The following is a 72,089-nucleotide window of genomic DNA, read 5'->3' as shown; positions in this document are numbered from 1 at the left end:
TCCAAAAGTAGACTAGAGCAGGTATTGGGCTAACAGTAGCGCTGATCGGCATAGGTCACAGTGTTAAAATCTTCAAATTAACGCAGGTGAGACATTGGGAAAGAGCGTTAATCTTAAAAACTGGGTTTTAAAAAGGATTCTCTGGAAATTTTGAAGGGAGTGGGGACTACTTTCTTCAAACTTCAAGGGATGCAAGAGCATAGGTTTCATGGTGAAAGTATAACACAGTAGTCACTACTAGGGTTCTCCGGAATTAGGAATGAGGAGTGATAGGAGAGTGAAATATTATTGTGTAATAGAAGCCCCCTAAAGCATGAAGTCAGAGCTAAGAATGATGGTTGAAATTCTTTAAGATGAAGTGAGGACTTGGAATACCAGCATCGGAATACCTGCAACTCAAACATACATGTACTTATATGAAAAATGATAATCATGCCTAATAAAAATGAGAGGCATATAACAATACATGAATCCATGGTATAGGCTTAGCTATCCATCAAGAAAAGGATCATGTGCATGGATCCTTGGCATGGACGCATCCATCCGACTGAAGGGATCCTATGAAATAGATCCATGGCATGGGCGCAACCATCTACATGGAGAGGATCAAAATGAAAACACCCATGGTTTGGTCGCAGCCATTCGACCGATCAGGATCAAAATGATACCCATGGCATGGTCGCAGCCATCCGTCTAAAGAATCATGTATATAATCATGAATGACTCATCACTCCTCACAACCTGGACTTTTGTGATATAAGCCTAGGGTCTTGCGCTCCAACACGACCTAATCAAAGTAAAAATTCTAACATGTGAATAGACGTGTTGAAGTCGAACATCCTAGGAAATCACTTGCTTATTGGCCAATGATGTGAACCGTTAACAAGCACGAGAGAAAACACCCATAATTTCAATGGCTCTCAAGGTAATATCAGTACAATTCACGAACTGTGAATAAGGAACTGAAGTCGAACACTTGTGAAATCATTCGATCATAGTCCAATGATGAGAACATGTCATCAAGTGTGAAGAACTTGCCATTGAGGCATGCAAGCTCTATGGTACTAGAAAGGAGTTTCTAGATGAACTTCCTGGATAATGAGCTGAAGTCGACAGGAAGTGATATGTCAAAGGAAGGTCATAATGAATGCTTCATCATTGACAAAAAACGGGAAACACAATGAATAAGATTAATCCAAGATGGTGACGTATGATCAGACAATGTACAAGAAGGAAGACTTCTCTTGAACATGTGGATGACACACTCCGGATTTTGGCAGCATTTGACATCATAGGATCAGAGGTCATGGTGACATGGTAGATATCATATGAGAGGTTTAAAAATGGATAACCCAAAACCTAGGGAGGCAGGTGACAGAGCGAGGACATCCCAAAACTTGACACGAACAGCAGATGAGTGTCAATGTTCAAGAGTGACATGTTGCCTCAAGTGAATAATACACTTGATGAAATACTTCCAATTTTCCCCCACCATTTCTAGCGAGTACCACAATTATTTTTACAAAAGATTGACGGGGATAGCATATGATTGTAATATAAGTCCATCCTTCGAATGGATCCATCCTAGTAAGTATCACAAGCCCTAGGAAGGAGTAGCTCAGTCTCGTCAGAATGGCAAGTCCTATGTCGTGTAATCATTTAACGAGTCCAAAAAAGGTGAAACTCAACATCTTTTTCAATTTTTAGAGAGTTTTAAAAAGAAGCAGAAAAGAAAACTCCAAAGGTCCCTTTTCGTAAATTTGTCCCTCGAACCTGAAAAGGTAGAAAACAATATCTGAGAGAACCTCATAGTCATATTTAACTAAGGTATTCCTTATTTATCCCAACCCGAAAAAGGGGTAAACATATACTGGGTAAATGACGTTTCACAGCCTTTAACGAGTTTAAAACGACAAGAGCTCAGCAATATTTTCATATTTTGAGGGTTAGAAAGAGCTCAAAGATGACTCCCTACTTTTATTTGCTTTAACGAGTCTAAAAGGGAAAAATACTCGGCAATCTTTTCATTTTTTATGAGTCAGAAAAAAGCTTAAAGGTGACTCATCTCAGAGGAACGAGTGGTATAAATGGAAGCAACTGGTTTTGGTTATGGTGGAACAACTCAAAAACTAAGAGGTCAAGAGGTTGGCTAGTAAAACCACTCATCGTTGAGGTTCCTCAAGAAAGGGTAAAACAACCAAGTGAAAGTGAATGATCTGCCAAAGAGATGGTGGCAATGGAATAAAACAACCAAGGCTCATCTAGAGGGAGAAGCTGTTAAAAATGGAAATCATGAGGGTTAAAATGGAGATGGGTTCACTTTTATACAAGCTTGAACAATGGATAACTCTGCTTGAATTCGGTTTCATGTTTACACAAGCTTGAAATGAAAAACTATGCTTGAGTTTGGTTTCATTTTTACACAAGCTTGAAACAAATACAAACTATGCTTGACTTAAGCTTGCATGCACTCAACATAGCAACTCAATTCAAGGTACATGGCCCCCAAGCTTCATTTCTTTCAACTAGGTGGATTGAATGAAGGTTCACTTTCGAGATCCAGGAAAGACTCGACTGGGATTTTACGAGATCTTAATCAAATACTCGATTTGGAAAAGGGATTTGTTTCATTTTTTGACGAGGTTGACACAGTAAAAGAATTATCCTCAAGACTCCTTATTTAATTTTTTAACGAGGTTGATACAAGAACAAACCATCCTCGAAATCTATTTCATTTTTTAACGAGGTAGATACAGGAACAAACTATCATCGGACCCTTGTTTCATTTTTTAACGATCTTGACACAAGACAAGGAACTATGCTTCGGCCCCTTGTTTCATTTTTTAACGAGCTTGACACAAGACAAGGAACTATGCTTTGTATCTTGTTCATGGAAAATAAGAGAAAATGGCTCCCAAGAGGTCCTCACTAGATGGGAGAACTACACTCTGGGAGGAATACATGTCAACTGGTACCAATGACAGATTGGGTTCCAATGTCCCCAGTACATAATTGACTATATCATCTGTGTGATCATCAGAAGATGTGGAGACAGAATGGGTGGCCACACAATTAACTTGTGGCGGGAGGGTACTTCTTGCAAACAAGAACCAATAGGGGACGATGGTTGCATAGGAAGCACCTGGTGACCAATGAACGACAATTGATCAATGGTCACTATTCTCCCTCCGTGTGGAAAACAAACCACACGGAAAAATGAAGAAACAAGAGCTCCTGTGAAATAAAGATAGTCGTGTCCAAGGAGAAGATTGAAATCTAAGGGACCTTGAACTACCATCACATCTATATAGATAGCCTTTCCTCCCAAAGTACTAGGGAACTTTGGAAGGATCCCTAAAGGTTGACTGGCTCCTCCATTGAAAGCAAACATATTCTGGGTAACAGGCAGAAGTTGTGGGGATCCCAAAGCTTTCCAAGTAGTAGATGACATGTTGTTAATAGACGAGCCTTCATCTAATAGAGTTCCATGTACTACCATATTATAGGCTTGTACCATAATCTGGAAAGGCACATAAGATGGGAGGTGGAATGTAGTCAATTGAATCCAATCAAAAGAAACAACAGAACTAATTGGTGGGGGTATCATACGATTTCCACCATGCTTTATAAGAATAGGAGAAGGAATCTCTTGAACAACTAGGACGAGAGGGCCACTCTTCGATTCATGAGAATCTGAGGAGACTAGAAGAACATGAGCAGTATGATCACTACTCTCTTTGGGAACAGAGTGAGCAACTGAAATCGGAGCCAATTCGACACTCTTTTTGACCAATGGTTGGTCGAGAACAGACACAAGAGAGTCATGCTCAGGAAGAGAAGGATGGACAAGAGATGAATCCAATTCAATCTCTTTACCAACTAGGAGAGGGTTAGAAGAAATCCTATGATAACCAACAGGAAGTTGGGGTTGAGGAGCTGTAAGGTTTTCCAAAATTTTGGAAGCTTTATCCATAAGAGGACAAAGGTGAAGAAGATGCTTCCCTTCACATTACCTACAAGGGAATATAATATTTCCCTTCTTCTTACCATCATTTGCTAAAGGTGTAGCATCGACATGATCTCTAGAGGTCAATGGGTATGGTCGATCCAGATTTTGAGACCATACCTCTAAGACTTTGGGAATACCATGAGATTCTTGAAGGAGATGGTCACCCTTACACAACCTGCAAGGGAATTTTACCTTCCATAGAGAATCAAGAGGTTTGTCTACAGGAGGTTCATTTGGAGGAATAGCCACATGGTTGGCCTCTTTCTTATCTGGCTTCTCCTTCTTCATCTTCTTCTTCTTCTTCTTAGCCTCCTGGTTACTGGATTTTAAACTTTCACCAAGCGAAGTAGAAGAGGAGGGTGAAGAAATAGGGGAAGAAGGTGAGAGGTAAACCTTAAAATCAACGTGATGTGGTTCAAATGAAAGAGATGGTTGGGCAGGAGTTGGGGCACTCGGGACCACTGAGGTCGAAAATAACCAGACGGATAAACCAATGGTTAACCCAGGGAGGGACAACGTTGCCATATAAGGAGCACTAGCATTTCCAAAAGAAGGAAAAGGACCAGGATTCCCATCCGAGGGGAATCCTTGACTGGTAGACTCTAGAAATGTTGCCATTGGAATCAACCCTAAAGAATCACTAAGGAAGATAACTTTAACCAAGAATATTTCATGGGTAGTTAATTTTAAGACACTGAAACAAAAATTTGCCTTTTCATATTTTAAGAGTCAAGAAAAGGGAAAAAGGTGACTCTAGTCACTTTCGGTTTGAACGAGCTCCAAATGACAAGTGCTCAATGATATTTTAAATTTAACAAGTCAAAAAGACCAAAATGATTGCTCACGATAATCTAGGTAAAAGGGATAAATAGGTAACCATGAACTACATAATACCTCCCAACGAACTGAAAAGTACGAGCAGAAAATCTCCTCGAATGTTGTGTTTGGTGTATCACGTTTACAAGGCAGCAGACTCGGCTTCCTACAGATAAAGGATTGCAAACCTAGTGGGGTCTCCCTTTATATACGCGACTGTACAGGGAGCACAAGTCCGTACTAGCACTGTCTAATGCAAGATTGTTGTGAATGAAAACGGCTAAGTTTAAAGACATCGGAACACGTCTCTAGACTAGACCACTAAATGTGAGTGTTAAGTTTCAATGCTTCCTTAGGTTAATTCAATAAATTTTAATAGTTGATCTTGAATTAGGTTTCAATTCCAAGGCCCTACCGCTGTCATTTGAAAACTCCTATATGTAGCTGTATGAGAAAAGAAATCTTTCTTCAATGAAATTTAACACTAATTGAGGGATAGAGAGAACACAATCAATGCAACAACCAAAGAAGGAAATATTTCAATAATACATGTCCTAAATGCACTTAATCTCCCCTTAACAACAAAAGAAGTTTCATTTCATTTCCAATGCTTATGATGATGCAATTCTAGCTTCTTAGTGACTCTATTAATGCAATATTTTCGCTTAAGTAAACTAGAATGATGTTCTTATTTTCATAAAATGAAAAATGAATCTTTCACATAAAGCACTTTAATGAAATTTTTCATAGTTCCGAACAAACAAGAATCGATCAAATCCAAAGCATGATAAATGAAACTAAAAGAAACTTCTTCCTTGAATCGAACAAACCAAACACATAAATGCTTCAATCGATAAACCAAGCAATGTAATCTATGCTCGGAGAGAAAAAATACAAATAAGGTAACAAACGAGACTCTTTCACTCATTCAATTGAAAATGACGCAATGAAGATGTTGTGACTGAAAGATGGATTAAATGAAGCAGCAAATCAGAAACTTGACACAATGAGTAAAACAAAAAAATGAATGGTAACTGACCTAGATGCCCTAGGGTCATACAAACAATCAAAAAAAACTCAAAAAATCAAGCAATGAAACTTCAAGCCAATCAATCAATCAAAACCAGCAAACAAATCATTCTAGTCACTTCTAGGTGGAAGAAGAGTCTGAGGGTTAAGACACACTAGCACTGGAATGGGAAAAAACTCTTATTTTTCTTAACTCAGAGTCCGACATGACTTTTGGGCTGCAAGTACCACTGATCGGCACAACCAGCGCGACTGTCAGGCTAAAACTAGCGCTGATAGGCCTGATTAGCACAACTATTTGGCCAAAAATAATGTTGATCGAGGGATTAAGAAAAAATAAAAAAATAAATTCACATAGGGCCAGACTTAACACATCAGAGTGAGGGATAATGTCTATATTCCTTCAAACAGGTCAATACAGATCCAGAATACCATAAATAAACAAACTAGGCACATAAGTAGAAAAAAACAAGGTGATGAAAAGGAGATGTATTTCCCCAGTGGAGTCGCCAATTTGTGGTGTAGGAATATCCTATCTATGGACAGAGATGATCCCTCTAGCCCAAGAGAGTGGGTCTAGCCATAAACAAGACAATCTAATGTAAATTTCCTTATATTAGAATCAAATAACATGGCCTACCTCTTATAACTCTAATCCACTTGATGGTGATATTGCTTCCTTGCTCCAGATTCCTTTCATTCCAGTATTTGAAACAAACATGCAAGAAATAATAGCAAACCTAAGAGCATAAAATCAAATCCAATCTACTTAAAAGGTCAAGGAGTTCTAAGCTATCAAATGTAATATTACACCCGATATAGGAAATAAACCATTAGTTGTATTAAAATAAAATTCAAAGAGAAATGCAACCGAAGCCTTGATGTTGGAGATCTCCTTTGCGGTATCCAAGTCCCACTACATGCCTTTTCAGCACTCTTTTCCTCCCCTAGTTTGACATGAAATGGATTCCAGACTCTAACTTTGTTTCCTCATACTTTAGCTACCAAAGACTAGTTTTTTGTCATCTAATACTAATCTTCTTCCATCAAAAGCTAAAGATTTCATAATTTTGCAGCTTCACTATGTGTTGTATTGCGTGTTATACGGAATTTATACCTACAAATAAGTATATCTTCCCTAAGTGGGTAGTTACACTTAGAAAAACTGAAGCAAAGATGTTTAACTTTTTCCTACAATAAACAGATAAGATAAAAGAACCTACTTGTGATCCTTCGCTTCCTTTGATCTCCTTTGAGTTGCTCCCGTCGCTCCCACTCAAATTGAATTTGCTCAATTGGTACCTTCCAACATAAACAGAAGATGACAACAATCAAAGAATATGCTCTATTTATTGTAAACAAATGGAATTGATAAAATTTGAACATACATTCATCATAGATATAGACAAAAGTATTGGGAAAGGAATAAACAACTTTATTGATTGATAGAAGGAGAAGTTACACCCAATGTGGTTCGATCTCGTGTCACTCATTCAACTTAGTCCAAGCCCTCATCACACCAATAGCAACATCAATCTAGTAGCATAACATTACTTTGACAATGATTTCAAGTCTCTAAACCAATAGTATTTCTCTATAATATCCAAGCTCCTTAGCTCTATGATGGGAGGCCAATTTATAGATGAATGCAAGTGGTTTTGCCATTAATATGGAAAATGGTTTTCCATAATTGGATGATTAGTTTCCATGTTCAAAGGGATGAGAGGATAGAGGATTAGATGATCCAAGGCTATCCTAAGTCGAGCTCATCTTGATAGGAGAGGAGTTGGGTTCCTTCTAGAAGGCTCTAGAAAGGAGGAATATACTGAGAATCCAATGAACATTTCGAGGATTCTCACCCAGTGTAGGCTTGAATGGGCTTAGGTACTCTACAACACAGCCTTGAATGGGGCTACCTGCTCTGCAGAGCACTTACCCTAACCAAGGGTGCACTAGTGACCCAAGGAAGTACTTCAGCAGGGCTTGAAGTCAGGAAACTCTCATGGATGAAAGCACTCAATGAGGTAGCATGTCTAGGGCATGTAGCAACTGAATTAAAGTTTGATAGACCTTGTTTACACTGATCTGATTGTTGAGAGTGATGTGCCCAAATAGACTTGTAACAGTCGCCCCCTAAATCATAAAGTCAAAAATGATAATGTTGAGTGATATGATTTATGATGTGATGAGGAGGATCTAAAGCAGATAGTGACCTGCATCAATTACAATACATAATATCATGATATCTTTGAATTTTTCATGAATTGTTGAGGGAATGCATACCCATGCTCAGCATATAAACTTTTCATTACATGTACATAAATTAGATAGTCGTCTACAGATATAGACCCATGATAAGATGACCATCTGTGTAAAGCCATCGTACAGATGATTTAGTACTCTCCTGAAATCGCAACCTGGATGGATGAAACTAGATCTGGGGTCCTCTATCTCATCCAATCGTTTGCTCAAGTACGAGTCTAACCATGTGAAAATGTGATCTGAAGTCGAACATGGGAAGGCACGGTCTCATTACCAGCCAATGATGTAAGTTGTTAAGAGATGCGATAGAAATCGCCAATAATGATAATGATTCTCAAGGTACTACAATACATTATGTATGGTGTGAATAGATGTTTTGATGTCAAACGCCATACAAAGTCTTTCAGTCAAAGGCATGTGATGTCAACCATTCGCTGAAAGCGAGAAACTTGCCATTGATGTATGCAAGCCTCAAGGTACTAAAAGGGTGTTTCTAAGTCAACTTTCTGGATAATGTGCTGATGTCGACAAGAAGTGACTTGTCGCAGGAGGACCTTGATGTATCCCCCATCAATGACACGAAATGAGTGTAACGATTTTGAAGACAAAATGTGACTGATGACACAATGTTCAGGAATGGTGGTCATGAAAATGAAGGTTTATGAGTATTGCAAAGGATGAAGTTTACTAAGTGACTTCTCTCGAACATGTCATTGACACTGAATGAATTAGAAGCATTGAGCCAAAACCAAAGTGATGGATGGTGTGATAGACCATATTTATGATAACCATCAAGTAGATAACCCAACCCAAATAGTTACAGAGATGAAGTGAAAGTGTCATGTTCAAGAGAAATTTTCTACCATAAAGTGATTTATCCCTTTTTCCATTTTACCCAGTCATTGTGACCAGTACCTCTTTATTTTTTAACAAGCTTAAGGAGGATAACATATGCTTGATGTATAATTCTACCCTTCGGGTGAATCCATCGCTATGTGATGTTTTAACGAGTCTAGTGAAGGTGAAACTCGGTCTTGTCATGATGGACAAGTTTGTCGCTATTTGATGCTTTAACGAATTTAACAACAATGAGAACTCGGTCCTTTTCATATTTAGAGAGTTTTAAAAGGAACAAAAAGAAAACTCCACAAGTTCTTTTTCGTAAATTTGTCTCTCAAGTCCGAAAAAGTGTAAAATAATACAAGAGAGAACCTATTGACCATGTTTGATCAACATATTCCTTTTTCGTAAGTAATCTATCTCAGTCCAGAAATGGGTTAAACTTATAATGAGTAGATGTCGTTTCCAATCCATTTACAAGCTAAAAAGGACAAGCACCCGGTAATCTTATTCTAAAAAGAGCTAAAAGAGGACTCTAGGGGGGTTCCTTTTTCGATGTTTAACAGAGTTCAAAAAAGAGATAAAAGTATGATATGTGGTCAAAAGTACATTTTACGATCATGCACGCCAAAGTCACTATGTCAATTGTAACCCTACTCAAAGAACCACCAAACAGATTAAACATACTTGTTTCATTGGTAAAAATAGGTAAAAACTATATTTTATTCATTTAATGAACATGAAATAACCATAAAACAAGATTTTACCAAGTCATTTTACCATTTGACATTTACCATTCAGATTTTGTGCTCTGAACCAATTTTTTACCTCAAACTTCAACAGCTGATTACAGGAGATTTTGTGGATAATTCTTCATGATGTCAAGACCAGGTAGGATATCTACTTCTTCTCTTTCATTTAAGATCATTATTTTTCAATTTCAAGCAAAATTTTTATGGTTGTGGGGTCCCTAGGGTAAATATATCACGCCCTAGGATCAACGCACCCTTATGCATCGAAAATTGTGCTGCAGAGCAGTCAAATAGAAGGGAAACTGCTCTGCATCGCACTGTCTAAAGATCAGGGGTGCATTGGGCGCAATTTAGAAATTTGATTCATCATTTCTACCCAAAATCTCTTCAGTTTTTTTCATGAAATGGATCCTAACTAAGCCTATGGTGTGATTTCAAACTTTGATCGAATCAGAATGGCTATCACATGGCGTGAAAGAGAACATGAAGAATAGGATATGGTTTCCCTAAATGATCCTGGTACTGTTGAGGCCCTCAGAGATTGTGGGTTACTCAAATATTTCAGGTTATCCGAGATGAGGCAATAGTTAGAACTATTGTAGTTCTTGGTTCATTCATGGGATCCAGCAGAACAGGTTTTTCACATAGGGGACAAAGTGCTCCCTATATTGATCGATGATATTTACTTTCTCACAGGATTGTCGAGACGTGGTGCCCCCATTTCTCTTTCAAGTTCTTCCCATGGGGGTGAATTAGTGAGGGACTACATTCAACAATTTTGTCGGCCAGGTACACAACCTAGAAAAGATGGAAAGATAAACATTAGGGATGTTCGTGATATGCCCTTGCAAACAATCCTCTTTACTATCGCAAAGTTGGCGGGTAGCATGACACTTCATGTCGCGAATAGATCATACATGCAGTATGCGCTCGAGTGTCTCGAGCCAACTATGTTCAACTGGTGTGAGGCAGTATTCTCTTTGATGAAAGAGAAGCTGACTAAAGTAAAAAGCGATAAGATGAAAAATTTCTGCTATGGATCAATCTTGATTGCTTTTACTTTGGAGAGAATTCTATTGATGCAACCTCAGCATGTGACATTGAGTTTAGCTGGTCCTAGAGATCCACGGATGCAAAGATGGGTAGAGTTGATGGTTAGACATGATGGTCAGCCATCAATATCATTTTCTACCGCATTCTTCAGTTGGCTCCGTCGACAACATATTATCATAGAGGAGCATCCATATGCAAGGATGGATTTCCATATTGATCCAGATTTGAGATTACCAGTGGCTGCTTAATGGGGTGATATAGGTAAATTGTTTTGACCATGTATTTTTTATTTTTTGAGTTTTTACATGTTTTTGTGTTTTTTGATGTTTCCAAGAATAAACTAAAAATGTTCTCATGTATACAGATGTTGGCACTGTTCAACCAATGGGTCATCAACAAGAGGCAGGTGAACTAGCGAGGATAAATGTCAGAAGAGCAGTTCTCCAGGATTTAGATCTGATCGAGACACTGGCAGAGTTGCAGCATCATATAGAGGGGTTAACCCTTGGTATACCGGATGTTCGGATCGAGGAGTTACCGATGAGACTACATCACCATACTATTGGTTTACCTAGCCGTTGGATGAGACTATTGCGCATGATAGCTCAAGCAGTGACCTGTTATCATGAGCATCATTAGATCTAATTAGGATGATTTACTGTATGCATTTTGAGGTTTTGAGGTCAGATGACCAACATGTCTTGGGCACAAATTTTGTAAAAACTTTGAACATCTATCTATTTTACTTTCAGTGTTTTTGTATGGTTATGTGTAATCATATTCAACTATTGATGTGAATTGAAAATCTACTCTTTACATATGTCGAAAATGTCTGTTTAACATGTAATTCGCTAAAGAATCAGTCAATGTGTTAAAGTTTCTGGAAATGTGTTGATATTGAATGTAATCAAAATGTCTTTCCAAGAGAAGAATTCTAAGGAATATACGATGAATAGTTGGATTTCAGACAGTATAAACATTTGTAAGTTGTAGTACGACAAGTTGTGAGTCTAGCCTAATGATGATTCAACGAATGCCAAGTGAAATGGCATCAGAGAGGAGTTCGATCAATGCGCTATACTCAGTGATATTGTTTGTAGAACGACCGATACAAATCCCTTGAAAACTCACTAACTCGCCACTTGGAGTGAATATGGCCCATGCTGCAGAAGATAGGTTCTGCGTACTACGACTAGCACCATCATCATAACCAACAAATGTTTCCAAAGATTCCGACATCTGCAACAAATGCAAAGCGGATTACTAACCACATAAAAACTCTAAAAATCACAATGTGACACACACACGCAATCAAATCATATATACAGTGTTTTTACTACGCACAATAAATCATAGTAACGTTTAAGATACAGCCCGTTTCGGGGCTGCAACAATGGAATTGCATCATAATCAACCAACTCGTAAGCGCCTTTTGCCAAAACATGCTTGAAAATGTAGGGGCCCATCCATAGTGGTTCAAATTTTCCTGTTCCTAGTTTATCGGCTTCTTGATCATAAAGCAATACCAAGTCTCCTGCTGAGAATATGCGAGGCTTGACATTGCAGTCATATTGTGCCTTAATTCGTTTCTTATGTGCTTCGTTGGCCAATGCGGCTTCATGACGTGTTTCATCTAGATGGATGAGTTATAAGAAACGTGCTTCCTCATCATAAGTGTCAGGTAACAAGTCAATTACAAGTTTTAGCGATGAAATTTCACATTGTATTGGCAAGATTGCCTCAAGACCATACACCAATTGGAAAGGTGTGAATCCAGTTGCATTTCTTACCAAGGTTCGATAAGCCCACAAAGCTAAGTGTTGGGTAGCAGAGGTCCCGCGTAACAATTTTGGGTCTGATAGCCTAGAAAGTAGGATAAAAATATTGTAAACCTCCAAAATATGTGGAGCGTGAAATTTAAAAGGGTCGAGTCAAAGGGTTGTCCGCCTAAGAAATAATATAGAATAATAGGAAGTAAGTCAGTCTGCGGACCATAGGAAGGTATAAATAGAGCGCAGCTCTATGAGGAATAGGCAGTTCTTTTGGGTATGATCTTGGATCTGAATTGTAATGGGTTCTTGAGAAGAAGAGTCTAAAAGCGTCAGTAAGTCCCAGTCGAGTGTTTGGGTAGTGAATAAAGGCTTTGCAGTTATGTGCGCAGAGACCTGGAAGAGTCTGCAGCTGTGTGTGCAAACCCCTGTAGCTGAGTGCGCGGGACGGATCTGAATGTATTGGTGATAAAGTGGAAATAAAGATAAGTTTCTTCTGAAAATTCTACGTTAACGGATCTAACTTTATGGTTAATATATCTGCTTGATCTATATGCTTATTTTATAAATGTATGCGAATCTGAGTTTATTCTAAGTGCGCGAAATGGTTAACTCTGTTAAATGGTTGCTTAAAGACCCTGCTAAGTAGATCTGACTTCCAATACTTTATCAAATAGATTAGATCTGTAAACAGCACGATAATGGAAAGTAGAAGGTATTCTGGGTCCGGATCTGCGTGAATCCAGAGCAACGTGGAGCTGCAGAAAGGTGCACGAAACATCTAAACCACATCTAGACATCCCAAGGGTGCGGAAACCTGGTTCCAGCACCCTCCCCTACTACCTCTGATGAGACCTTAATCCGTTCTTCATGGGTTTTTGCCAAAACGAGCCGATAGCTTTGGGATTTGTTTGGCTAAATAATTCTTTTGAACCTGGGTTAGGCCCATATAAGCCAACAAATGGTTCCATTGTTGGGACCAAGATCTGCCTAAGGGGTGTTTGATGTGAAACATAGGGACTCTATAGAGAAAAGAATTGAAGGATCGAAGGGACCATGAACAGTAGTAGTTCAAGGGTAACAATGACGAGCACGATCCAGTTATCGGTATTCAAAGGAGCAGGAGGAGAAGACCCGGAACAATTCTGGTTTCTGTTAACATTAGTATGGAACGCGCAGCGAATTGTGGATGATAATATCAGAAAGGCTACCTTAGTCAGCGCGCTGCAGGACTGAGCACTGACATAGTACATAAAGTACTCAAGCAATCACCCAACAGTAGGGATAGCAGAAATCCAGACCGAATTAAAGAAGGAGTTTAGCCGGTTGAAGTCAGAAACATAGTCGATCATAGGGTTCAAAGTGATCGCGATAGTGCCTGGTGAAACCCGTGGGATTTGGACCAAAGACTGAAAAGTACTATTCGCGAAGCTAACATGACATTAACAGATGCGTAGCACTGCACTTGGCTTATGGTATCCTTAACACCAGATCTAAGGACGGCTCTATCACAACAGAAGATCTCAACCCAGGCTGAAGCATTAAAGACAGCGATGAGGTTGCACGACACTCCGTTACAAGACCTGGGATTGGGAATTCAGCAAATCTAAGCACAGATCCAAAATTTTTGTTTGGAAATGAAGAAGTTAAAACAAGAACAGGAATTGTGACCAGAAGTTGGGGAGGAAGTATGGTGTAGGAGCTAGGGGCACGATAAAGATCACTGCCCAGTCTCAGTGAATTATGTGGCAATGGGGGGACCAACACCATTGCGACCAGAGGTAGGGCCGAGCACAACAACTCTGCTCTGGTGTGCAATCTGTCAGGTGGGAGGAAAGCACAACACAGATAACTGTCATCTGCTGCCAAAATACAACCAGACCCCCCAATAGCTATTTTGCAACTTTTGCAGATCGGTGGGCCACTAGGGAAAAAAACTGTCGTAGCTACCAATTGTTAATGGACCAGTCACCTGCTTACAGAATGCAGACTGAGATGCAAAGTCAGGATCCAGCCGCAGTGATCATGCGCGGTGGGTTCCAGGGCCATGGACAAGGAAGGGGCAGAATGGGGCCAGGAAGGGGTCGCGAGTAGCTAATCTATTATAACTGCGGAGGTCCAGGACATTACGCGCGGGAATGTACCAACCCGACTAGAATTTCATGCAGTTACTGTTAGAAATTCGATCATGAGCTGATAGATTGTCCCACACTAACAGCACATATTCATGAAATAAGGGCTGCGCAACCAACAACAACCCAGAACGTGCAAATGATGAGGTCTGAACCCCAAGAGGAAGATCCCCAAGTAAACATGGTACTAAGAAGTGGCACGGCCACAGGAGTGGATAGAAGGGACTTAAGTAAGGAAGACGCAGGGGTTAGTAAGGAGACGAACTTGGAAGCTAGGGAAAGCTTCACGGAGGTCTCTACCCCAGGTAGTAGGGATCAGCCTGAGCCAGACAGGGATCCCTCGATGATGACTACCTTTTTAGAGACATGTATAAAATTGCTTTGTGACAACAGGGCAGTTAAAGGCTTACAGGAATTTATAAATAGATGCACAGGATGGAGTGAACCTTGCGTCGTTTGAAAGTTGGGAAGACATGCGTCACGGACTAGGAGGGAAATGCGACTAACAACACAGATCGACGATTATGAGATGGATCAGGTCATTCTGGATCTGAGCTCAGATGCCAACGTACTGCCTAAAAAAACTTGGGAGCGCATGAGTAATCCTACACTACAATGGTCCCCTATCCAATTACGAATGGAAAATCAGTAGAAGGTCCTGCCCATGGGAAGGCTGCAAGGAATTACGGTAGATATTGACGGTGCAAGTACTCGGACGGACTTTGAAGTGATTGAACTCATGGATGAAAGTACACCTTATCCTGTGTTGTTAGGAATAGACTAGGCTACCGACATGAACGGGGTTATTAATTTAAAGAAGCGGACAATGATATTTGAAACAAAGTTGCTTTGTGTAGTCATTCCGCTAGATCCGGCTGAAGGACCGCGTTATATTGAACCTGTGCGCGACAGAGACGACGTAGGTCATAGCTACAAAATGTCTGCACAAAGGCAAGAATGGGTTAAGACAATGGAGGATGGAAGAATATCATAAGGTGATAGAGAATCCTACACGTCCGATTCAGATGAGGAAGACGAGAGGTGGCGCAATATATTGAACGGAGTGACCACGCTACACTGCAACATGGTGACTAAATCTCTATACTGCGTAAGAGCCCAGGATTTCAAATTGCTGAAGTATGATGGGTTGACGGTAATAGATGAATTCCTGACCAAATTTGAAATCGTAGTACCAGAGCACCAACGGTTTGATGCAATGAGGTGGGCGTTGCGCGTGATGCCTGCGCAATGGTGGGGCACACATGAAGGGACTTTCGAATATTGGTGCACCTGCAGGCGCATGATGAAGATCAAATTTGGGAAGTTGGAACTACATATAACAGAGAAATACGATGGACATGATGACCCACGCATGCACCTTACCAGACGGATCAAAGACTACAGAGAGGAACCTCAGCCATAATAGGTGCACTTATTTTATCACACCCTGGACGTCATTCCCAAAAATTGGTAAACTGAAGCGGAGCTCCAACACGACACATGCGAGTGGGATATCTTGTGCGCAGGGTTTTTGTTGACATTACTCTTTGAAGATCAATGGATGGACAAACTTGGACAAAGCGTTACAACTGGTAAAGGCCACCATTTTCAAGACGCCACTAAAACTAGAAGAAACTGTGGAGCTCGACTGGTCGCAGTAGCTGATCCATGACCTCGAATGCTATAATTTCCAAGTACAAGATGATGAGGACGATCCACGAAATGTCAATATTCTGGAATCAGAGGGGAGCTGTGAGGTGATTGGACCTGAAATCGAAGATCCAGATATCACGGCACCGTTGAAAATGAAACAAATTAATATCGAAACTGAAGAAGAGCTGAAGTATGCAACACTTGGGGACTATTAGGACGACGCCATAGTGGAGAAGGTCATCGAATTTCTTCGAGAATATCGCGATTTGTTCCCAACAAAAATCACAGAGCTAAAAGGGATCCTAGGAGATTGGGAATGATGAAGATAACGTTGAAGCTAGATGCAAAACCAATAAAGCAGCGACCCTACCGATTGAATCCAAAATATAAAGCAAAGGTCCGCAAATAATTGGACAAGATGCTGGAAATAGGAATCATTGAATCAGTCGAGTTGTCCAACTGGGTAAGTCCGATGGTTGTGTAAGAGAAGAAACAGAAGGGTGATATTTGCATCTGTGTGGATCTCAGGAAGCTCAATGATGCCTACATTAATGATCCGTTTAAAACACCATTTACATATGAGGTACTGGAAAATGTGGGGGGCAGGAAGCCTACACCTTTACGGATGGGTTCTCAGGATACCACCAGATCAAGATCGCGACAAAGGACAATAGTAAAACATCGTTCACCACTAAATGAGGTTGCTTTCAGTACACGGTGATGCCCTTTGGATTCAAGAATGCGCCGGCGATATTTTCACGAATTGTGGTAGCAGCATTCAAAGAATTTATACACAAGTTCTTAGAGGTCTATCTTGATGACTAGATCGTGTTTGGATTGGTTAAGAAGCACGTAGCGAGCTTACGGTTGATGCTGGATACTTGCCGCCGACACCAGATTGCGCTAAACTTAAAGAAGTGTACTTTCCTTGTCCCATTCGGGAACCTGCTGGGCCATGTGGTCTGTAAGCAAGGCTTGATGGTGGATCTGGCAAAGATCGTCATCATACTCAATCTGCAAGTGCCGCGAAGTGTCAAACAATTACGCGCCACACTGGGACACACAGGCTACTATCAAAAGTTCATAAAAAGCTACGCGCAGATCACGGCTCTGATGGAACAGTTGCTAAAGAAGGATGCTACTTATTGCTGGAATGAGGAATGCAACAAAAGTCTGGAGATTCTTAAGGAAAATATGGCATCAGCCCTTATATTGGTCTTTCCAAAATGGGACATTGAATTTCATGTGCATGTCAACGCATCATGTATCGCGTTGGGGGCGGTACTTACTAAGCTAGGAGTGGAGGGAATTGACCACCCGATTGCGTTCGCATGTCGCCAATTGTCAAAAGCTGAGAAGAATTACTCCACTACCAAGCACGAGGGATTAGTAATGGTATACGCACTTCAAAAATTCTGCCACTATCTGCTTAGAGGCCACTTTAAGATGTATATCGATCACTCAGCGTTAAAATACCTAGTGAACAAGCCTGTGTTGGAGGGTCGCATTTGTAGATGGTTACTGTTATTCCAGGAGTATGAATTTGAGGTCATTGTAAAGCTGGGACGTCTAAACACAGGCCCAGATCACCTGTCCTGAATTGAGACCGGCGAAGAACCCACAAATATAGAGGACAGACTCCCGGATGCACAGCTATATGCGGTGCGCGTAGCGGATGGTCATTTTGAGGATATAATCCATTTCTTAACTACAGGAACCGTGCCGTAGGGATATTTTGTTCAGCAGAAGAAGGAATTGGTGATACGCACAACAGACTTCATCGTGATTGCAGGAAACCTCTACAAAATGGGCAACGATGAAATATTGTGTAGGTATGTCCTGGAGTTCGAGCGAGGATAGATCCTAGCCGAAGCACATGGGGGGGTTGTTGGTGGACATTATGCAGGTCGCGCCACAGCCCAGAAGATTCTTCGTGCAGGATTATGGTGGCCCACTTTGCATTAGGATTCGAAATCATACTGTCGAGCCTGTGACGTATGTCAACAGACGGGGAAACCATTGCGGAGAGATGAAATGCCGCTCCAGCCACAGATGATGCTACAGCCATTCGAGAAGTGGGCAATCGACTTTGTAGGACCTATCGAGCCACGAGGGAAGATGGGTGCACACTATATCATCACCGCGACATCATATTTGACCTAATGGGCAGAGGCACAGCCGCTTAAGGATTGCACGGCTGCAACAATTGCGAAATTTTTGTTCAAGAACGTACTGACAAGGTTTGGATGTCCTAAAATTATCATGAGCAATCGGGGAACGCATTTCCTGAATGAAACAATCAGCGCACTCACTAAAGAATTCCAGATATATCACCAACAGAGTACGCCATACCACCTGCAAGCGAATGGGACCATTGAGGCATCCAACAAAATCTTGGAGACCGTGTTAACCAAGGTCTGTAATGCGCAGTGAAATTATTGGGACTTGCACATCCCTACTGTGTTATGGGCATACCGAACCACGTGCAAAAATTTGACAGGCCAGACACCTTTTCGGTTACTCTATGGCAAGGAGACCGTTATGCCTATGGAATATATTGTGCCTAGTCTGCGAATTGCGGAAATCACCAGTATGGCAGACCGCGGGGCTTTGGAGGAAAGGTTCACACAGCTAAAAGAATTGGAGGAGGAACGGTTTTTGGTTGGATTCCATCAGCGAGTACAGAAACAGCGCAAGAAAGTATGGCATGATCGCCATATCAAGGTATGCACCTTCAAGGAGAATGATATAGTATTGCTATACGATAGTAAGTTCGAAAAATTCCCTGGCAAACTCCGAATGCATTGGTCGGGACCCTATGTCATTAAAGAAGTTACCAATGGGGGCATGGTTTAGCTCGCCAAACTCAATGGAGACCCCTTCCCAGGTCGCATGAATGGTAGTCGCCTGAAGCTCCTATACGGGCGGGCCGACCACCTGACTAACTGTTTGAAGGATAGTCTCACCACTCCAGCCAATTGAAAGAGAGTGCGGGACGGTAAAGCAGTCTGGGGGAAGAGGCGCGACTGCCAGGATACGCGTCGATCTGGCCCATCACCAAGATCGCGGTCGCGCGGTATGAAGTACGTTGCTGTGTTGCTAAGAGGAGAGGTGACCGTTCATGTCACTATTCATGACAAGATGTCTGCATTATGGCAAAAAGGAGCGGGCAACGGGCAATTAAGAGGAGTATGAACCAAATATGGAACGAGCTGCAACAGATTTTACACGAGGATGCTAGAATAGGCAGGAACCAGTGAATTTGAAATTTGAATCGCTTATAAATCACCGAGGGGCATACACCGGGTGACCTACGCTTCTGGAAAACATATGCTGGGTCTCGATATGGAGTTGTTCATTATCTCTGCACAAGGAGTAAGCCCGAGGGTGGTGATATGGCCGAGGGAGAAGCAGGACTCTCTAACGAGCATGGTGTTGACAGCTACAGCCGTCCCGCAAATGACAGCATCAACAGTAGGGAATGTACTGGAAAAGGGGAGACACAAAGCAGAATTGGTCTGAATGTCATCGCCCAGCCTAGGGGCAGGTCGACAAACCACAAAAAAAAGGTGAAAGGATGGACAAACAAAGACCACGGGTAGAAACAAAGTTAATAAGTTGTCTCTGAAGGACCTTGAGGATTGGGATCTCGCGGACAACAACACAGGTCTTGCAAAATTGCAACACAAGCTGCAGCAGATAGTGCAAAGAGTAGATACGAAGGTCGAAAATGGCTATGGTGGTACAAGGAGGTCCCAGATGTGGCTCCCCCGCTAGAGCTAAAATCCTAGGAAGGGGTGTTCTATGTTAACCGAGTAGAGTAGAATGAGCATTATCAGTCGCCAGAATTGGTAGAAACAACAAATCTGGAGCCAGACAAAGTGTTGTAGGATACAACGAAGAAGCAGTAGGATGACGAGCGTCACTCAAAGGAAGGTGAACCACAAATCCATGGTATCGCATCTCGCCATACCAACAAGTGACTCGGGACGAGTCACGATGATTGTGTTGGGGGACTGTTGGGTAGTGGAGGTCCCGTGTAACAGTTTTGGGTCTGATAGCCTAGAAAGTAGGATAAAAATATTGTAAACCTCCAAAATATGCGGAGCGCGAAATGTAAAAGGTCGAGTCAAAGGGTTGTCTGCCCAAGAAATAATATAGAATAATAGGAAGTAAGTCAGTCTGCAGACCATAGGAAGGTATAAATAGAGCGTGGCTCTATGAGGGAAAGGCAGTTCTTTTGGGTATGATCTTGGATCTGAATTATAATGGGTTCTTGAGAATAAGAGTCTGAAAGCATCGGTAAGTCTGAGTCGAGTGCTTGGGTAGTGAATAGAGGTTTTGCAGCTATGTGTGCAGAGGCCTGGAAGAGTCTGCATCTATGTGCATGAACCCCTGCAGCTGAGTGCGCAGGGCGGACCTGAATGTATTGGTGATAAAGTGGAAATAAAGATAAGTTTCTTCTGAAAATTCTACGGTTATCACGGATCTGACTTTATGGTTAATATATATGTATGATCTATGTGCTTATGTTATAAATGTATGCGAATCTGAGTTTATTCTAAGTGCGCAAAATGGTTAACTCTGTTAAATGGTTGCTTAAAGACCCTGCTAAGTAGATCTGACTTCCAATACTTTATCAAATAGATTAGATCTGTAAACAGCGCGATAATAGAAAGTAGAAGGCATTCTGGGTCTGGATCTGCATGAATCCATAGCAGCGCGGAGCTATAGAAAGGTGCGTGAAACATCTAAACCACATCTAGACATCCCAAGGGTGTGGAAACCTAGTTCCAGCACCCTCCCTTGCTACCTCGGGTGAGACCTCAGTCAGCGCTTCACAAGCTCTTGCCGAAAGGGCCGGTAGTTGTGGGATTTGTTTGGCTAAATAATTCTCCTGAACTTGGGTCAGGCCCATATAAGCCAACACTAAGTACAAGATCAAATGCCAGTTTCATTTGTGAACTCCTATCATTCATTGAAGCATTCGCTTAAGGACTTTGTTGATGGATTCAACTTGTCCATTAGCCTATGGATAATAAGGAGTATAACTATTATGTGAGATTCCTAACTTAGCAATTAATTCAATCATCATGTGATTGCGAAAATGTGAATCATGATCTGTAACTATAGCTTGTGGTACACCAAACCATGCAACCACATGGTTGAAGAAAAAAAGTGCAGTTGTCTCACCACTGTTGTTTAATGTAGGCATCGCCTCAACCTATTTCATAAAATAGTCAACGACGACAATAATATACCCATGCCCCCCGGCTGAGTGAGGGTTACATGTCATGAAATCAATGCCCCATTTTGCAAATGGTCCAACAGTGATGACAAGATGTAGTGGTGCAAGTAGTAATCGAGTTTCACGATCAAAAATATGGCATGCATGACAACTTCTGACAGTAGTAATGCAATCGTTAAATATGGTAGGCCAGAAGTAACCAGCACGGAGAATTTTCTGTGCAGTAGCATAACCAGATAAATGTACACCACAAGCACTAGAATAGCAATCATTTAGAACTTTCTCGGCTTCCTCATGTGTGAGGTACCTACGAAAAATAATATCAATACCACGACGGTAAAGGGTGTCGCCAATGATCAGATAATCTTTGGATTGATATCGAATACGTCATTGTTGCAAGTTGCAAGCGAGAGGTATCGGACTGGAAAGTTTGGGTTTGGAGATAGATCAATATATCTCCATACCAAGGGTCAGATGATGAGATCAGAAACAGAGACTCATCTGGAATTGATGGTTTCATTGTTGAGTCAATAGCGGTAGAGGGAAGGTCGCAAAGAAGCTCGGAAAAAACTAGAGATTTCTTTGACTTGTATTTGATGAATTCCAAATCAAAGTCCCATAAAATGAAGATCCATTTTGTATATTTGCCCCCCGGCAACCGACATGACAAGATGTATTTCATAGGGTTGCAATATAAAATGAGAGTGGTCTTTTGGAGCAGGATATAATGGTGATATCTCTGTACAGCTTGAACGGAATCCAAAGCTATCTTCTCCACGTAAGAGGATTTAACTTTTGTATCATTGAGATTATGACTCAAATAATAGATCGGATGTTCAATTCCATCTTCATCTTGTACTAAAACTATAGAAATGGTTGTATTTGCAGCGGCGAGATATAGGAAATAGTCATTCTGATAATTAGGGGAATACATTAATGACGCTCTGACCAGGGTATCTTTGAGAGCATCAAAGGAAGCTTGCGCAACGTAGTCCCAATGGAAGGGAAATTCCCTTTTTCAAAAGACGAGTAAATCCTTTAGCCCTTTCGGCATAGTTGGGAATGAATCTCCTTAGAAAGTTAGCCTTCCCTTGGAGTCTCTGTAACTGAAGTAAATTGGAAGGTGGAGGCAGATCAATAATTTCCTTAACCTTCAAGGGTTCGAGTCAAATTCGTTCTTTAGACACTATGAAACCAAGCAAATGACCAGAACCAACACAAAACACACATTTATGTGGATTGATTCGAATTTTGTAGTGTCGGTGCCATAAAAAGATGGCTCTCAATTAATTTTGCGGGTGATCAACCTGTTTCTGTGAATGATTAGGCAAGTCATCTAGATACGATTGAACGATGTGTTTGATGTCATGGAAGGCAAAATTCATTTCCCTCTGAAAATTTTCCCCAACATTCTTCAAACCAAAAGGAAGTTTCCTTTATGCCAATGTGCCCCAGGGACACATAAAGGCAGTTTTTTATTGGCCTTCTTAGCAGATATTGATCTGATTATAGTCGAAAAAACCATCCATAAATGAAAATATTTCACATCCAGCACATTCATCAATTATCTGGTCAATAAATGGAGTGGGATAGTTGTCTTTTGGACAAGCATCATTAACATCCCTATAATCAACACACACTCGTATTTTTCCTTGTTTCTTCATGACAGGAACATTATTGGAAACCCAATCGGTAAGAGGAACGGGGTATATGAAACCAGCATGCAAAGTTTTTTCAACTTCTTCTTTTATGGCAGCAGCCTTCTTCGGATGAACAGGACGGAGGCATTGTAGTACCATCTTGACATCAGGATACCTTTTAATCTCGAGTTCAACTATACTAGAATCAGTACCTGGAATTTCCTCATATGACCAAGCAAATATATCGTGGAATTCACGAAAAAGAGCACGGTAAGTTTCGAGTTCCGATGGAGAACAAGATTTGCCAACATGGATGTTTTCTACAATTCTAGGTTTGGTCGAAATATCAATAGAAATGGTTTCTTCGATATTCGATAAGTTTCGTTCGGAATCAACTGTGTCTATAAATACAAAATTTGAAAGGAAATCAACGATTGAAGGGAGATTTAGTTCATTTGGAATATCTTCTATGTGGTCTGGAAGATGGGATCAATGATGATAATTTGCCCATGGTTCTTCTTCTGCCATCATTGATTGGATGATTCCTTCATCAGTAGAAAATGTATGTGAAAAAGGATCAAAGGAAGTACCATATTCTAACGAACAATCAACCCATACAATCGATGATTATGGATTTGGATTTTTTGTGCAAGCCAAAAAGATTGATTGCTATGTGAGCTCAATTAGGCTTAGTGGCATGGTTTCATTATGCATATAAACTTCAGAATTATTGGAAATCTTCCATGAGTCAGATGAAATGGAAGATATCATGTTATAGGTCTCAACTATTGCAACTTCCACAGTTTGTGATGCTGACAGTAGTGAAAAGGTGCCCATTAGGGAAGAATCTTTGAAGAGACCTACTCCAATGTTCTAAAGAGATAGCGGAGGCCTGTGAACTAACGGAACGCTTCCAGTTTCTTGTGAAATAGAGGAAAAGAAGGTGAGTTGATCAATTATTGTGATTCTGCCTTTATGAGGGAAAGCGATCATACAAAAGTATTAGATATCATTTTGGGATTCAACTGCGTTCAATAAGTCATTCACGTATGACCATTTCCATGAGAGGTAGTCGTAACTGACTAATTTCTCATGATTTTTGAATAGTTCACTTAGCACTCATTGCATCGGGTGATGCTCACAGGGGTGAAGAAGTGGGATTGAAACTAGTGAAATGAATCACATAGCATCAATCATCACTTCCGGGGCTTGCACCCGGTAACCAGGACTTCCCAGGAGGTAACCCATCCCAGAACTCCTCTGGCTCAAGCGCGCTTAACTGTGGAGTTTTCCCTACAATCAAGCCCACTTAGCTTGCTACCCCATTTGCAAAACCTTAGCAAGTATTGTGCCTCATGAACCATTCAAGTAGAGATCCCTTGACTCTTTTTTGAATTTAAGTATGGGGGTTTACGCAGTGCATTATATTAGATATCATTTTGGGATTCAACTGCGTTAAGTAAGTCATTCACGTATGACCATTTCCATGAGAGGTAGTCGTAACTGACTAATTTCTCATGATTTTTGAATAGTTCACTTAGCACTCATTGCATCGGGTGATGCTCACAGGGGTGAAGAAGTGGGATTGAAACTAGTGAAATGAATCACATAGCATCAATCATCACTTCCAGGGCTTGCACCCGGTAACCAGTACTTCCCAGGAGGTCACCCATCCCAGAACTCCTCTGGCTCAAGCGCGCTTAACTGTGGAGTTTTCCCTACAATCAAGCCCACTTAGCTTGCTACCCCATTTGCAAAACCTTAGCAAGTATTGTGCCTCATGAACCATTCAAGTAGAGATCCCTTGACTCTTTTTTGAATTTAAGTATGGGGGTTTACACAGTGCATTATATTAGATATCATTTTGGGATTCAACTGCGTTAAGTAAGTCATTCACGTATGACCATTTCCATGAGAGGTAGTCGTAACTGGCTAATTTCTCATGATTTTTGAATAGTTCACTTAGCACTCATTGCATCGGGTGATGCTCACAGGGGTGAAGAAGTGGGATTGAAACTAGTGAAATGAATCATATAGCATCAATCATCACTTCCGGGGCTTGCACCCAGTAACTAGGACTTCCCAGGAGGTCACCCATCCCAGAACTCCTCTGGCTCAAGCGTGCTTAATGTCGAAACCATAGCAGCCATAGCGTAAACCCACGGTCTTCCTAGTAAAATATTGTAGTCAAGGGGTCTGTCAACGACCTCAAATTCAACAGTTACAGTTTTTGCCCCTAGTTCTATCTGCAGGTTACTTAAATTTCCACAAGGTGTATAAGTGTGACCATCAAAAGCTTTTAACATCGTAGGTGATTGTGACAAAGGCAGTGAACCAAGTGTTAATTTCCAGCAATTCATTGACATGATACAGGTAGATGCACCTTCGTCACCAATGGTTCGGTGAATGAGGTGATTCAAAGCATTTACTTGGATCAAGAATGCTAACTGTGCTGGTAATTGTGGTGTATAACCTGCATGGTTAAAAACTACGAGATTGGAATCCGTTGGATCAACTCCACCAATTTCTGACAATAAAGCATGCTTTTGGGAGGCACAATTTTGTAGCACCTCAAGCGTCAACATAGCAGAAGGTAACTGAGCCAAATCTTCTACCATGTTATAATTTTGCATTGCTCGAGCTCAAGGGTTGAATGTAGATTTATGAACAACTCCCTTAGGTAGTTTTATTGTTAACTTTTTACAATGGGTGTTGGAATGGAGTCAGACGAAGTCGAAGTCGAAGTATTGGGTTGATCCATAGCCTGGTTATTCGATGACAATGGTGGATTACCATACTCTTTACTTTGTTTAGTCACCAAAACATTAGTCTTAGGATTAGTGGCAGATAGCATAAGCACTTGTGAAGTGGAAGCATGATCTGTAGCAACCAAATGAGTCTCAAGGTTTGGAAAAGGGTCTGTCAACACAGCGGATGTACTAGAAGTCTTAAGAAGTTTTAAGACTTCAAAGTGATGAGGAAAGTCTCGTGTTTACAAGTTAAACATGGGTAATGAGGTTTCCTAGACGGAGAAGAGGAATCAAATGATTTCTCTTGAGGGGGAGAATTTTTTTCTTTTTGGTTTTCCCCTTTTTCTTGCTTCCAGACTGCTTTTCATTTTTACCTTTGTCAGATGACATGACATTTATTTCGGAAGAAAGTGTATTATCAGGTGTATTAGAGGTTTTATTTGAAATAGCAAGTTTTTTACTAGATGGTCTACTTGTTGTTTGAGTGCTTGAAGAACCTATCACACTGTCACTGGCATGAGAGTCCTTACTGGATGGAGGTGGTGGAACAGTAAAAGTTGGTATAGGTTCATTTATTATCTTATCATAGAGCGTGTCACATTGGGTGTAAATCAAGTCTAAGTATTGGGCATAAGCAATTACTTGCTCTTCAGTAACAACTCCTCCTTTAGCCACATCCTCAGTGATAGATGGCAACAAGGATTTAATAAACCACTCGGCTAAAAGCTGATCAGGAACAAAATTTTTGACCATTCGATGACAACGATGCCACTCATGAATATGATTAGAAATGTGAGTAGTAGTGGCCTGTTTAAAGTTGGTCAACAGTTCCGTTCCAGTTTCATATCTGATGGGTAACTGGAAATCAGTTAAAAATGTAGTGGCTAACGTTGTGAAGTTGTCAAATGAAGCGTGTGGTAATTCAATATACCACTTTGTAGTCGGACCAGTGAGCATTCGCTAGAAAAGACGTAGTCTTACTTAATCATCATTTAGGGAGTTGGATGAACACTGTAAATGAAAAGTCATAATGTGATTGGATGGATCTTCTCCAGGGTTTCCATTGAACTTAGGAATATCAGAAGGCACTTTGTGTGGAATCACTAGCCACCAAGCTGAATAAAGAATGGGAACATTGGTAAGCTGATTTAAATCCGGTAATTCAAGTGTTGGACAAAAGGGAACTGTTGGTTTAGTTTGGGTTGAGCGTAACCATGGTAAGATGGAATTGCCTCGACAATAGGCCTTTGCAAACCAACATAAGAAATATGTTGTTGGTAACCTTGATAGGGGTAGGTTTCTTGAGCATATCCAATATAAGGTTGTTGTTGGGAACCAGGATGAATTTGTTGTTGACCAAAACCAACATAGGCTTGTTGACTAGAACTTGGGTAAGCTTGTTGTTGACTAAACCTAGCATAGGCTTGTTGACCAAGTCCAGGATAAGTTTGGTACTGTTAGAATTGTTTTTTTTGGTATTGTGGCTGCCATGATTGTTGATACAACGGTTCTTTCCCACTAGTATAAGTTTGACCAGGTTGTGGATAAATTGGACCATTATAAGTCTGAGTCATCCTAGTTAATGGTAAACCGGCCTGAGATTGTTGGATTTCTGACACAAATGGTTGTTGTAAAATGGCCTGAGAAGACTGAGTCTGTAGACCTGAAACTTGAGGGTAAGAGGTTGAAGGATCAACTTGTAAAGGTTGAGATACAATCAAGTGAGCTTGCGACTATGGTAAAGTCGTAACGACAGGCGTAATAGGTATGGATGAAATAGGTTGTATTGGTTGTGATGAATACACAAGCCTTGGTTGAACAGGCATTGTAGGCTGCCATTGACAAACAATCATTCCAGAATAAGTTGGACCTAAAGATGATGGTATACTGCCATATGGTGGCCCTCCAGAGTATGGAGAATAAGCAAATTGGGCATATTGTTCTCCATATGCAGGTAATCCAGTGTTAATTGGATATATTGAATGGTAACCAGATGGACCAGCTTGATGTTGACTTGATAAATCAAACTGTTCAGTATTCGTAAGTGAAGAACTAGGTAAAATTCCTTTGGACGACATGGGTGAAGACCATGGACTAGAAGAAACACCGGAGTGAGTTCCAGATAATGACTGGTAACCCAGTGGGACAAACGGACCACCATACAGATGTGACTCAGTTTTTGTGGTAAAAATTGAAGAAGTAGTGAAAATAGATGTTGCGCAACTGTAACAGATGTTACAGTCTGGGATGTTGCTTCAGCCATAGTCAAATGACCCAATAAATTTCCTAATGAATCTACGAGAGTTTGAAAGTAAACTAAATCAAGAGGAGTAGTATAAGTTAACCGAGGAAAAGAAGGATAAATATAAATCCCTGCTCCAAAATGAGTTGGAGTTCTAGGTGAAGTTTCTTCTTCAAATTCCTCTTCAATAACAATCAAACCAAGTGGAAGGATTTCACCATCAGGTCTGTAATAAATTTTTGGTGTTTGACTCTGCAGTAAAGGGGAAGTCTCAATAGTTATAGATTTTTGAGGATAAACCAGTCGATTGTCTTCCGGTACGGGAACAACTTCTGGTTGTTCAAATTCGGGATCCAAGTGTTCTGGTAAAAGAACAACGACTTCAGGATGAATTTCTTAAACAATTTCTGGTTGAGGATCAACTTCTTGTTGGACAAATTCAGTTACCATTTCACTAAGTTCACTTTCAGTGTCCTCAGGTAATTGTAAAGGTTCCACTTTAGTAGCAGATAAACTAGTAATAGTAGGAGTAACTGGAATTGCAATACATACCGGTATAGGTGACTTTGGTAAATCAGATGAAGAACCAGAAGTTTGTGATGTACTAGACTCAGTTAAACGAGACCGCTTTCGCCAACTAGGTGTAGCTTCAGGCAATAAAGGCGGTTTACTCGCTGTCCTACACGAACGACGAGGTAAAGGTTGATTTTCTTCCACGATTGCTGATTGATTTTATTATAAAAAGAAATAAACAAAAAGAGGGTAATCTAGGAAAAATAATTACCAAGTAACTGTGAACTACAATATACCGCCTCGAAGGAGCCAAGGACTTAACATACATGTAGGTAATCTCCCTAAATGTTGTTTTCGATGTATCACAGTATACAAGGCGGCTGACTCGATTATCTATGGATGGATAGCAACTTAATGTAGTCCTCCCAAATATACCCGAAAATATGTGGAGGCCAAATCCGTGTTAGCATTATCTAATGCAAAACCACACAGTGAGAGCATTCCCTTATACGTTTCGTACTATAAGACCACCCGATATACCCAAATGTACGTGAAAGAGCTATGATATACTTACATACGTGGAATGACGTATCACACTCAGAATGTATCACATACTGTTAGCGACAGCTACTATGTTTAATGACGTCGGAACACATCTCTAGCCTAGACCTCTAAATGTTATGCATTAAGTTACAATGCTCCATTAGGTTAATTGAGATAAATTTTAGTTGATCTTGTTTAAAAGTTTGCCTTTCAAGTTCACCGCGTGATGTTTCTGAAACTCCTAGAATGCAACTAAGATGGGAAACATTCTTTTCATTTGATTTAAATAATGAAAACCATAACTAAAAGGGATAAAGCAATCAGAATCTCTAAACAAAGAGCATAGAGCACATCTAATGCAACTTTCCCTATACCATTCCTACAAGCACACACAAACTTCTAAATGCATTATGCATGTTTTTATTTTCATTCCTTTAATTTTTAGATGAACATAAAGAAACTAAATGCACAAATGATCAATCAATGATTTTCACAAGAAACGAAGAATTTACGATAGTTTCTATTTCAAATAAACGAAGACTTTACAACAATTCTTTTTTAGAAAAGTAAAGACTAATAAATGTAAGCTAACTTTGGGATTGATTCGGAAATGATAAATAAAACATAAAGAAACATTGAACAAACAAAGCCAAAGTGGGCATGGAAAAGAAATGCTAATTTGGACTTCAGGGACAGAGAAATATTGACCATTCAGCAAACAATATGTGAAATGGTTTGGAAAAATTCAAGAAAAAAGATGGGTTCTTGGCTTGACAGGGACCAGCGCAGCCCTGAGTGGGAGACAGTGTGTTGCAGAGCATTGTCTCTAGGCTAAGGCTGCTCTGCAGCACACTATGTCAAGAACAACAGTGCGTTGATGCCAAAGAGCACTATCAGCACACAAATAAGCACACAGTTTCACCAAAAAAGCTTCAAGATGACTGAATATATGTAAATGAACTCAAGCAAAGTCTATTGGTGTTGCTAAGACAAGGGATAACTACTAGGAACGATGGTCGTTCCCCAGTATGGTCGCCAATTTGTTATATAGAATTTATACCTACGGATAAGTATATCTTCCCTAAGTGGGTAGTTACACTTAGAACAACTAAAGTAAAGATGTTTAACCTTTTCCTACAATAAACAGATAAGATAAAAGGACCTACTTGTGATCCTTCACTTGCTTTGATCTCCTTTGAGTTTCTCCCGTCGCTCCCACTCAAACTAAATTCGCTCAAATGGTACCTGCCAACATAAACAGAAGATGACAACAATCAAATAATATGGTCTATTTATTGTAAACAAATGAAATCGACAACATTTTAACATACATTCATCATAGATATAAACAAAAGTATTGGAAAAGGAACAAACAACTTTATTGATTGATAGAAGGAGAAGTTACACCTAATGTGGTTCAATCTTGTGTCACTCATCCAGCTTAGTCCAAGCCCTCATCACACCAATAGCAACATCAATCCAGTAGCATAACATTACTTTGACAATGATTTCAAGTCTCTAAACTAACAATATTTCTCTATAATATCCAAGCTCCTTAGCTCTATTATTGGAGGCCAATGTATAGATGTATGCAAGTTGTTTTGTCATTAATATGGCATTGAATGGTTTTCCATAATTGGATGATTAATTTCCATGTTCAAAGGGGTGGAGGATAGAGGATTAGATGATCCAAGGCTATCCTAAGTCGAGCTCATCTTGATAGGATAGGAGTTGGGTTCCTTCTAGAAGGCTCTAGAAAGGAGGAATATACTCAGGATCCAATGAACATTTCAAGGATTCTCGCCCAGCGCAAGCTTGAGTGGGCTTAGGTGCTCTACAACGCAGCCTTGAATGGGGCTACCTGCTCTACAGAGCACTTACCCCTAACCAGGGGTGCGCTGGTGACCCAAGGAAGCACTTCAACAGGGTTTGAAGTCAGGAAATTCTCATGGATGAAAGCGCTCAATGAGGTGGCATGTATAGGGCATGTAGCAACTAAATTAAAGTTTGATAGACCCTGTTTACTCTGATATGATCTTCGGGAGTGATATGCCCGAATAGACCTATAACATTGTGTGTATCCAAAAATGGTAAGAGGAATTGGTTTATATAGGGAGAGGAGGATAAGAATGAGATCCACTCAAGGGGGAAGAAGGTCTTATCTCCTTGGGAAGATCCACTATTAAGGGGGAAATAACCTCATATGGAGTTCTTGGCCCTTATCCAACCAAACGAACATCCAGCACATCGTCACTAAAAGTTTCTAGACGTGAAACTCCATTCCTTTTATAAAAACTTTCCAAAAGTAGACCGGTGCGGGTATTGGGCTAATAGTAGCACCGATCGGCGTGGGTCATAGTGTTAAACTCTACAAATCGGTGCGGATGAGACACTAGGAAAGAGAACTAATCTTGAAAACTGGGTTTTAAGAAGGATTCTCTGGAAATGTTCTTAAGGGAGTGGGGACTACATTCTTCAAACTTCAAGGGATGCAAGAGCATAGGCTTCATGGTGAAAGTATAACACATTAGTCACTACTAGGATTCTCTAGGATTAGGAATGGGGAGTGGTAGGAGAGTGACAAATTATTGTGTAACACATAGCCAAAGTTATTCAACCATCCCTTCTTTTCCATATTCAGTTGTTCTTTCATGTTTACCAATACTCCCTCACTCTAGTTGAGTATTGTTTGTTATAGCTCCAAAACTCACTCTTATGGTTTGTGATGCTGTACTCATGGCCTAGGGCAACCCCTCCTTCCAGACTTGGTCCTAAAATTTAAAAAACACTATTTTATCCCTTATACGCGACATTGCCCTCAGTTAAACGCGTGTATACGCGGGTCTGTGTATACTCAACCCACGTATATGTATTAAAACACTTAAAAAAATATAAAATTCCTCATTTTCGGGTGGAGATCGCGGGTTTTACCTGCTAATCACCTGTTAGTGCCCGTGGCCCAACTGTTCCCAACCAACTCCCAACTAAAAAACTACTTTGGGAGAGGTATAAAAAGACCTCAAAGGGAAGGCCTAAAGGAGGAGAGAAGAGAGAGAAAGGTTATTATGCTGAGATTTTTCCCCTGACCAGGTCTGAAGTCCCTTGTGCCTTCTGCACTTCCCCCATTTGTCCAGGAAACCTTTGTTTCCTTGTGTGTTGATGTTCATCCACCATTTATGACATCATGGAGAGAGTCATGGAAGGAGTTTGTTAAAGGCTTGAGGCTGGAACGGATCCGGAAGGAAGCTTTGCTTGGAGCCTGCTGAAGGTGATTCAGGTGAAAATATTCCTTTTTTATGTACTTTATTTGTCTATAATAAAAGAAACACATGTCTTGGTTCCCGAAATGAATCTTCTTTATGTTAATGATATTCATGTTTAGAATTCATATGTAAATGGTTATTTGGATTTCATAACTAACTACCTTTATTTATAACATGAAGATGGTTTCTTTATAAGTTTTTGTCCATATACTACTGTGTTCTTTGAATTGGTTGTTTTGCAGGACAAAAGAGAAGAAGGGAACTCCAAGAAGGGTTTGGACCCTAAAGGCCTTCTCAAACGTAGGACCTAAGGTATGTGTTAGCCTCCTGTTGCAATAGGGTATCATTTTTCATGATTGACATTTTTACATGCCAAATATGTCATACTTTGCAAGCTGCAGTGTTCCATATTTCCAGATGAGACCAAAGAAGAAAGCCATGAAGTGTGTTGGTCCAAATGCCACTGTTGATTCCATTTTTGAGGAGTTGTCCCAGTTTTGAAGAGTTTTCATTTAAGGGAGGTCCAAACAGTCTAATCTTGGTCTCCCTAGGTTTCAATTTCCTGTTGTAGAATATAGAGATTGCATCTGTCCAAACAGTTTAACCTTGGCAGATTTTGTAGATAGATAGAGAATCAAAGGGACCCAACTGTTTAATCTGGGCCCTGGCAGAAATAAGTGCAGATTTAGATAAGAAACATTCAAAAGAAAAAATGGTAATTCTGGGTCTGCAAGTCTAACTGCACCCTAATCAGAAAAGAAGAAAAAATGTTAGGAAAGTAGGATGGGTAGGTAGTTGTGGTTGCAGAAAGGTGATTTATGATCAATTTTGTGTTTCAAACTATGTTTTATCTTTACAGATCACATTGCAGGCAGTTTTGCAATCAGAAAGAGATCAAAGCTGGACATCACTATCTTCCCCTTCTTCTAATTCCCCAAGTCACTTACTAACTCCCCAAAGAGGACAAGATCTGCTCGAGCCTCTTAGTTTCATCATCATCCATATCAGTTGCCTTGGTGAAGATCTGCTTCACTCAAGGACTTCATCTCTTTGCAAATTATTTTCCCCAAATTTAGCCTAAGGTCCCTGACCTTAGCGCCTGCTTATCACCTTCATATTAACTATTAACAGTATTATATAACTCCCTAGTAGTCTTCCCTTCCCCTATTAAAACTATGTACATAAAACTCCCCTATGTAAATATCCCCACCCTGGCAATATAGCCATATTTTTATAAGTCCGGGGAAAAAATAGTCCATCTGGGGCTGTTTTTAGCCCATCCGAGTCATAACAGGGATTAATCTAACACCTGGTCAGACTAATAACCTCTCCCCTAGCCCTAAAACCCTCAAAAAACCCCCTACTTCGCCCCCAAACTAAAGTTCTGTACATAAAATCCTAAACCCGCGCGCATTTAACCCATATTTTACCCCTTACCCTAAGTCCCAACTATAAATATTAATCGCGCCCGTTTCAAAACCCCGAACCCACTTTCCCTAAGTCATAACCCACCCGCGCGCATATTAAAAAAGGTATATTCTTCGCATATTCCCCGTCCTTTATCCCGCCATCACCTCGCACTGACCGCCGACCGTTGGATCGCCCGCCCCGCAGATCAACGGTGGGCGGGCCGTCCCATCTCCTAAGCACCCGAGCTTTAGCGTCCGGGAGATGGGCGGTATTACCGTCGTACCTCACGCCATGCATCAAGCATTGGGCTGTGGCGGAGGCCCCCCTCACGAAACCACCATCCCCAAAAAGCGGTGCGCCACAATACCGCTTACCGCCTCCTACCCTGTGACGTCGCCGCTTACTTCACCCCCTGCACAATCGCTGCTTACGTCACCCCCTGCACAGTCGCTACTTACGTCACCCCCTGCACAGTCGCCGCTTACATCACCCCCTTGCCCAGTCACCGCGACACGTCAAACCGCCTGCGTGGCCTCTTGCCACCGTGTCGCCGAGTCATCTGCCTGCGTGGCCCCTTGCCACGTGTCATGCCACGTCATCGTCCGTACATGATGACGTCATCCTGCCACATCATCATGCTGACGTCATCGCTGACATCACCCGTCGTACAACGTCACATCATGTTGACGTCATCAGCACTTTTTTGGCGCGAAGGAGCAAAAGTCGCACTTCTAAGCCCCGAAATCTGATTCTGAGGCAGTTTTTGATGAGCGCAAATCGCTCATCGCAGGATTTTTTAGGCCGAAATGGAGAATCTTCAGGGAATCTTTTCATCATACAGCCCCAGGAAGCCCAAAAGGCGCAAAAATGACCCGTTTTCTTCGCAGAGCATACCGAAAGGAGTAGAAGACAGTTCCAGAGGATACAGAGGCTGAACAGCGGCCATTAACTTGTGATTAGACCCGCAGCAAAGAAGAAAAGCGACCCAGTTCATCTGTCAGAGAGTATTAGAGGAAAGAGAAGCAGTGTACCATTTAAATTGTTTAATGGAAACCTTCAGTTCCCAAAGCAGTTTAACATTGAATGGCCGCCAATTAAGTCAAATCAAGCGGTGAAAGCCCATCCTTACCTTCAAATCACAATTAATGCATTCAAAGCCACAGGACAGCAAAGAAGCAGAGACCCATGCACATTTATTTCAGAAGCACCTGCACCAAGCCACCAAGGACTACATAAGTTATTCAGTTTTGATATGGCCGCCCCAGCGCAGCCTGAGATATTTTCATGCATTTATTTCAAATAGGAGTAGGTAAATTAATTATTCTTTATGACCTGATTAGGTCAAGATGTAATAAAGAACTCTGTAGATAGAAAGTTTTGCCCTATATATACCACCCTCTGTATAGTTCTAAGGGTTGGTCGATTGAGAATTTTCACTAGAGACTTGCACTGTATACCTGACTGTTTCTATAATCAAAGATTGCAGAAAGCTTGGAGAGCAAATTGTCTGTTGTGAATGAATGTTTATGGAGATATGAAGATGGAATTCTTGTGCTGCAGCCTGAAGCAATAAGTGCATCTTACCTCTGTTTTATTGTTATCACTATCTAAATAGCAGAAAGAAAGAATAGCCTAGAATTAGTTTAAATACTCTCTATGCTCAATTTCTGCTATTTCTTTATGTTTTCCTCTGATTGAATTGGTTATGAATATGAATTCCTTCTGGCTCATGTTTACCCCGATTCACCTATTTTTTCCAATTATCTAGGGATTCTTAACTGCCCCTAGGTAGCGCCTTGTCATTTTCCCTTGTTAAGCATAATTGAGAGATTCTTAACTGCCTCTCATTACTTAGCACTTCTTTCCATCCCTTAAACCTGAAACATTGTTTCATGCTCAGCTATCTTGCTCCATTTTCCCTCACTGTTATTAAGGAAAAGCACCATCAGTTTTTCTCCTCGACTCCACGCCCAATGGTTCGAAACCCTTAGACTATGCTTTGCCTCTCTAACTGAAATATCAATTTTCTCACCAAAAACAAAACAAAAAACCCTCTGAACTCGAGACCTAGCCTAAAATCCTTTTCAACAAAGCTAAATCTAAAAGAGAGAGCCCTCTCTGATTGCAGGTTGGCTAGACCCTGCAGTCCAAAGTTGGTCTGTGGTTACCTCAGTCGTATCCTTTTCCAGAGCTTAAGGACAACCTGAGTGATAACATAATGGCGACTCCACTGGGGACTCTAATCCTCAGAAAGTTTTATTGATTAAGTTGGAAGACTCCACTGGGGAACTTCCTCAGATATTTTCACGAAGAAGGTAAGAAAGCTCTGCTGAGACCATAAATCAAACTTTCCAATTGTTGTTTATCTCTTAAAACTACAGATGAAGCCTGAATGTCAGCCAGGAAGCCTTTGAGATTGTTTTTGCTTTGCATTAACAGGAGTAAATAAATGTTGCTTCAGTCAATCTTCATGCTAGTTTTAAGTTACAAACAAGTTGTCCCATATTTTAATTAGTCCCTTGTCGATTACAAAAAACATTCCCAGGAAAAATACCCAAAAAACAATTCAGAAGCTGGCTCCCAAGAAAAATCCACGATATACAAGGTCAAATCCAGATCCCAACCCTCCAGCTGTTTTTGAAAACCCTAATATAATCCCGAAAATCCTTAGGAAGCAAGAAGGACAGGAAAATTTTGATGATTTGAGCCCTGAAACAACTTACCCTAGCTGTTTTCCGACTCCTGTCAAGGTTTTGTTCCGTTCAACCCCTATTTCCATCAGTTCATCATCTACATCCCGTAGTACTCCTTCCACACCTTCATTCACTGCACATACTGACACCATTGTTGTTTCCAGCATTCCAGTTACTCCTGTGATCCCCGTCACTCCAGTTGTTCCACTTATACCTGCCAATATGGCTAATAGATATGCACCCCTGCAATTACCTGCTAATGTTGGGGCCTTACCTCAAGAGTACCAATCGAAGATCACTTATTTTGATTCCACCGGTCCTTTCACAGCCATTCAGCATACCAAAAAGATGCAGGACTATTTTGAAAACTATGAGATAGATGATGATAGTGTAAGGATGAGAATTTTTGTTCAGAGTTTGACAGGTGATGTAAGAACTTGGTTCAGATCACTTGCTGCAAATTCCATAACCACCCCAGATGAGCTTTACCAATCCTTTACCAACAGATGGGAGAAAAAGAAAGACCCCTTGCACATACTAGCTGAATATGATACGATCAAAAGAGGTCCTCAAGAGACTGTTCTGGAGTACTGTGCAAGATTCAATAATGTATATAACGCAATACCACAGAACTTAAGGCCTCCACCCGATCTGGCCTTGTACAAATTTCCTGATGGATTCGACCCGGATATGGCATACCAGTTAAAAGAAAGAGCTCCTCAAACCCTTGCGGACATGCAAAATGTTGTTGTCAGCGTAGAAGCCAATTTAATTTCCAAAAGAAACCGAGCTAGAATGGAAAGAAGAACCACCTTTAAAGAAGAACCCTCAGCCTTTGATCAGAAGCTTGATGCTATTATCAATGGCCTGCAAAGGCTAGGAGAAAGAGTAGAAAATGTTGAGAGAAAAGCATCATGGGAAGGACAACAGTCTAATACCATAAGGAACCCAAATTTTAGAAAAACACAGAACACAAATGCTGGTAGGCCTAACCAAGACCATGATATAAGACCCCCTTTCCAAGATAATTATGTTGAAGGATCCACTTCTAGTGAACCCATAGAGGACACTCACATGAACTTAATGGATCTAAAGGGTGAGCATCAAACTGTCCTGTCCCAAGAAGACCAAAATGAACCCGATTACAATCAGTTTCAGACTAAGTCTGGCGAGTCTTTTGATTTTAAACAAGGCTATGATACCACTGTGTATGAGGTACACAAACAATATAAGCTGAGAACTAGGACCATTGACATTTCCGAACCTAGTAAAACAAAGGATGGCAAACATCCCAACAAGATTAAAAACAAGGTTGTCATAACAGAACCAACTGATATACCTGTTCCAAACCCGCATCAAGTGACTGTAGAAGACATAACAGACTCGCAGCCTTCGGTTGAGCATCCTTTGCCACCTTCTTCCTCAAAAGAAAATCCAAACAGTATCCCAAAAAGCACTCCTGAAATTGTACAACCGCAAGCAAAAACTTCCCATAACGCTGATAAACAAGAGAAGATTGCTGAGAATTCAAATGAAACAGAAAAAACTGCCATTGTCAACACCAAGACTCCACTGGAAAAGCCATTTAACTTAGAGGCAGAGATAGGAAAACTTAAGATAGCCATTCCTCTTTTAGAACTGGTTAAACACGATGTATATAGGCAGCAAATTCAAAAGTCACTTCAAATTCCAGAAAACAAGGATGATGTAAATATTTTGGATGACACCCCAGAGCTGCTATTTGGCCCAGAAGTTAACGGAAAATCAACACATGGACCTATCCCACCCTTTTATGTCAATTTGCATATACATGACAAAGTTTTGCACAATGCTATGTTTGACTCAGGGGCATCGCACAATCTTATGCCCAAAGCAGTTATGGAAAAACTAAATCTCGATATTACAAGACCTTACAAAGATCTGTACTCATTTGACTCAAGTCAAGTGAAATGTCTAGGCCTCATCAAATACTTGTGTGTCTCCTTAGTCCAATATCCTAACAAGACCATCCTCGTGGATGTAGTGGTGGCTGACATTCCACCAAAATACGGTATGCTCCTATCAAGATCATGGGGAGCAAAGCTCCAAGGATCCCTTCAATTAGACCTTTCCTACGCCACCATTTCAGTCTTTGGGCAACCAAAGAGACTATACAGAGAAACGCTGATGAAATATGTGGTGAGTAGTGAGAGCAGGCCTGAAAATTTTCCCATTTACTCAATCCACTCTGATATGGATTCATTTATTTTATTTAATCATGATACAAATACTTCAATTTATAATGAACCCTTCGCTTTAGAGCAACAAGCACACATCAACGAAGAGTCGGTTGCAAATACCCATGAAACTGTCACAGCAGCTAATGCAACCAGCCTACCGAAAGAAGATCCTCAAACAGAAATTTTAAATCTACCCAATCCTGAGATAGCTCAAAATCTTACTACAAACCACAAGCAAGAAATCACATGGTATTTAGAGTTTGATGGCTCTGTCAATAAGTTAGGAGCAGGTGCAGGTGTCTGGATTCACAACACATATAATAACCATGCAGAAGGTCATGCCTACAGACTGAACTTCAAATGCACAAATAACATGGCAGAGTATGAGGCTCTGCTTTTAGGCCTTAAACTGCTAAAAACTCTAGGAGCTGTAAAAGTGTCTATCTTAGGTGACTCTGACCTAGTTATACAACAGATGAAAGGTAATTTTGTCACCAACGACAACAGAATGAGAGCCTACAGGACCGCTGCTACAGAAATACTCCAGGCATTCACTGAATTCAAGCTTGATAAGATTTCCAGAAATCACAACATTCATGCACACAGCCTAGCCACCTTTGCTAGTACATGTAAGCTTCCTTTTGACCCAAACCATCACTTCACGGCTGAAATAAAACATAGGCCTACTGTCCCAAACAACGTTAGAGATTGGCAAGTATTCGAAAATGATGCCCAAATTAACAGTTTCCTTACCCTCGAGCATGAATTTTCAAATATTAACATTGACATGGATTCTATGACAGACACAGAACACCAAACAACTGAAAATCAGCAAGATATAACAGCTGCAACAGTCAAGCAAATCATGAGACCGACTGTTTTTGACAAAGACAACATAGAACAGCTGAAACAAACACAGATAGAAGAGATAGACAAAACAGAGGCAGAGGTCATTAACTTGAAAGATAATTTTTTGCCTGCTGGCCTAACCCCATTAGAAGATATGTTTGATGCTAATGACGTGCCCAGAAAGCCAAAATTGCAGCCCATAAACACCGAGATAGAGGAACATAACATTGGGACAGTAGAAAAGCCGAAAATGATCAAACTGTCCAAAAATCTACCACCAGATCAAAAGCCCAAGTACATTGACCTATTCAAAGAGTTCCAAGATGTATTTGCTTGGAGCTATGAGGATTTGAAATCCTATGACACCTCGGTGATCCAACACACTATTCCTTTAAAACCAAACCAGAAACCCTTCAAGCAGAAACTTAGAAGAATTAACCCCATGCTTCTTCCCCCGATTGAGAAGGAAGTAAAGAGGATGTTTGAAGCAGGCATAATAGCACCCATCAGATTTTCTGAATGGGTGTCCAATCTTGTTCCTACAAGAAAAAAGACAAGTGAAATTAGACTTTGTGTAGATCTCAGAAATTTAAATCAAGTCTCCCTAAAAGACCATTACCCTTTGCCTAAAATGGACCACATCTTGCAAAGAGTAGTGGGATCATCTAGAATCTCTTTGCTAGATGGATTTTCAGGTTTCAACCAAATACTTGTTCACCCAGACGATCAAGACAAAACTGCTTTTACTACACCCTGGGGAACATTCAAGTATGTAAAGATGCCATTCGGTCTTAAAAACGCTGGTGCTACCTTTCAACGAGCAATGGATATTGCATTTGCAAAAGAAATACACGACTTCCTAGTTGTCTACCTTGATGACTTAACCCCATTCTCCAAATCTGATGAAGAACACCTCAAACATCTTAGGCAAATTTTCATGACATGTAGGAAATATGGCATTTCCTTGAACCCCAAGAAGTCTCTGTTTGGCCTTGAAGAAGGCAAATTACTTGGCCACATCATATCAAAGGATGGGATCAGAATTGATCCTGAAAGAATACAAGCCATCCTCAAAATCCCATTTCCAAGAAATATTAAAGAGCTACAAGCATTCCTTGGGAAAATCAACTTCTTGAGAAGATTTATTCCAAATCTAGCTGAGCTGATAAGATTGTTAAGCAACATGTTAAAGAAGGATGCCAAGGTAAAATGGTCTCTTGAAACCAAACAAGCATTTGAGAGTATCAAATCAGCCTTAACACAAACCCCTGTCCTAACTAGCCCACAGTTTGACAAAGATTTTATCATATTTTCATTTGCATCTGATCACACCATAGCTGTTGTCCTTTTGCAAAAGGATGAACAGGGAGCTGAAAAACCAATCGCTTTTTTCAGCCGAGCCTTAAGAGATGCCCCGTTGAAGTACCCAATCATGGAAAAACAGGCCTACGCACTTGTTAAGGCCATCAAGGATTTTAGAGTGTACATACTGTATTCACACGTAATTGCCTATGTCCCACACGCTGCTGTAAAAGACATATTGACCCAAGAGGGATTAGAAGGCAAAAGAGGTAAATGGATTGCAAACATCCTTGAATATGACATAGAAATAAAACCAACCAAGCTGATAAAGGGACAAGGTTTAGCTAAACTGATGTCCGAGACGAATTTTCAAGCCTTAGAGATTAACCAGCTGGACAATGAACCGGAGCTGGCGACTCCATAGATCAGTGAGATCTTTTTACAATCCCCATGGTACGCTGATATATGCTTTGTATTGTTAAACCTGTGTGCTCCCCCAGGATTGTCCAGAACAAAGAAAAGATTTTTGAAAATGAAGACTTTAAAGTTTTGTGTTATAAATGGTGCATTATTTTGGAGAAATCATGAAGGCATATTGCTTAATTGCTTAACCATGAATGAAACTAACAACGTCATGAAAGAATTCCATGCAGGTGACTGTGGAGGACATCTATATTGGAAGTCTACTGTTGATAAAATTCTAAGGGTTGGCTTCTACTGGCCCACTCTTTTTGCAGATGTAAAAAGGTTTTCCATATCATGTCACAAACGCCAAATTTTTGAGGGAAGAGAAAATTGTTGCCCCTGCCCCTTAAACCAATCTCCACCAAAAAACCTTTTCAACAATGGGGTCTTGACTTCATTGCAGAAATCCATCCCTCTTCCTCAGGCCAGCACAAATGGATCCTAACAGCCACTGACTATTTCACTAAGTGGGTTGAAGCCATTCCCTGTAGACAAGCCAATGATACCATCATTATCCAATTCCTTGAGTGCAATATCCTTTCCAGATTTGGCTGCCATGAGAAAATCATCACTGACAATGCCGCTGCCTTTAAGTCCAAAAAGATGATCAATTTTTGCCACATATTTCATATTACCTTGGGCCACTCCACAGCCTATTACCCTCAAGGAAATGGCTTGGCTGAATCATCTAACAAAAGCCTCATCAACATCATAAATAAAGTGCTGGAAGAAAACAAGAAGAACTGGCACAAAAAACTGGTAAATTCCCTATGGGCAGACAGACTTTCAAGCAAAAGATCAATTTGGATGAGCCCTTATGAGCTAGTATATGGCATGGAGGCTAGATTTCCTTCATCCCTAGGCATTCCTACTATCAAGCTGTTACAAGAGATTCAGGCTAAACCAAATGACATTCAAAGAAGGATTAATCAGACTATCCATCTGCAGCAAACCAGAGAACAAGTTTACGATAGAGCACAAATTTTGCAAGAAAAGCTCAAAAGGATGTTTGATAAGAGAGCTAAAGTTGAAGATTTCAATATTGGCAACAAAGTTTTAAAGTGGGATTCAAGAAGAGAAGACAAGGGTAAACATGCCAAGTTTGATTTTCTATGGAAAGGTCCATTTGTAATTTCTGTTGTTCAGGGAAACAACACTTATTTTCTCAGATCTATGGAGGACAGCACTGTTGAAGAAGGCCCTATGAATGGCAGGATGTTGAAACATTATCATGATCCTTGTTGTTGAAACAATGCAAATTCTGTAAATACCTTTGTACAACATTACTTGTAAATATCAGCACTCAGTTTTTATTTTTGTATAGATCGGCTGATTTTTTGAAGAATGGCAGTAAATTCGGTGAGGACTCAGCCGATGCAAATTTTCCAGCCTCAAGAGTATCAAAACAGAGCAAAAAATTTTAGTTCATATCAGCACCTTGCTCTAAGCAAAAGCAAGGCAAGCACAGCAGTTTGATCCTTGTTCCTAAACTGTTTTAAAAGGCATGTTCCAGCAGCATTGTGCATAATTATCAAGCACGCAGAAGAAAGCAGGCGATGTTGTACCATTCACAGAAAGCTCAGTTGAGGAGGAGGTTGTTCACAGTTCCAAGTTTATATTTTTAGCAGCCAGAACAAATGTTTCCAGTCTACAACAACAACAGAAGATCAAGGCAGTCTGACCTGCTGTTCTTGACTTTTCACAAGGAAAAGCCATCCCCAAGTGGAGCCACTGTTAGCCTCCTGTTGCAACAAGGTATCATTTTTCATGATTGACATTTTTACATGCCAAATATGTCATACTTTGCAAGCTGCAGTGTTCCATATTTCCAGATGAGACCAAAGAAGAAAGCCATGAAGTGTGCTGGTCCAAATGCCACTGCTGATTCCATTTTTGAGGAGTTGTCCCAGTTTTGAAGAGTTTTCATTTAAGGGAGGTCCAAACAGTCTAATATTGGTCTCCCTAGGTTTCAATTTCCTGTTGTAGAATATAGAGAATGCATCTGTCCAAACAGTTTAACCTTGGCAGATTTTGTAGATAGATAGAGAATCAAAGGGACCCAACTGTTTAATCTGGGCCCTGGCAGAAATAAGTGCAGATTTAGATAAGAAACATTCAAAAGAAAAAATGGTAATTCTAGGTCTGCAAGTCTAAGTGCACCCTAATCAGAAAAGAAGAAAAAATGTTAGGAAAGTAGGATGGGTAGGTAGCTGTGGTTGCAGAAAGGTGATTTATGATCAATTTTGTGTTTCAAACTATGTTTTATCTTTACATATCACATTGCAGGCAGTTTTGCATTCAGAAAGAGATCAAAGCTGGACATCACTAACTTCCCCTTCTTCTAATTCCCCAAGTCACTTACTAACTCCCCAAAGAGGACAAGATCTGCTTGAGCCTCTTAGTTTCATCATCATCCATATCAGTTGCCTTGGTGAAGATCTGCTTCACTCAAGGACTTCATCTCTTTGCAAATTATTTTCCCCAAATTTAGCCTAAGGTCCCTGACCTTAGCGCCTACTTATCACCTTCATATTAACTATTAACAGTATTATATAACTCCCTAGCAGTCTTCCCCTTCCCCTATTAAAACTATGTACATAAAACTCCCCTATGTAAATATCCCCACCCTGGCAATATAGCCATATTTTTATAAGTCCGGGGAAAAAATAGTCCATCTGGGGCTGTTTTTAGCCCATCCGAGTCATAACAGGGATTAATCTGACACCTGGTCAGACTAATAACCTCTCCCCTAGCCCTAAAACCCTCAAAAAACCCCCTACTTCGCCCCCAAACCAAATTTTTGTACATAAAATCCTAAACCCGCGCGCATTTAACCCATATTTTACCCCTTACCATAATTCCCAACTATAAATATTAATCGCGCCCGTTTCAAGACCCCGAACCCACTTTCCCTAAGTCATAACCCACCCGCGCGCATATTAAAAAAGGTATATTCTTCGCATATTCCCCGTCCTTTATCCCGCCATCACCTCGCACTGACCGCTGACCGTTGGATCGCCCGCCCCGCAGAGCAACGGTGGGCAGGCCGTCCCATCTCCTAAGCGCCCGAGCTTTAGCGTCCGGGAGATGGGCGGTATTAACGCCGTACCTCCCGCCACGCGTCAAGCGTTGGGCTGTGGCGGAGGCCCCCCTCACGAAACCACCATCCCCAAAAAGCGGTGCGCCACAATACCGCTTACCGCCTCCCGCCCTGTGACGTCGCTGCTTATGTCACCCCCTGCACAGTCGCCGCTTACGTCACCCCCTGCACAGTCGCCGCTTACTTCACCCCCTTGCCTAGTCACCGCGACACATCAAACCGCCTGCGTGGCCTCCTGCCACCGTGTCGCCGAGTCATCTGCCTGCGTGGCCCCTTGCCACGTGTCATGCCACGTCGCCATCCGTACATGATGACATCATGCTGACGTCATCCCACCACGTCATCATTCTGACGTCATCGCTGACGTCACCTGTCGTACAACGTCACATCATGCTGACGTCATGCTGACGTCATCAGCACTTTTTTGGTGGAAGGAGCAAAAGTCGCACTTCGGAGCCCCGGAATCCAATTTTGAGGCAGTTTTTGATGAGCGCAAATCGCTCATCGCAGGATTTTTTAGGCCGAAATGGAGAATCTTCAGGGAATCTTTAGGGAATCTTTTCATCATACGGCCCTAGGAAGCCCAAAAGGCGCAAAAATGACCCGTTTTCTTCGCAGAGCATACCGAAAGGAGCAGAAGACAGTTCCAGAGGATACAGAGGCCGAACAACGGCCATTAACTTGTGATTAGACCCGCAGCAAAGAAGAAAAGTGACCCAGTTCATCTGTCAGAGAGTATCAGAGGAAAGAGAAGCAGCAAAGTGTACCATTTAAATTGTTTAATGGAAACCTTCAGTTCCCAAAGCAGGTTAACATTGAATGGCCGCCAATTAAGTCAAATCAAGCGGTGAAAGCCCATCCTTACCTTCAAATCACAATTAAGGCATTCAAAGCCACAGGACAACAAAGAAGCAAAAACCCATGCACATTTATTTCAGAAGCACCTGCACCAAGCCACCAAGGACTACATAAGTTATTCAGTTTTGATACGGCCGCCCCAGCGCAACCTGAGATATTTTCATGCATTTATTTCAAATAGGAGTAGGTAAATTAATTATTCTTTATGACCTGATTAGGTCAAGATGTAATAAAGAACTCTGTAGATAGAAAGTTTTGCCCTATATATACCACCCTCTGTATAGTTCTAAGGGTTGTTCGATTGAGACTTTTCACTAGAGACTCGCACTGTATACCTGACTGTTTCTATAATCAAAGATTGCAGAAAGCTTGGAGAGAAAACTCTCTGTTGTGAATGAATGTTTATGGAGATATGAAGATGGAATTCTTGTGCTGCAGCCTGAAGCAATAAGTGCATCTTACCTCTATTTTATTGTTATCACTATCTAAATAGCAGAAAGAAAGAATAGCCTAGAATTAGTTTAAATACTCTCTATGCTCAATTTCTGCTATTTCTTTATGTTTTCCTCTGATTGAATTGGTTATGAATATGAATTCCTTCTGGCTCATGTTTACCCTGATTCACCTATGTTTGCCAATTATCTAGGGATTCTTAACTGCCCCTAGGTAGCGCCTTGTCATTTTCCCTTGTTAAGCATAATTGAGAGATTCTTAACTGCCTCTCATTACTTAGCACTTCTTTCCATCCCTTAAACCTGAAACATTGTTTCATGCTCAGCTATCTTGCTCCATTTTCCCTCACTGTTATTAAGGAAAAGCACCAGCAGTTTTTCTCCTCGACTCCACGCCCAATGGTTCGAAACCCTTAGACTATGCTTTGCCTCTCTACCTGAAATATCAATTTTCCCACCAAAAACAAAACAAAAAACCCTCTGAACTCGAGACCTAGCCTAAAATCCTTTTCAACAAAGCTAAATCTAAAAGAGAGAGCCCTCTCTGATTGCAGGTTGGCTAGAACCTGCAGTCCAAAGTTGGTCTGTGGTTACCTCGGCCGTATCCTTTTCCAGAGCTTAAGGACAACCTGAGTGATAATAGTATGTACCCTTTACAATAGAATTTGCTTATAATAGCATAATGGTTGTGTGAATGTGTGCTTCTTTGAATAGACAACTTTCAGTCTACTAGCGTTTCAACCCAAAAAGCCCTAGGGGAACATTTCCCTCCATCAGAATTGGCGACTCCACTGGGGACAACACTCTTGTTGTTCCTAGTTTGGGTGTTTTTCAAGCCAATCAGGGCTCAGCTGCCTGTTTGTTTATTGTTGCTGTCTGGTCTGTTTTTGGACTTTAAGTTTTGCCAGTTTCTTCAGTTTGTTTTTTATTTTTCTTGAAACCTTTTATATACGTTGTTTTTCTTTGTTACATAGGCGTATGTACGCAAGTTTCTTTAAGTGAACCCGCGTATACGCAGGTTTCCTTAGTTACAGTAGCGTATACACGCATTCTGTACATAAGTACAGTCGCGTATATCTTTCAATTTTCAAGATTGGTAAATATTTTTGTCTTTGAAGGTCTGCCTGGTAGTTTGAGTCAGTCTAAAACAGTCATTTTCCAGTATCAGTTATTTGTTTTACAGTGAGCATCTTGTTCCGAATTCTCTCTGGTTATAAGAAGTATTGGTCTTGTTTTTTGTTGATTGCAAGCGTCATCGTTTTTTGCTAAAGCACGCAAGATTTCTTGCTAGGAATCTTGGCTCCTCTGATTTATCAGGGTAGGAAGATTGATCTCAATCTTTGTGTTAACCTTGCTTTTGGTGACTTTTTGTTTGCTTGACAAAAACTGCTTTTTGTGACCATCCACTTCTTTGTTTCATGAAAAGTTGTTGATTGACACTTTCTTGGAATTGGTCTTTTTGATCTTTTTGGTTTTCATTGCCAAAGCTTTCATTGTTGCTTTTGATTGTTAAGAGCACTTTTTAACACATTTATTTTTGTTGAGTTTTCATCCGTTGTGTGGGGTCAACTTGAAAAAGTGTTTGATTTCCTATTCTTCAATCACAAGTTTCAGTGTTGTTGAGAGCATTTTTTGAAAAGACTCTTTTGTTGTTGCTTTTGAAGAAAATCTTTTGAAAAACTTAGTTTTGCTTTCTTGAACTTGGTTTTCATTTGGTTTCCTTTTAGTGAGTGAAAGTGCTTTATGTTTGTCTTAGAACTTGTTTTTAGTGTTTAGACGAAATGAATTGTAGCATCTCATATTCCATCTAGACATTTTAAGTGGCAAGATAAAGATTGATAAGCAAGCAACTTTCATTTTTTGTTTTTAGAGTAGTTTTAAATCTTGCATCCGCATATATTTGTTGCATTAGGATAGATTTGCATCCCCTTTTAGGCATACATAGCTTTGTTAGCTTTTGTGAGTGTGAAGCGTGAATTAACGAAAAAAAAAGAAAATTTTGTTTTATTAGAAGTTCCTCTGAACCCTATAGAAATTGCTCTTCATCGAAAAACGAAAAAGTGCATGTGCATGTAGTTAAGTTTTTATTAATTTCTTTTGCGTCAAAAGACACCACTAGTTTCACTTCCATTACCTTGTGACTTAAAGAATAGCCTAATTTAAAATCAAGCGCTAACTAAAATTCACTAGAACTTTTTGTTTTAGTCAGTTACACCAACAAGTTTAGGATTTTAGGGCCTTGGAATAGGCGAGTGGAGAGTTAACTCTCCAAGGCCATATAAACATCAAACGTAGGAGTCTGAATAACGAGAGAAAATCCAATAGCATTAGGAAGACTAGGAAAGCTCCGAATCTGGGAGTTAAGCACGAGGGTCTGTGAAGACAGGGAAGAGAGATACCCCCTCTCCTACTTGTCCGAACTTACCTCACGACTATTCCACCTGGCTTCTGCGACGAGTTGGTATCCATAGTTGCTACTCCTAGGGATCTACACAGGTGTCTGCGGAGGGGAATCCCGTGGCACCTGGGGTCGACGTTGCATCACTCTTGACAGTACTACTGGAGGGCACCCTTGTGAAGCTTGGGGGCTTGCACCGGCGCAGGCTGTTGTTAGGAGCTCAGCGTAACTTCCTCTATTACCTTCGCTGATAGGACTGGGCCGTCATTATCCCAGACTGTCTTCGGAAGGCCCCTTACTCCACTTTCTTGTATTTTGGTGTCCAGTCCTCATCACCTGGAGTGGAAATACTTGGAAGTTGTTTGATTGGCTGTTATCTTTAGGGACTTTATAGTGTGTGCTCTTTGTTCCTTGTATATAGTTGGCTTTAGGTATTTTTGTCTAGTCACGTTTGGACTTTGTGTTCTGAGTGACCGGCTTACCACTCTACCAATCTTGAAAGGCTTTTGGTCGTTCTTTCAGAAGTTGTGGAGTTTCCTCCTCAAGGGAAAAGGTTTTGATTGCCTATCTATATTCCTTGAAAAGTATTTCTACATTCCCGTAAGGGAGGGGTCTTTGGATCAGTTAGATATGGCCAATATTCCTGTGGAAGCCAACCAAGGTACCCTTCCAAAAGGAGATCCTTGTGCTTTTCCTTTCTTTGGAAACGTTGGTACTCCCTTGATGGCTGTGGTCCACTCCGAATATTCCAAATTCTCTTGAAGCTTCTCAGTTGAATGCTTTATTTCAAGGGCATTACATGGGTGCTAATTGTTCATCTTCTTTCAAAGAGAAATCTGGGATTCCTTCTTCTCCTCCTTCTTGTAACAAGAAATCTAAAAAGAGGGGAAAAAGGAAGTCAAAGAAGAAGAATAATTCTATCCATTCATCTTCAACCTCTGCGAGTCATGTTGGAGATGATCCTTCAACCACTGCAAGTCATGCTAGGGGCACAAGTCTAGTCACTACAAGTCACACTAGCACTTCATCTTCAACCTCTGCGAGTCATGTTGGAGATTAGCCTTCAGCCACTACAAGTCATGTTGGGGGCACAAGTCTAGTCACACTATCACTTCATCTTCAACCTCTGTGAGTCATGTTGGAGATGAGTCTTCAGCCACTGCAAGTCATGCTGGGGGCACGAGCCTAGTCACTGCGAGTCATACTAGCAAAGAGTCACCGACCTCTGCAAGTCATGTTGAGGACTCTCCGCAAACCACTGCTAGTCATGTTGGCGGAATGGAGGTTGATAAGAAACCTGGACTTAGAAGTTTTAAACCTAAGTTCCCTTGTAAGATATGCAAGGGAGACCATCTTACTCATTTATGCCCTGGTATTCCAGAGTTCAAAGGATATGGTCCGAGTCTGAAAGTACTTCCACTCCTAGATCCGATATGGTTTTTCATCAATCCCGTCAACCATTGGTTGATAATGTGGTTGCGCCAGTGCAATCACTTGCTGATTACACTCCTGTTTTAGGGGGTGAAGTGCCTAACAAAAGAGTCTATTTGATCTCTAGTACAGAGTCTTCTGGTATAGGGGGCATTCCAGTTTCTTCGAATGTTCCCCCTCCAAGTTCTAGGAGTGTTTCCTTTGATTGGGACAATCTTGTTGAGCCTCGTATTCCTCCCGCTGCACCTTTCCAAATAAAGGTCAGAGTTAATTCCACAAATGTCTATCGATGTATGGTGGATGAAGGATCCTCTGCAAGTATTATATCCTCTTTGACTTGGAAAGCTTTGGGTTCCCCAAAGTTGTTGACAGCTCAGAGTCAGTTGTTAGCCTATGATAGAAGACCTGGTGAATCTATGGGTGTTCTTCCTCAATTGCCTATCACTTTAGGTGGGAAGACTGTCTTAATCGATATGATGGTGGTTGATAGCCCTTTAGACTTTAATATGCTACTTGGGCATGATTATGTCTATGCTATGAATGTTGTGGTGTCTTCACTCTTTCAAGTAATGTGCTTTCCTCATAACTAGACTATTGTCACTATTGATCAGCTTGCATCTGACAATCACCACCCTAATTCGACTTTACTACAGAATGCCCCTTGGTTTGTTCCAAGTGTTTAGGTAGACTCTACCCCGCCATGGGTGAATTATGTGGCATTGAGTCCTCAATTTTCAATCGCTTCTGAGAAGGATCCTTTGACTTATTGTTCTCCTTCTTGGGACTTGGTCCCGGAAGTTGACCGAGAGATTCTTCCTATAGAGACATGGGACCCTTTAATTCCCTCTTTTGATCCTTGTAGTTCTCATGATTTCTCAGATCTTGTTTTGCCCTCACAGGAGGAACTCTTTGAAGCCATGAGTTTTGACTACCAAAGGAGTCCTTGGTCTGAGCCCTGCAAGGGGTTCGTTCTGAAGAGCTATTATACATAAGCCGAAAGGTTGCGTGGTTCCCTGTACCATATTGTATATATAAGGTACACATTTTCAAGTTTTGTATTCTATAACACAAAGATTTTATATGAAGTTTATATGTGGGATGCATTAACTTCTCGTTTAGTGTTCCTATTTATGTTTACAGAACTTGGAAGATTTCTCCTTTGGAAGTTTATGGTTGGTCCGTTCTGACAGGTATTGGTTCTCGAAACTGGCATATAGGTTAGGTTCTTCCACCTGCATTGTGCTCTTATCATTTTCCTTTCCCATTTTGCCTTAGGATCGACCCCACCAAGTTATGGTGCGGAACCTTCTCATTGCTTAGAAGTATCATGACTTGTGTGGTAGAGCCTACCTTATCATGGGTGCCTTAGTTAGTACCTTTTTGTCGCTTGGCACTCATGCTGATTTTTCATCCCTAGGCTCGGGAGTCCTCTGTAGTCCTGCCATGACTTATGCGTTGAAGACTCATTCCACTTAGCTTCTCCACTTTGTTCTGGCCTTATACCCTAGAGGCTCCTTTGTGTTGAGTTGTACTACTGCATTGCATGTTGACCACTTGCACCTTTTGGCCTAGAGCCGGCTTCACTTGGACTCGTGTTTAAGCCAACTTTTGACCATGACAATTGCAAAATCAACCTTGCATACCTTTGACTTCTGCAGCTTGACACACCTTGACCCGTGGAAGGAACACACCTTTGAGTGTCACTGACCAGTTTTCACCTCCCTGCATTGAGCATAGGAACGTTCCATTCCCAGGAACTAGATCATATGTTTCACCGGCACTCGTTCTTTCCACTTTACCATAGCATTCTTTTATTCTTTTTCTGGCTTAACATAAAAAGACAAAAAAATTAAATATTCCAAAAAAGAGCGGGAACGGGACAGTATTTCCATTTATTGTTGGCAGCTAGAGTTAGTCTTGTCGCCCTTGAACAAAGCACTCAAAACAAAGTCTCCTCCGCATGGGTGGGATTTAGTTTGACTTAGGTACGCCATAACCTTGTTATTGAGTCAGTTCTCCCCCGATTGGTTATCTCTTCCAATCATATGGAGGGTTCGTTCGTGCCTCCTGCATGGCGAACTTATACAGAGTCATCATATGCTGCCACATAGTCACATTGAGTCGAGCTTTTGTTCAAGGGAAGTTAGCCTGAGTCGGCCTCTCTGCGGTGTCTCTTGACTCATTTTTCAGTCGGCCATCCCTAGTTGTCAGTGTCATGTCTATCATCACATCAGTTATATTGGTCCTTTACTCGTGCCGGTTTGAGAAGGTCCCCATTGACTTCTTGTTGGAGGGTCTTGTCCTTATCGACGACGACACCTTGCTCTGAGGACAAGCCTAGAGCTGCACCCTGGCCCTATTTTCATTATTGATAGGTCACCTTGTGCTCAGCATCGATCAGTATCATGGGTCTTTGACTGAGTGGTTTCCCTTGTGTTCGACATCAGCTTACATTATCACACATTGGGATTCGTGCAGTACCTTGGTTTCCATTTGACCCTATTGGTGGATACCTCGCCTCTGTGTCAGCTTTCATTATTGGTTGGTTCAGAGGGTTTCTGTCGTGCGCTAGCCACATATTGTGTACACCAGAAACGTACTTCGGTTGGGTTACTACATCTTTTTTCATCCGATTCCCTCCACATTATTGGCCTACGGGTTACACTCGCGCTAGAAAAGAAGAAAAAATGTTAGGAAAGTAGGATGGGTAGGTAGTTGTGGTTGCAGAAAGGTGATTTATGATCAATTTTGTGTTTCAAACTATGTTTTATCTTTACAGATCACATTGCAGGCAGTTTTGCATTCAGAAAGAGATCAAAGCTGGACATCACTATCTTCCCCTTCTTCTAATTCCCCAAGTCACTTACTAACTCCCCAAAGAGGACAAGATCTGCTCGAGCCTCTTAGTTTCATCATCATCCATATCAGTTGCCTTGGTGAAGATCTGCTTCACTCAAGGACTTCATCTCTTTGCAAATTATTTTCCCCAAATTTAGCCTAAGGTCCCTGACCTTAGCGCCTGCTTATCACCTTCATATTAACTATTAACAGTATTATATAACTCCCTAGCAGTCTTCCCCTTCCCCTATTAAAACTATGTACATAAAACTCCCCTATGTAAATATCCCCACCCTGGCAATATAGCCATATTTTTATAAGTCCGGGGAAAAAATAGTCCATCTGGGGCTGTTTTTAGCCCATCCGAGTCATAACAGGGATTAATCTGACACCTGGTCAGACTAATAACCTCTCCCCTAGCCCTAAAACCCTCAAAAAACCCCCTACTTCGCCCCCAAACCAAAGTTCTGTACATAAAATCCTAAACCCGCGCGCATTTAACCCATATTTTACCCCTTACCCTAAGTCCCAACTGTAAATATTAATCGCGCCCGTTTCAAAACCCCGAACCCACTTTCCCTAAGTCATAACCCACCCGCGCGCATATTAAAAAAGGTATATTCTTCGCATATTCCCCGTCCTTTATCCCGCCATCACCTCGCACCGACCGCCGACCGTTGGATCGCCCGCCCCGCAGATCAACGGTGGGCGGGCCGTCCCATCTCCTAAGCGCCCGAGCTTTAGCGTCCGGGAGATGGGCGGTATTACCGTCGTACCTCACACCATGCATCAAGCATTGGGCTGTGGCGGAGGCCCCCCTCACGAAACCACCATCCCCAAAAAGCGGTGCGCCACAATACCGCTTACCGCCTCCTACCCTGTGACGTCGTCGCTTACATCACCCCCTGCACAATCGCTGCTTACGTCACCCCCTGCACAGTCGCTACTTACGTCACCCCCTGCACAGTCGCCGCTTACATCACCCCCTTGCCCAGTCACCGCGACACGTCAAACCGCCTGCGTGGCCTCTTGCCACCGTGTCGCCGAGTCATCTGCCTGCGTGGCCCCTTGCCACGTGTCATGCCACGTCATCGTCCGTACATGATGACATCATCCTGCCACATCATCATGCTGACGTCATCGCTGACATCACCCGTCGTACAACGTCACATCATGTTGACGTCATCAGCACTTTTTTGGCGCGAAGGAGCAAAAGTCGCACTTCTAAGCCCCGAAATCTGATTCTGAGGCAGTTTTTGATGAGCGCAAATCGCTCATCGCAGGATTTTTTAGGCCGAAATGGAGAATCTTCAGGGAATCTTTTCATCATACAGCCCCAGGAAGCCCAAAAGGCGCAAAAATGACCCGTTTTCTTCGCAGAGCATACCGAAAGGAGTAGAAGACAGTTCCAGAGGATACAGAGGCCGAACAGCGGCCATTAACTTGTGATTAGACCCGCAGCAAAGAAGAAAAGTGACCTAGTTCATCTGTTAGAGAGTATTAGAGGAAAGAGAAGCAGTGTACCATTTAAATTGTTTAATGGAAACCTTCAGTTCCCAAAGCAGTTTAACATTGAATGGCCGCCAATTAAGTCAAATCAAGCGGTGAAAGCCCATCCTTACCTTCAAATCACAATTAATGCATTCAAAGCCACAGGACAGCAAATAAGCAGAGACCCATGCACATTTATTTCAGAAGCACCTGCACCAAGCCACCAAGGACTACATAAGTTATTCAGTTTTGATATGGCCGCCCCAGCGCAGCCTGAGATATTTTCATGCATTTATTTCAAATAGGAGTAGGTAAATTAATTATTCTTTATGACCTGATTAGGTCAAGATGTAATAAAGAACTCTGTAGATAGAAAGTTTTGCCCTATATATACCACCCTTTGTATAGTTCTAAGGGTTGGTCGATTGAGAATTTTCACTAGAGACTCGCACTGTATACCTGACTGTTTCTATAATCAAAGATTGCAGAAAGCTTGGAGAGCAAATTGTCTGTTGTGAATGAATGTTTATGGAGATATGAAGATGGAATTCTTGTGCTGCAGCCTGAAGCAATAAGTGCATCTTACCTCTGTTTTATTGTTATCACTATCTAAATAGCAGAAAGAAAGAATAGCCTAGAATTAGTTTAAATACTCTCTATGCTCAATTTCTGCTATTTCTTTATGTTTTCCTCTGATTGAATTGGTTATGAATATGAATTCCTTCTGGCTCATGTTTACCCCGATTCACCTATTTTTTCCAATTATCTAGGGATTCTTAACTGCCCCTAGGTAGCGCCTTGTCATTTTCCCTTGTTAAGCATAATTGAGAGATTCTTAACTGCCTCTCATTACTTAGCACTTCTTTCCATCCCTTAAACCTGAAACATTGTTTCATGCTCAGCTATCTTGCTCCATTTTCCCTCACTGTTATTAAGGAAAAGCACCATCAGTTTTTCTCCTCGACTCCACGCCCAATGGTTCGAAACCCTTAGACTATGCTTTGCCTCTCTAACTGAAATATCAATTTTCAAACCAAAAACAAAACAAAAAACCCTCTGAACTCGAGACCTAGCCTAAAATCCTTTTCAACAAAGCTAAATCTAAAAGAGAGAGCCCTCTCTGATTGCAGGTTGGCTAGACCCTGCAGTCCAAAGTTGGTCTGTGGTTACCTCAGTCGTATCCTTTTCCAGAGCTTAAGGACAACCTGAGTGATAACATAATGGCGACTCCACTGGGGACTCTAATCCTCAGAAAGTTTTATTGATTAAGTTGGAAGACTACACTGGGGAACTTCCTCAGATATTCTCACGAAGAAGGTAAGAAAGCTCTGCTGAGACCATAAATCAAACTTTCCAATTGTTGTTTATCTCTTAAAACTACAGATGAAGCTTGAATGTCAGCCAGGAAGCCTTTGAGATTGTTTTTGCTTTGCAATAACAGGAGTAAATAAATGTTGCTTCAGTCAATCTTCATGCTAGTTTTAAGTTACAAACAAGTTTTCCCATATTTTAATTAGTCCCTTGTCTATTACAAAAAACATTCCCAGGAAAAATACCCAAAAAACAATTCAGAAGCTGGCTCCCAAGAAAAATCCACGATATACAAGGTCAAATCCAGATCCCAACCCTGCAGCTGTTTTTGAAAACCCTAATATAATCCCGAAAATCCTTAGGAAGCAAGAAGGACAGGAAAATTTTGATGATTTGAGCCCTGAAACAACTTACCCTAGCTGTTTTCCAACTCCTGTCAAGGTTTTGTTCCGTTCAACCCCTATTTCCATCAGTTCATCATCTACATCCCGTAGTACTCCTTCCACACCTTCATTCACTGCACATACTGACACCATTGTTGTTTCCAGCATTCCAGTTACTCCTGTGATCCCCGTCGCTCCAGTTGTTCCACTTATACTTGCCAATATGGCTAATAGATATGCACCCCTGCAATTACCTGCTAATGTTGGGGCCTTACCTCAAGAGTATCAATCGAAGACCACTTATTTTGATTCCACCGGTCCTTTCACAGCCATTCAGCATACCAAAAAGATGCAGGAATATTTTGAAAACTATGAGATAGATGATGATAGTGTAAGGATGAGAATTTTTGTTCAGAGTTTGACAGGTGATGTAAGAACTTGGTTCAGATCACTTGCTGCAAATTCCATAACCACCCCAGATGAGCTTTACCAATCCTTTACCAACAGATGGGAGAAAAAGAAAGACCCCTTGTACATACTAGCTGAATATGATACGATCAAAAGAGGTCCTCAAGAGACTGTTCTGGAGTACTGTGCAAGATTCAATAATGTATATAATGCAATACCACAGAACTTAAGGCCTCCACCCGATCTGGCCTTGTACAAATTTCCTGATGGATTCGACCCGGATATGGCATACCAGTTAAAAGAAAGAGCTCCTCAAACCCTTGCGGACATGCAAAATGTTGTTGTCAGCGTAGAAGCCAATTTAATTTCCAAAAGAAACCGAGCTAGAATGGAAAGAAGAACCACCTTTAAAGAAGAACCCTCAGCCTTTGATCAGAAGCTTGATGCTATTATCAATGGCCTGCAAAGGCTAGGAGAAAGAGTAGAAAATGTTGAGAGAAAAGCATCATGGGAAGGACAACAGTCTAATACCATAAGGAACCCAAATTTTAGAAAAACACAGAACACAAATGCTGGTAGGCCTAACCAAGACCATGATATAAGACCCCCTTTCCAAGATAATTATGTTGAAGGATCCACTTCTAGTGAACCCATAGAGGACACTCACATGAACTTAATGGATCTAAAGGGTGAGCATCAAACTGTCCTGTCCCAAGAAGACCAAAATGAACCCGATTACAATCAGTTTCAGACTAAGTCTGGCGAGTCTTTTGATTTTAAACAAGGCTATGATACCACTGTGTATGAGGTACACAAACAATATAAGCTGAGAACTAGGACCATTGACATTTCCGAACCTAGTAAAACAAAGGATGGCAAACATCCCAACAAGATTAAAAACAAGGTTGTCATAACAGAACCAACTGATATACCTGTTCCAAACCCGCATCAAGTGACTGTAGAAGACATAACAGACTCGCAGCCTTCGGTTGAGCATCCTTTGCCACCTTCTTCCTCAAAAGAAAATCCAAACAGTATCCCAAAAAGCACTCCTGAAATTGTACAACCGCAAGCAAAAACTTCCCATAACGCTGATAAACAAGAGAAGATTGCTGAGAATTCAAATGAAACAGAAAAAACTGCCATTATCAACACCAAGACTCCACTGGAAAAGCCATTTAACTTAGAGGCAGAGATAGGAAAACTTAAGATAGCCATTCCTCTTTTAGAACTGGTTAAACACGATGTATATAGGCAGCAAATTCAAAAGTCACTTCAAATTCCAGAAAACAAGGATGATGTAAATATTTTGGATGACACCCCAGAGCTGCTATTTGGCCCAGAAGTTAACGGAAAATCAACACATGGACCTATCCCACCCTTTTATGTCAATTTGCATATACATGACAAAGTTTTGCACAATGCTATGTTTGACTCAGGGGCATCGCACAATCTTATGCCCAAAGCAGTTATGGAAAAACTAAATCTCGATATTACAAGACCTTACAAAGATCTGTACTCATTTGACTCAAGTCAAGTGAAATGTCTAGGCCTCATCAAATACTTGTGTGTCTCCTTAGTCCAATATCCTAACAAGACCATCCTCGTGGATGTAGTGGTGGCTGACATTCCACCAAAATACGGTATGCTCCTATCAAGATCATGGGGAGCAAAGCTCCAAGGATCCCTTCAATTAGACCTTTCCTACGCCACCATTTCAGTCTTTGGGCAACCAAAGAGACTATACAGAGAAACGCTGATGAAATATGTGGTGAGTAGTGAGAGCAGGCCTGAAAATTTTCCCATTTACTCAATCCACTCTGATATGGATTCATTTATTTTATTTAATCATGATACAAATACTTCAATTTATAATGAGCCCTTCGCTTTAGAGCAACAAGCACACATCAACGAAGAGTCGGTTGCAAATACCCATGAAACTGTCACAGCAGCTAATGCAACCAGCCTACCGAAAGAAGATCCTCAAACAGAAATTTTAAATCTGCCCAATCCTGAGATAGCTCAAAATCTTACTACAAACCACAAGCAAGAAATCACATGGTATTTAGAGTTTGATGGCTCTGTCAATAAGTTAGGAGCAGGTGCAGGTGTCTGGATTCACAACACATATAATAACCATGCAGAAGGTCATGCCTACAGACTGAACTTCAAATGCACAAATAACATGGCAGAGTATGAGGCTCTGCTTTTAGGCCTTAAACTGCTAAAAACTCTAGGAGCTGTAAAAGTGTCTATCTTAGGTGACTCTGACCTAGTTATACAACAGATGAAAGGTAATTTTGTCACCAACGACAACAGAATGAGAGCCTACAAGACCGCTGCTACAGAAATACTCCAGGCATTCACTGAATTCAAGCTTGATAAGATTTCCAGAAATCACAACATTCATGCACACAGCCTAGCCACCTTTGCTAGTACATGTAAGCTTCCTTTTGACCCAAACCATCACTTCACGGCTGAAATAAAACATAGGCCTACTGTCCCAAACAACGTTAGAGATTGGCAAGTATTCGAAAATGATGCCCAAATTAACAGTTTCCTTACCCTCGAGCATGAATTTTCAAATATTAACATTGACATGGATTCTATGACAGACACAGAACACCAAACAACTGAAAATCAGCAAGATATAACAGCTGCAACAGTCAAGCAAATCATGAGACCGACTGTTTTTGACAAAGACAACATAGAACAGCTGAAACAAACACAGATAGAAGAGATAGACAAAACAGAGGCAGAGGTCATTAACTTGAAAGATAATTTTTTGCCTGCTGGCCTAACCCCATTAGAAGATATGTTTGATGCTAATGACGTGCCCAGAAAGCCAAAATTGCAGCCCATAAACACCGAGATAGAGGAACATAACATTGGGACAGTAGAAAAGCCGAAAATGATCAAACTGTCCAAAAATCTACCACCAGATCAAAAGCCCAAGTACATTGACCTATTCAAAGAGTTCCAAGATGTATTTGCTTGGAGCTATGAGGATTTGAAATCCTATGACACCTCGGTGATCCAACACACCATTCCTTTAAAACCAAACCAGAAACCCTTCAAGCAGAAACTTAGAAGAATTAACCCCATGCTTCTTCCCCCGATTGAGAAGGAAGTAAAGAGGATGTTTGAAGCAGGCATAATAGCACCCATCAGATTTTCTGAATGGGTGTCCAATCTTGTTCCTACAAGAAAAAAGACAGGTGAAATTAGACTTTGTGTAGATCTCAGAAATTTAAATCAAGTCTCCCTAAAAGACCATTACCCTTTGCCTAAAATGGACCACATCTTGCAAAGAGTAGTGGGATCATCTAGAATCTCTTTGCTAGATGGATTTTCAGGTTTCAACCAAATACTTGTTCACCCAGACGATCAAGACAAAACTGCTTTTACTACACCCTGGGGAACATTCAAGTATGTAAAGATGCCATTCGGTCTTAAAAACGCTGGTGCTACCTTTCAACGAGCAATGGATATTGCATTTGCAAAAGAAATACACGACTTCCTAGTTGTCTACCTTGATGACTTAACCCCATTCTCCAAATCTGATGAAGAACACCTCAAACATCTTAGGCAAATTTTCATGACATGTAGGAAATATGGCATTTCCTTGAACCCCAAGAAGTCTCTGTTTGGCCTTGAAGAAGGCAAATTACTTGGCCACATCATATCAAAGGATGGGATCAAAATTGATCCTGAAAGAATACAAGCCATCCTCAAAATCCCATTTCCAAGAAATATTAAAGAGCTACAAGCATTCCTTGGGAAAATCAACTTCTTGAGAAGATTTATTCCAAATCTAGCTGAGCTGATAAGATTGTTAAGCAACATGTTAAAGAAGGATGCCAAGGTAAAATGGTCTCTTGAAACCAAACAAGCATTTGAGAGTATCAAATCAGCCTTAACACAAACCCCTGTCCTAACTAGCCCACAGTTTGACAAAGATTTTATCATATTTTCATTTGCATCTGATCACACCATAGCTGTTGTCCTTTTGCAAAAGGATGAACAGGGAGCTGAAAAACCAATCGCTTTTTTCAGCCGAGCCTTAAGAGATGCCCCGTTGAAGTACCCAATCATGGAAAAACAGGCCTACGCACTTGTTAAGGCCATCAAGGATTTTAGAGTGTACATACTGTATTCACACGTAATTGCCTATGTCCCACACGCTGCTGTAAAAGACATATTGACCCAAGAGGGATTAGAAGGCAAAAGAGGTAAATGGATTGCAAACATCCTTGAATATGACATAGAAATAAAACCAACCAAGCTGATAAAGGGACAAGGTTTAGCTAAACTGATGTCCGAGACGAATTTTCAAGCCTTAGAGATTAACCAGCTGGACAATGAACCGGAGCTGGCGACTCCACAGATCAGTGAGATCTTTTTACAATCCCCATGGTACGCTGATATATGCTTTGTATTGTTAAACCTGTGTGCTCCCCCAGGATTGTCCAGAACAAAGAAAAGATTTTTGAAAATGAAGGCTTTAAAGTTTTGTGTTATAAATGGTGCATTATTTTGGAGAAATCATGAAGGCATATTGCTTAATTGCTTAACCATGAATGAAACTAACAACGTCATGAAAGAATTCCATGCAGGTGACTGTGGAGGACATCTATATTGGAAGTCTACTGCTGATAAAATTCTAAGGGTTGGCTTCTACTGGCCCACTCTTTTTGCAGATGTAAAAAGGTTTTCCATATCATGTCACAAATGCCAAATTTTTGAGGGAAGAGAAAATTGTTGCCCCTGCCCCTTAAACCAATCTCCACCAAAAAACCTTTTCAACAATGGGGTCTTGACTTCATTGGAGAAATCCATCCCTCTTCCTCAGGCCAGCACAAATGGATCCTAACAGCCACTGACTATTTCACTAAGTGGGTTGAAGCCATTCCCTGTAGACAAGCCAATGATACCATCATTATCCAATTCCTTGAGTGCAATATCCTTTCTAGATTTGGCTGCCATGAGAAAATCATCACTGACAATGCCGCTGCCTTTAAGTCCAAAAAGATGATCAATTTTTGCCACATATTTCATATTACCTTGGGCCACTCCACAGCCTATTACCCTCAAGGAAATGGCTTGGCTGAATCATCTAACAAAAGCCTCATCAACATCATAAATAAAGTGCTGGAAGAAAACAAGAAGAACTGGCACAAAAAACTGGTAAATTCCCTATGGGCAGACAGACTTTCAAGCAAAAGATCAATTTGGATGAGCCCTTATGAGCTAGTATATGGCATGGAGGCTAGATTTCCTTCATCCCTAGGCATTCCTACTATCAAGCTGTTACAAGAGATTCAGGCTAAACCAAATGACATTCAAAGAAGGATTAATCAGACTATCCATCTGCAGCAAACCAGAGAACAAGTTTACGATAGAGCACAAATTTTGCAAGAAAAGCTCAAAAGGATGTTTGATAAGAGAGCTAAAGTTGAAGATTTCAATATTGGCGACAAAGTTTTAAAGTGGGATTCAAGAAGAGAAGACAAGGGTAAACATGCCAAGTTTGATTTTCTATGGAAAGGTCCATTTGTAATTTCTGTTGTTCAGGGAAACAACACTTATTTTCTCAGATCTATGGAGGACAGCACTGTTGAAGAAGGCCCTATGAATGGCAGGATGTTGAAACATTATCATGATCCTTGTTGTTGAAACAATGCAAATTCTGTAAATACCTTTGTACAACATTACTTGTAAATATCAGCACTCAGTTTTTATTTTTGTATAGATCGGCTGATTTTTTGAAGAATGGCAGTAAATTCGGTGAGGACTCAGCCGATGCAAATTTTCCAGCCTCAAGAGTATCAAAACAGAGCAAAAAATTTTAGTTCATATCAGCACCTTGCTCTAAGCAAAAACAAGGCAAGCACAGCGGTTTGATCCTTGTTCCTAAACTGTTTTAAAAGGCATGTTCCAGCAGCATTGTGAATAATTATCAAGCACGCAGAAGAAAGCAGGCGATGTTGTACCATTCACAGAAAGCTCAGTTGAGGAGGAGGTTGTTCACAGTTCCAAGTTTATATTCTTAGCAGCGAGAACAAATGTTTCCAGTCTACAACAACAACAGAAGATCAAGGCAGTCTGACCTGCTGTTCTTGACTTTTCACAAGGAAAAGCCATCCCCAAGTGGAGCCACCGTTAGCCTCCTGTTGCAACAAGGTATCATTTTTCATGATTGACATTTTTACATGCCAAATATGTCATACTTTGCAAGCTGCAGTGTTCCATATTTCCAGATGAGACCAAAGAAGAAAGCCATGAAGTGTGCTGGTCCAAATGCCACTGCTGATTCCATTTTTGAGGAGTTGTCCCAGTTTTGAAGAGTTTTCATTTAAGGGAGGTCCAAACAGTCTAATATTGGTCTCCCTAGGTTTCAATTTCCTGTTGTAGAATATAGAGAATGCATCTGTCCAAACAGTTTAACCTTGGCAGATTTTGTAGATAGATAGAGAATCAAAGGGACCCAACTGTTTAATCTGGGCCCTGGCAGAAATAAGTGCAGATTTAGATAAGAAACATTCAAAAGAAAAAATGGTAATTCTGGGTCTGCAAGTCTAAGTGCACCCTAATCAGAAAAGAAGAAAAAATGTTAGGAAAGTAGGATGGGTAGGTAGCTGTGGTTGCAGAAAGGTGATTTATGATCAATTTTGTGTTTCAAACTGTGTTTTATCTTTACAGATCACATTGCAGGCAGTTTTGCATTCAGAAAGAGATCAAAGCTGGACATCACTAACTTCCCCTTCTTCTAATTCCCCAAGTCACTTACTAACTCCCCAAAGAGGACAAGATCTGCTTGAGCCTCTTAGTTTCATCATCATCCATATCAGTTGCCTTGGTGAAGATCTGCTTCACTCAAGGACTTCATCTCTTTGCAAATTATTTTCCCCAAATTTAGCCTAAGGTCCCTGACCTTAGCGCCTACTTATCACCTTCATATTAACTATTAACAGTATTATATAACTCCCTAGCAGTCTTCCCCTTCCCCTATTAAAACTATGTACATAAAACTCCCCTATGTAAATATCCCCACCCTGGCAATATAGCCATATTTTTATAAGTCCGGGGAAAAAATAGTCCATCTGGGGCTGTTTTTAGCCCATCCGAGTCATAACAGGGATTAATCTGACACCTGGTCAGACTAATAACCTCTCCCCTAGCCCTAAAACCCTCAGAAAACCCCCTACTTCGCCCCCAAACCAAATTTTTGTACATAAAATCCTAAACCCGCGCGCATTTAACCCATATTTTACCCCTTACCATAATTCCCAACTATAAATATTAATCGCGCCCGTTTCAAGACCCCGAACCCACTTTCCCTAAGTCATAACCCACCCGCGCGCATATTAAAAAAGGTATATTCTTCGCATATTCCCCGTCCTTTATCCCGCCATCACCTCGCACTGACCGCTGACCGTTGGATCGCCCGCCCCGCAGATCAACGGTGGGCAGGCCGTCCCATCTCCTAAGCGCCCGAGCTTTAGCGTCCGGGAGATGGGCGGTATTACCGCCGTACCTCCCGCCACGCGTCAAGCGTTGGGCTGTGGCGGAGGCCCCCCTCACGAAACCACCATCCCCAAAAAGCGGTGCGCCACAATACCGCTTACCGCCTCCCGCCCTGTGACGTCGCTGCTTATGTCACCCCCTGCACAGTTGCCGCTTACGTCACCCCCTGCACAGTCGCCGCTTACTTCACCCCCTTGCCTAGTCACCGCGACACGTCAAACCGCCTGCGTGGCCTCCTGCCACCATGTCGCCGAGTCATCTGCCTGCGTGGCCCCTTGCCACGTGTCATGCCACGTCGCCATCCGTACATGATGACATCATGCTGACGTCATCCCACCACGTCATCATTCTGACGTCATCGCTGACGTCACCCGTCGTACAACGTCACATCATGCTGACGTCATGCTGACGTCATCAGCACTTTTTTGGTGGAAGGAGCAAAAGTCGCACTTCGGAGCCCCGGAATCCGATTTTGAGGCAGTTTTTGATGAGCGCAAATCGCTCATCGCAGGATTTTTTAGGCCGAAATGTAGAATCTTCAGGGAATCTTTAGGGAATCTTTTCATCATACGGCCCTAGGAAGCCCAAAAGGCGCAAAAATGACCCGTTTTCTTCGCAGAGCATACCGAAAGGAGCAGAAGACAGATCCAGAGGATACAGAGGCCGAACATCGGCCATTAACTTGTGATTAGACCCGCAACAAAGAAGAAAAGTGACCCAGTTCATCTGTGAGAGAGTATCAGAGGAAAGAGAAGCAGCAAAGTGTACCATTTAAATTGTTTAATGGAAACCTTCAGTTCCCAAAGCAGGTTAACATTGAATGGCCGCCAATTAAGTCAAATCAAGCGGTGAAAGCCCATCCTTACCTTCAAATCACAATTAAGGCATTCAAAGCCACAGGACAGCAAAGAAGCAAAAACCCATGCACATTTATTTCAGAAGCACCTGCACCAAGCCACCAAGGACTACATAAGTTATTCAGTTTTGATACGGCCGCCCCAGCGCAACCTGAGATATTTTCATGCATTTATTTCAAATAGGAGTAGGTAAATTAATTATTCTTTATGACCTGATTAGGTCAAGATGTAATAAAGAACTCTGTAGATAGAAAGTTTTGCCCTATATATACCACCCTCTGTATAGTTCTAAGGGTTGTTCGATTGAGACTTTTCACTAGAGACTCGCACTGTATACCTGACTGTTTCTATAATCAAAGATTGCAGAAAGCTTGGAGAGAAAACTCTCTGTTGTGAATGAATGTTTATGGAGATATGAAGATGGAATTCTTGTGCTGCAGCCTGAAGCAATAAGTGAATCTTACCTCTATTTTATTGTTATCACTATCTAAATAGCAGAAAGAAAGAATAGCCTAGAATTAGTTTAAATACTCTCTATGCTCAATTTCTGCTATTTCTTTATGTTTTCCTCTGATTGAATTGGTTATGAATATGAATTCCTTCTGGCTCATGTTTACCCTGATTCACCTATGTTTGCCAATTATCTAGGGATTCTTAACTACCCCTAGGTAGCGCCTTGTCATTTTCCCTTGTTAAGCATAATTGAGAGATTCTTAACTGCCTCTCATTACTTAGCACTTCTTTCCATCCCTTAAACCTGAAACATTGTTTCATGCTCAGCTATCTTGCTCCATTTTCCCTCACTGTTATTAAGGAAAAGCACCATCAGTTTTTCTCCTCGACTCCACGCCCAATGGTTCGAAACCCTTAGACTATGCTTTGCCTCTCTAACTGAAATATCAATTTTCCCACCAAAAACAAAACAAAAAACCCTCTGAACTCGAGACCTAGCCTAAAATCCTTTTCAACAAAGCTAAATCTAAAAGAGAGAGCCCTCTCTGATTGCAAGTTGGCTAGAACCTGCAGTCCAAAGTTGGTCTGTGGTTACCTCGGCCGTATCCTTTTCCAGAGCTTAAGGACAACCTGAGTGATAATAGTATGTACCCTTTACAATAGAATTTGCTTATAATAGCATAATGGTTGTGTGAATGTGTGCTTCTTTGAATAGACAACTTTCAGTCTACTAGGGTTTCAACCCAAAAAGCCCTAGGGGAACATTTCCCTCCATCAGAATTGGCGACTCCACTGGGGACAACACTCTTGTTGTTCCTAGTTTGGGTGTTTTTCAAGCCAATCAGGGCTCAGCTGCCTGTTTGTTTGTTGTTGCTGTCTGGTCTGTTTTTGGACTTTAAGTTTTGCCAGTTTCTTCAGTTTGTTTTTTATTTTTCTTGAAACCTTTTATATACGTTGTTTTTCTTAGTTACATAGGCGTATGTACGCATGTTTCTTTAAGTGAACCCGCGTATACGCAGGTTTCCTTAGTTACAGTAGCGTATACACGCATTCTGTACATAAGTACAGTCGCGTATATCTTTCAATTTTCAAGATTGGTAAATATTTTTGTCTTTGAAGGTCTGTCTGGTAGTTTGAGTCAGTCTGAAACAGTCATTTTCCAGTATCAGTTATTTGTTTTACAGTGAGCATCTTGTTCCGAATTCTCTCTGATTATAAGAAGTATTGGTCTTGTTTTTTGTTGATTGCAAGCGTCATCGTTTTTTGCTAAAGCACGCAAGATTTCTTGCTAGGAATCTTGGCTGCTCTGATTTATCAGGGTAGGAAGATTGATCTCAATCTTTGTGTTAACCTTGCTTTTGGTGACTTTTTGTTTGCTTGACAAAAACTGCTTTTTGTGACCATCCACTTCTTTGTTTCATGAAAAGTTGTTGATTGACACTTTCTTGGAATTGGTCTTTTTGATCTTTTTGGTTTTCATTGCCAAAGCTTTCATTGTTGCTTTTGATTGTTAAGAGCACTTTTTAACACATTTATTTTTGTTGAGTTTTCATCCGTTGTGTGGGGTCAACTTGAAAAAGTGTTTGATTTCCTATTCTTCAATCACAAGTTTCAGTGTTGTTGAGAGCATTTTTTGAAAAGACTCTTTTGTTGTTGCTTTTGAAGAAAATCTTTTGAAAAACTTAGTTTTTCTTTCTTGAACTTGGTTTTCATTTGGTTTCCTTTTAGTGAGTGAAAGTGCTTTATGTTTGTCTTAGAACTTGTTTTTAGTGTTTAGACGAAATGAATTGTAGCATCTCATATTCCATCTAGACATTTTAAGTGGCAAGATAAAGATTGATAAGCAAGCAACTTTCATTTTTTGTTTTTAGAGTAGTTTTAAATCTTGCATCCGCATATATTTGTTGCATTAGGATAGATTTGCATCCCCTTTTAGGCATACATAGCTTTGTTAGCTTTTGTGAGTGTGAAGCGTGAATTAACGAAAAGAAAAGAAAATTTTGTTTTATTAGAAGTTCCTCTGAACCCTATAGAAATTGCTCTTCATCGAAAAACGAAAAAGTGCATGTGCATGTAGTTAAGTTTTTATTAATTTCTTTTGCGTCAAAAAACACCACTAGTTTCACTTCCATTACCTTGTGACTTAAAGAATAGCCTAATTTAAAATCAAGCGCTAACTAAAATTCACTAGAACTTTTTGTTTTAGTCAGTTACACCAACAAGTTTAGGATTTTAGGGCCTTGGATTAGGCGAGTGGAGAGTTAACTCTCCAAGGCCATATAAACGTCAAACGTAGGAGTCTGAATAACGAGAGAAAATCCAATAGCATTAGGAAGACTAGGAAAGCTCCGAATCTGGGAGTTAAGCACGAGGGTCTGTGAAGACAGGGAAGAGAGATACCCCCTCTCCTACTTGTCCGAACTTACCTCACGACTATTCCACCTGGCTTCTGCGACGAGTTGGTATCCATAGTTGCTACTCCTAGGGATCTACACAGGTGTCTGCGGAGGGGAATCCCGTGGCACCTGGGGTCGACGTTGCATCACTCTTGACAGTACTACTGGAGGGCACCCTTGTGAAGCTTGGGGGCTTGCACCGGCGCAGGCTGTTGTTGGGAGCTCAGCGTAACTTCCTCTGTTACCTTCGCTGATAGGACTGGGCCGTCATTATCCCAGACTATCTTCGGAAGGCCCCTTACTCCACTTTCTTGTATTTTGGTGTCCGGTCCTCATCACCTGGAGTGGAAATACTTGGAAGTTGTTTGATTGGCTGTTATCTTTAGGGACTTTATAGTGTGTGCTCTTTGTTCCTTGTATATAGTTGGCTTTAGGTATTTTTGTCTAGTCACGTTTGGACTTTGTGTTCTGAGTGACCGGCTTACCACTCTACCAATCTTGAAAGGCTTTTGGTCGTTCTTTCAGAAGTTGTGGAGTTTCCTCCTCAAGGGAAAAGGTTTTGATTGCCTATCTATATTCCTTGAAAAGTATTTCTACATTCCCGTAAGGGAAGGGTCTTTGGATCAGTTAGATATGGCCAATATTCCTGTGGAAGCCAACCAAGGTACCCTTCCAAAAGGAGATCCTTGTGCTTTTCCTTTCTTTGGAAACGTTGGTACTCCCTTGATGGCCACTTTGAATATTCCTGGGTTGAATGTTGGACTACCCGTTTGGCTATGGTCCACTCCGAATATTCCAAATTCTCTTGAAGCTTCTCAGTTGAATGCTTTATTTCAAGGGCATTACATGGGTGCTAATTGTTCATCTTCTTTCAAAGAGAAATCTGGGATTCCTTCTTCTCCTCCTTCTTGTAACAAGAAATCTAAAAAGAGGGGAAAAAGGAAGTCAAAGAAGAAGAATAATTCTATCCATTCATCTTCAACCTCTGCGAGTCATGTTGGAGATGATCCTTCAACCACTGCAAGTCATGCTGGGGGCACAAGTCTAGTCACTACAAGTCACACTAGCACTTCATCTTCAACCTCTGCGAGTCATGTTGGAGATTAGCCTTCAGCCACTGCAAGTCATGTTGGGGGCACAAGTCTAGTCACACTATCACTTCATCTTCAACCTCTGTGAGTCATGTTGGAGATGAGTCTTCAGCCACTGCAAGTCATGCTGGGGGCACGAGCCTAGTCACTGCGAGTCATACTAGCAAAGAGTCACCGACCTCTGCAAGTCATGTTGAGGACTCTCCGCAAACCACTGCTAGTCATGTTGGCGGAATGGAGGTTGATAAGAAACCTGGACTTAGAAGTTTTAAACCTAAGTTCCCTTGTAAGATATGCAAGGGAGACCATCTTACTCATTTATGCCTTGGTATTCCAGAGTTCAAAGGATATGGTCCGAGTCTGAAAGTACTTCCACTCCTAGATCCGATATGGTTTTTCATCAATCCCGTCAACCATTGGTTGATAATGTGGTTGCGCCAGTGCAATCACTTGCTGATTACACTCCTGTTTTAGGGGGTGAAGTGCCTAACAAAAGAGTCTATTTGATCTCTAGTACAGAGTCTTCTGGTATAGGGGGCATTCCAGTTTCTTCGAATGTTCCCCCTCCAAGTTCTAGGAGTGTTTCCTTTGATTGGGACAATCTTGTTGAGCCTCGTATTCCTCCCGCTGCACCTTTCCAAATAAAGGTCAGAGTTAATTCCACAAATGTCTATCGATGTATGGTGGATGAAGGATCCTCTGCAAGTATTATATCCTCTTTGACTTGGAAAGCTTTGGGTTCCCCAAAGTTGTTGACAGCTCAGAGTCAGTTGTTAGCCTATGATAGAAGACCTGGTGAATCTATGGGTGTTCTTCCTCAATTGCCTATCACTTTAGGTGGGAAGACTGTCTTAATCGATATGATGGTGGTTGATAGCCCTTTAGACTTTAATATGCTACTTGGGCATGATTATGTCTATGCTATGAATGTTGTGGTGTCTTCACTCTTTCAAGTAATGTGCTTTCCTCATAACTAGACTATTGTCACTATTGATCAGCTTGCATCTGACAATCACCACCCTAATTCGACTTTACTACAGAATGCCCCTTGGTTTGTTCCAAGTGTTTAGGTAGACTCTACCCCGCCATGGGTGAATTATGTGGCATTGAGTCCTCAATTTTCAATCGCTTCTAAGAAGGATCCTTTGACTTATTGTTCTCCTTCTTGGGACTTGGTCCCGGAAGTTGACCGAGAGATTCTTCCTATAGAGACATGGGACCCTTTAATTCCCTCTTTTGATCCTTGTAGTTCTCATGATTTCTCAGATCTTGTTTTGCCCTCACAGGAGGAACTCTTTGAAGCCATGAGTTTTGACTACCAAAGGAGTCCTTGGTTTGAGCCCTGCAAGGGGTTCGTTCTGAAGAGCTATTATACCTAAGCCGAAAGGTTGCGTGGTTCCCTGTACCATATTGTATATATAAGGTACACATTTTCAAGTTTTGTATTCTATAACACAAAGATTTTATATGAAGTTTATATGTGGTATGCATTAACTTCTCGTTTAGTGTTCCTATTTATGTTTACAGAACTTGGAAGATTTCTCCTTTGGAAGTTTATGGTTGGTCCGTTCTGACAGGTATTGGTTCTCGAAACTGGCATATAGGTTAGGTTCTTCCACCTGCATTGTGCTCTTATCATTTTCCTTTCCCATTTTGCCTTAGGATCGACCCCACCAAGTTATGGTGCGGAACCTTCTCATTGCTTAGAAGTATCATGACTTGTGTGGTAGAGCCTACCTTATCATGGGTGCCTTAGTTAGTACCTTTTTGTCGCTTGGCACTCATGCTGATTTTTCATCCCTAGGCTCGGGAGTCCTCTGTAGTCCTGCCATGACTTATGCGTTGAAGACTCATTCCACTTAGCTTCTCCACTTTGTTCTGGCCTTATACCCTAGAGGCTCCTTTGTGTTGAGTTGTACTACTGCATTGCATGTTGACCACTTGCACCTTTTGGCCTAGAGCCGGCTTCACTTGGACTCGTGTTTAAGCCAACTTTTGACCATGACAATTGCAAAATCAACCTTGCATACCTTTGACTTCTGCAGCTTGACACACCTTGACCCGTGGAAGGAACACACCTTTGAGTGTCACTGACCAGTTTTCACCTCCCTGCATTGAGCATAGGAACGTTCCATTCCCAGGAACTAGATCATATGTTTCACCGGCACTCGTTCTTTCCACTTTACCATAGCATTCTTTTATTCTTTTTCTGGCTTAACATAAAAAGACAAAAAAATTAAATATTCCAAAAAAGAGAGGGAACAGGACAGTATTTCCATTTATTGTTGGCAGCTAGAGTTAGTCTTGTCGCCCTTGAACAAAGCACTCAAAACAAAGTCTCCTCCGCATGGGTGGGATTTAGTTTGACTTAGGTACGCCATAACCTTGTTATTGAGTCAGTTCTCCCCCGATTGGTTATCTCTTCCAATCATATGGAGGCTTCGTTCGTGCCTCCTGCATGGCGAACTTATACAGAGTCATCATATGCTGCCACATAGTCACATTGAGTCGAGCTTTTGTTCAAGGGAAGTTAGCCTGAGTCGGCCTCTCTGCGGTGTCTCTTGACTCATTTTTCAGTCGGCCATCCCTAGTTGTCAGTGTCATGTCTATCATCACATCAGTTATATTGGTCCTTTACTCGTGCCGGTTTGAGAAGGTCCCCATTGACTTCTTGCTGGAGGGTCTTGTCCTTATCGACGACGACACCTTGCTCTGAGGACAAGCCTAGAGCTGCACCCTGGCCCTATTTTCATTATTGATAGGTCACCTTGTGCTCAGCATCGATCAGTATCATGGGTCTTTGACTGAGTGGTTTCCCTTGTGTTCGACATCAGCTTACATTATCACACATTGGGATTCGTGCAGTACCTTGGTTTCCATTTGACCCTATTGGTGGATACCTCGCCTCTGTGTCAGCTTTCATTATTGGTTGGTTCAGAGGGTTTCTGTCGTGCGCTAGCCACATATTGTGTACACCAGAAACGTACTTCGGTTGGGTTACTACATCTTTTTTCATCCGATTCCCTCCACATTATTGGCCTACGGGTTACACTCGCGCTAGATTGATGAAGGATGCCTTAATCCCTTCCTTCTAGCGGATCTTTCCCTATCGACTCCAACTCATTGCTCTGGGGCAAAGATCTAGAGTCCATTTGGTAGTACCTTGGGGTTTGCAGTCATTAGTGGTAGATCCTTCGCTATCGACAATGGGAAATCATCATTATCTCCTGATCGATAGATTCTTACAGGTGTTCGACTCTAGCTCATTTATTCACACTTGTTAGACTGTACTGGGTACCTTGACACTCATTATCATTATCGATGAGTAGTATCGCGTTTGTTAACGGTATACATCAATGACCGGTAATCAAACGATTTCTCACATGGTCGACTTCAGATCATTTATTCCCATGGTGTAGAAATGTACCACGGCGGTCGGTGAAGACCTCAGGTTGTATCAGCATTCATTGGTTCACTTGATAGTTGCTCCTGTTGCTGCTAGTTGATACCATTCCACCTTATATGTTGCAGTCAGTCATGGCGACATTCTATATGCTGGCACCTGAGTTTGCAGTGTAGTACCATCCTATTCCATCATGTTCAGTTGGTACCTTTTGGGATCAGTCTTTGATATCAGTGATCT

The sequence above is a fragment of the Pinus tabuliformis genome, chromosome 2_2 (genome assembly GCF_031772625.1).
Source record: "Pinus tabuliformis cultivar Carrire ecotype Pingquan chromosome 2_2, CPIR1, whole genome shotgun sequence".
NCBI lineage: Eukaryota > Viridiplantae > Streptophyta > Pinopsida > Pinales > Pinaceae > Pinus > Pinus tabuliformis.
Note: the sequence above shows the minus strand (reverse complement) of the source record.